The 72089-nt window shown below is 41.5% G+C and overlaps 3 protein-coding genes across 3 annotated transcripts; 2 read left to right on the top strand and 1 right to left on the bottom strand.

Moving 5' to 3' along the window:
• The first annotated feature begins 47353 nt into the window (after nt 1-47353).
• Nucleotides 47354-48252, top strand: LOC150025474 (uncharacterized). Its single transcript, XM_090294053.1, has 3 exons — nt 47354-47745; nt 47828-47933; nt 48013-48252. The coding sequence occupies exons 1-3, from the start codon at nt 47354-47356 to the stop codon at nt 48250-48252; spliced, it is 738 nt and encodes a 245-aa protein (XP_090150179.1).
• Nucleotides 48253-48345: 93 nt separating this feature from the next.
• Nucleotides 48346-56179, top strand: LOC137824710 (uncharacterized). The gene is made up of 11 exons (XM_090294052.1): nt 48346-48629; nt 48944-49041; nt 49375-49626; nt 49729-49970; nt 50063-50269; nt 50337-50429; nt 50514-50615; nt 51906-52118; nt 53419-53527; nt 55583-55788; nt 55982-56179. The coding sequence occupies exons 1-11, from the start codon at nt 48346-48348 to the stop codon at nt 56177-56179; spliced, it is 2004 nt and encodes a 667-aa protein (XP_090150178.1).
• A 3528-nt stretch (nt 56180-59707) lies between these two features.
• LOC150025473 (uncharacterized) lies at nt 59708-60079 on the bottom strand. The gene has a single exon (XM_090294051.1). The coding sequence runs from the start codon at nt 60077-60079 to the stop codon at nt 59708-59710; it is 372 nt and encodes a 123-aa protein (XP_090150177.1).
• Nucleotides 60080-72089: the final 12010 nt, after the last annotated feature.

Raw genomic sequence — 72089 nt, 5'->3', positions numbered from 1 at the left:
TCCATAAATCCCAACGCACAAAGACTATTTCTATTGTAGGTACCTTATACTCTGAAGAAAAAAAAACACGTTTTCAATCATTCAAAATTCGGCAAAAAATAAAAATCGAACCATCTAGGAAATAAAATAAATCACCTCAAAACAAAGAACACGTTTATATTCTATACAAAAAATTATGATTTCTATTATTATCAAAGGGAACAAGCAGGGTAAAAGATAGAAACCCTAAGAAATCAAATTTAAGGGAAAAGAACCTTCGTGTTGTATAGACATTGGCCTTGAGGGGTGTGATTGGCGATGGTAAGATCGAAAAAGATGATGAACTCCTTGATGATGTGGTGTTGGAAGTAGTCAAAGTGATCTTCATTGTCGAAAGCGTTCGCGAGAATCATGAGATCATAACCTTCACCTATGCATCTAAGCACCAACAACGTTGTGTGATCTTCATTGTTTTCTCTCTCGCTCTAGATTTTCTCTCTGTAAAAAAAAAACACATTAAAAGTTCAAAAAGAATGAAAAAGAATAGATAAAAAACATAAAATTACACAAAATCTTGTGTACTCGCATAATATTGACACAAAAACACACAGAGGGAGAATAAAGAAGAGAGGAAAAAAAAGTCCACGAAGATACGAAAGAACAAATTTGCAAAGAAAAGAACAAATTTGCAGAGAAAAGAGAGGAGAAATGAGAGACAAATAAATATAATGATAAATAATATATAATCATAAAAATGTAACAAAGAAGTTGGGTAAAGTGAAGAAAAGAATGTGCATACCTAAGAAGAATGAAAGAGTTTTTTTGTGTTGAAAGGATGAAACTTTCTTCTTCTTCTTTCTTGCATCATTACACACGGTTACACTTTTGAGGAAAAAGGTTCACTTCTTAGATCCAACGTGAATTGAGAAAGTTACATGTTTAATGACGTTGCAGAGAGAGGTTCTTGGATGACGTAAGTGGTTTTTCTGAACCATTGAAGAAGAAAGGGAGAAAAATGGGGTTTGAAGGGAAATGTTTGGTTGAATAACTCAAAAGACGAGTGACTCTCGCTTAGTTTTTGAAGTTGGGAGAGATAATAAAAAGATGACTCTTTTAAAACTACTCTGTGATTCAAGACTGCTGCAATTTTCAATTATGTATACAATTACTCCACAATTCATAATTTAAAATTTAAAATTTAAAATTCAAAAATTAGTTTTTAAAAATAAAGAAGTCACAAAAGGACAAATATCTCCTCTCATATATTTTTAAAATAATAAAATAAAACATAAATATAAGGATAAAATTGGAATAAAATAAAATGGTAGTTAAGAGGGGAATCCCCTTTATATATAAGTGATCCTGCCGACAACTCGAGCATGGAGGAATTGCCTTGTCGCTTGCTTGACCCGCCTCTGGCAACTGTGTTATCTGCAAGAGTGCTCTTAGGACCTTCGCTGGAAACTTCGAATGCAACCTGCAAAATACACAGACGGCGCCTCTAGCGGCCGTTTGCACTCCGACGCTCAAGTTAGATCCCAGAATCACTAGAAAATCATGTGTGTAAAAATAGTGTGTGTGTATTTCTCTCTGGTTCCCTTTTTATCTCCTTCTGTGTCTGTGCCTAACAGAATTCTATTGCGCTGCTCTCTACGTGGGTCAGAATTCTGTTATGCTTTTGTACGAAAACGTACCATAGTCAGGTTCGTGGGTGTCTGGGTTTTCTGTCTGTACCTTTCACGACACGGAGTGCACCTTTATCTGGGCCGCGCCCCTCTCAGACAGTGACACGTGGAGGCATGCAACTCGCATCTAACCGTTCACGTGCCACCACCTGAAGGGCTCTAGCGCATCTCTTTGTGCGCCTAAGTTATTCCCTTGCGGAGTAACTTAGTGCGTTTCTTCCATCTGGGTGAAATCGCACATTCCCAGGAGAACGCCTGGTGTGGCTGGACTAGGCACACTCACCAAGCATTGCTCTCTGCATACACGATTTCCCCTTCATGATGCCATGCACGTAATGGGTTGAGAGAGTAACCAATCACTGACCGGTTTACTGACTCCCTCAGGCCACTCTCGTGCACGACTATACCGACGAGGAGCTCTTCTTTCTCTGAGGTATGATCATGCGAGGTCCATGCGTAACGCTCTCGCTGGGAATCTCAGTCCCAGTTTAACTGCGTGTAACACGAAACCCCGATGACCATGCACCCGATGACTGATCGGTGCTCTATTGCTTCTCGCGTTCTCCCCCGCGTGTTTATCTTGGAACTGATCTGTCGGTGGCCACTCGGTTACTGACCACCGATAACCATACCGGGTGATCTCCTCCCCGATTTCTCTGCCACCTGATCCACGTGTTACCGTGCGAATGGTCCACGTGGTTATCTGCTGCTGACGTCATCGACTACCGATGACCGACCGGATCACAAGTCCCCTAGTCTCGAGCTGTGAACTCGTTCTCGGCGAAGAGACTAAGTGGTCGCGCTCTCGGTCCACGTGGCAAGTGGGGCCGCATCACGTGCCACCTCACGTGTTGCCCTTTAACGTTACAACTTCCTTTCTTAATCTTGCGACATGTGGCCGCATCAACGGCCAGCGTGGAGTGCCGCTAGCGCTTCCCTTATTCAAATAGGCGCGCATTTTCACTGTTTCATCATCTTCTTCAACACTCTCAGGCTCACTTCGAATTCCCTTTCTGCGCGCTCATCTCCCTTCAAGCTTTCTACCTCCCAACCTTTCGCGATCACTCAAAGGTATGGTTTTTCTTCTTCCTTGGTCTATTTAGGCTCTTTTCACCGATTGCATTCGTCCCTTTCATTATCATGCATTCATCTTCTCTGTTTTTCCTCTTCTCGACCCGCGCTAGGGTTTTCGCGCCCCTCATTCTGCTTTCTGCTTCCCCCTCTTCCTCTTTTTTGCCTGGACATCTCTTTCTTCTTCCCTTCCTCTGTTTTTCACCGAACCATTCATCATTTCTTCTTCTTCCATTCCTCTGACCCTTCATTTTTCTCCATTGCAGTTATCTCGCAATGGCTCGCTTAAAACAAACCGCTCGAATCGTCGCTTCGTCTTCTGGTGCACAGCCTTCAGCAAGTGCACCGGCGCCGCCACCACCCGATGCAACCTCCTACCATGACAACACCAGGGTCTACGACTGGGCTCCCTTGGCGTTGCTGGTCGAAACCTCCACCCTACTACCGTAGGGTCACCTCGAATCCCTTCTGAGCAACGACCCAGATGAGCCTCTTTGCGCCGTCGACAGGGAAAACGATTTTAATATCCGTATACGCATTCCTCCTCGAGGGATGCCCATCTGTGCGGATGACAGGGCCACCAATGGGGTGCCCTTCATCTTCGTCTACTCCGCCATCTTCAAGAGGTTGAAGTTGCGTCTGCCCTTCACCTTTTTCGAGAAGGAGTTGATGATGGAGCTGAACGTCGCACCCTGCCAACTCCATCCAAATGCCTGGGCTTTCATTCGGGCATTTGAGATTCTCTGCAATTACTTCGGGCTTAACGCCTCCGTGGATGTGTTTCTCTACTTCTTCGAGGCGAAGAACCCTGGGGACAGGTCCTGGGTTAGTCTGAATGGGGTTGTTGGACGAGTGCTTTTGGGCCTGTATCAGCAATCCTTCAAAGATTGGAAAGGCAGGTTCTACATGATATCTGCCACCCCACAAAGTCCAACATTGCTCGAGGGGTATCCCCTCTACTGGGTTCCTAGGGTTGAGTTCAAGAAACCCCGGGGTCTCGAAGCCATGGCCCCCTACGAGCACGAGCTATGTGGGCTGTTCCTGGGGGCCAAGTACAACTCTGCTCTTCTCATCAAACATGAGTTTGATGTGTTGGCTTTGAAAAAGTACATAGGTAGGCTCTTCTTCTTTCACCTCTTAGGATGCTTGCACATTCTCATGCATGCTTGCATACATTTTGACTCACTAGCATAACTATGCCATCTAACTCTTCTTTTTCCCTTCGATGTAGATACGATGTCAGGGAAGGAAAGGAGGAAAGCTTTGCTGGAGCTTGCCAGACTCAAAGGGGCCAAAGGGACTGGCTCCTCTTCTTCCACCACCGATCCTATCGTTGCTCCTCCTCTCTCAGTCGCGCCAGCTGAAGGCCCTGAGCCAGGAAGGAAGAGAAGAAAGCTGGCAAAGGCCTTTCCTTCATCTGCTGCTGCTCCTGCTCCCTCAACCGAAGAGGAGAGCTCTGGCTCTCCTCTCGTACACCGCAAGAGGAAACTTCCAGCGGTTGGGGGGGCTTCATCTCTTCAGCCTGGGGAGATTGAGGTAATGGAGATAGAGGAAGGTTCGCCCTCGCCTCCTTCTATTCAACCTGCCCCAGTGCCAACATGCTTTCCCTCTCCTCAACAACTGCCATCCCCAGCTCCTCGATCACCATCTCCTTCCCCAACAGGCCAACCACTTGGTCAATCCACTCCACCTGCTGGGGGCGATTCTGCTCGCTCGGGGGATCTCCCGGGACCTCTCGTGACGCCACCACCACCGCCAACCTCCGCCGCTACCGCTGAAGGCGGCGGGGCCAGCTCTCGACCAAGCGGCTCTGGAGCAAGCAATGAGAACTTCAGCCGAGTCATTGCCTTGGTCCGACAACTCATTCGCAGCCGGGAGCTTGTCGAGTGGAACGGGGAGGAGGTGGACATGCACCTGGCGAAGCAGATAGTGCTTTCCCTGGAGTTTTCCACCCAGCACCGCAAGCAAATAGCCCTGGAGAAGAGGGTAAAGGAGCTTAAGCACGACAAGTGGTCACTGCAGAGTGACTTCGAAGCTGCCCAAGAGTCCGTAGCCCTGCTGAGGGGTATGGTGGAAAAATCCAGGGGTGAGTACCTGGCGCAGGTCCAAGAGACCATCAAGACTGAGATCTTGATGGGGCAAGCCATCAATGTCTTGGACTGCGAGGTGGTGGAGTTGCGGGGCAAGGTGACCCACCTGGAGGCCGAGACTTCCTCTCTACGCCAACTGAACTCACAACTGGCGGGGGATCTCGAGTCTGCCAGAGAAACGACCACTACTGGGAAGAAGAAGCTTGAGGAGGCGGTGAGCAAGCTGTCTGAGGCAAAGGGCCAATTGGAAGAAGCTGCTTCTTCCATTGCTTCCCTTACCACCGAGAAGAATGCTGCGGAGGCCTCCAAGCAAAAGCTCGAAGTGGAGAATGCTGACCTTATGGGCGTGGGCGCTGAAGCCCTTGCTGATGGGTTCGAGCTGGCACTCGAGCAGATCAAATGCATTCTCCCGGATCTGGACCTCTCCCAGTTCAGCATTTATCACGAAGTGGTAGATGGAAATCTCATCCCTCCTCCTTGAGCTCTTTCTCTTTTTTTTTTTTGTAATTTTACACTTCTGCACAATTTGTTGTACTTGAACTTGTATAAACTTTCTCGCTTAATATATACTAGTTTCAGACGCATATCTTTCTCTTCGCATTTTCTTAAGCTTTGTCTTTCTCTTTGCACACGACTAACTGTTAACCAGCTTAGGTTTAGCGCGATCTGCCTTCTTTGATCTTGGCCTCTACTTTGATCACGACTAACAACTCCCTTAGCTTCGTCGTTAACAGTTCTTGTGCACTGCTTTGTACTGGATGACTGACAAGGCATAGCCTGTCTGCTAGCTTGTTGCGTAGGAATTTGTTTGGAAAAGTTTCCTCCGACAAGGCGAGACTGATCAGTCATCGTTCTTCAAGTAGCGTACCCACCAACAACTCATTAGTCATCGTTCTTCGGGCAGCGTACCCACCAACAACTCATTAGTCATCGTTCTTCGGGCTTCACTTTGCTTCTCTGTCGCTCTAGCGCTAAGTGCATAGAGGACATCGATCGTCAGAGGTGATACCTTGTTTGGCGAAACTTGCTCAACTGCGTGAACTCAGCAATACTTGAACTTGACCCTCCATGTACCGCTTTTAACTCGAGCAAGTTGTTTAACCTTATAACAAACTTGGCAAACTGTTAACTCAAAGTAAACTTGAGCAACTATCAATTCTTCGGCGATGAAGTTCAATAAAACTTGTGAACTTAAGGCAACAAACCTTAACATAAAATCACTTACTAGGCAGCAGGTTTGACTCAAACTAGTATTAAAATACAGTTTACCTGATCTGCCAAGTGAAATCCCCCCTACTTCTGTCATCGCCCGGAACTCTTCTGATCTGGTACTCGCCGCACAACTCCTTCACTGTCTCAACTTTCACGCCATAAGGTTCTGGCGATGTTACCTTTCTTCTTTTCCTGACCTGATCATTGTTCCCTCATCTGGGGATAGAGGCGCCTTTCGGATCCTTCTCTACCTCCCTGAGTTTCAGAACAATGATCTGGTCTTACTGGGTCAACATTGATGTTTCACTTAAAGGGGGAAAGGCATTTTCCTTCCCTTCCCACCATTTAAGGTCATAAACACCCCTGACCTTCCAGCTCATTTTGCCTGGACTCACTCGGTGAGAAAGGCTTTTTCTTGCCTGAACTCACTCTAAGGTGAGAAGGACTTTATCTTGCCTGAACTCACTCTAAGGTGAGAAGGACTTTATCTGGTGCCTCAACTTGCCCAGGGTGTACATCTCCACCCCCCTGGATGCACTGAGGACTTTTAATCTTGCCTCTATCTGCTGGTGCAGAGAGGTCTTTTAACGTGTTCTCGTCTGCACTCGCACAAAGACGAGGAGGACTTTATCTCTTTCTCGCCTCAAGACGCGTGAGGGCGTTGAGGTCTTTAATCATTGTTGGTGCCTCCGATCGCCGAAAGACGACGAGGTCTTTAAAACTTTTAACTGATGCCGCTGATCGTCGAAAAACGATGGGGACTTTAAAACTTTTAACTGATGCCGCCGATCGCCGAAAAACGATGAGGACTTTAAAACTTTTAACTGAGAGCATGCAATGCGATTTTACTGTTGCCCTAGATCACATACGAGTAACAAGGCCTTTTTCCTAAAACTCTCGAAGCCATAAGCATGCAAACATAGAAGCTTTAAACTTTGAAAAACTCTTCTTTATTGGGTGACCTCATTAAAAACCCTCCTTAGGGAAAAAAGAGTGCCCCTTGAAATTGTTTTAACAGAAACTATTCAAATCTCTTCATATTCGTCTTTACTTACAAGGCTTTAACTGTAATACGACTTGAGATGTGTGGTGTTCCAAGTGCGAGGAATCGCCCCTCCTTCTAACGTCTCCAAGCGGTAGGCGCCATTCCCGAGCGCCTCGGTTATTCTGAACGGTCCCGTCCACTTGGGCGATAACTTGTTCTGCATCTCATACTGATGGGCCTTCCTCATCACCAGATCGCCGCTTCTAAACTGCCTTGACGTTACCTTAGAGTTGTACCTTCGCTCAACTCTTCTCTTTACCGCTTTGGCTTTCACTCTCGCCTCCTCCCTGACCTCATCCAGCAAATCCAGATTCATTCTTCTTTCTTCGTTCGAGTCTTCCGCCACGAAGTTCTGGAATCTCGGCGAGCTTTCCTGGATTTCGACTGAAATCATCGCATCACATCCATAAACCAAACTAAAGGGGGTCTCGTGGGTTCCTGACTGCTAAGTGGTATGGTATGCCCAAACTATGCGGGGTAGCTCTTCAGCCCACGATCCCTTAGCTTTCTCTGATCTTCTCTTTAAACCTCTCTGCAACACCCGATTGGCAGACTCCACTTGGCCATTCGTCTGTGGGTGCTCGACAGATGCAAACACCTGTTGTATCCCCACCTCTTCGCACAGCTTTTTCAAGAGGTGACTTGCAAACTGAGTCCCATTGTCTGACACCAGGCGTTTAGGCACACCAAACCGGCACACTATGTTCTTCCATACAAAGCTCTCGATCTTGTGTGCGGTGATCTGGGCCACTGGCTCCGCTTCGATCCACTTGGTGAAGTATTCAATCGCCACCACCAAGTACTTCATCTGCCTGATCGCCAATGGGAAGGGTCCCAGAATGTCAATTCCCCAAGTATGGAACGGCCAGGGGCTGTAAATCGACTTCAGCTCTTCTGGGGGTGCCTTGTGCCAATCGGCGTGCTGCTGGCATTGCTTGCAACGCTGGGCGTATCTCTTGCAATCTTCTCTCATCGTGGGCCAGTAATAGCCTGCACGGATAGTCCTTGTCGCCAGCGATCGACCTCCAATGTGGCTCCCGCAAATTCCCTCATGGAGCTCAGCCATAATCCTCGTGCACGTCTCTCCGTGTATGCATACAAGAAGGGGGTGCGTGAATCCAAACCTGTACAGCTCGCCGTCAATAAGGGTAAACTTGCTGGAGCTCTTCTTTATTTTTCTGGCCTCAGTTGAGTCCACTGGAAGCACACCATCCGCTAAATAATGTTGGTAAGGCGTTATCCACGTGTCTGGCTCGTGGACAGCGCAAATCTGCATCGATCTTGCCCCTTCTTCTGCTGGGCGCGCTCTGACCCTCGGCGCCCTCAGATTTTCCTGTGTTAGGGACCTATGACTTCTCGCCGGTCTTCCCATTGATCTACAAACATGGAGAACTTGGTGGTTTGCCACGAATGCTCGAGGCGCTTTCAAAGTTTCTTGAATGACAGTCCTCTGCCTACCCCCCTTGCCCGAACTGGCGAGCTTGGCTAGCAAGTCAGCTCGGGCATTCAGTTCTCTTGGCATGTGCACCACTTCAAACGAAGCGAAAGATCTTCTTAGCTCCTGCACGTACTCCAAGTAGGCTGCCATCTGCGGGTCCTTGGCTTGGAACTCGCCAGTTACTTGTCCCGTGACCAACAGCGAGTCGCTCTTGGCCATCAGCACTCTCGCCCCCATTTCCTTAGCCAACAAGATTCCAGCGATCAAAGCCTCATACTCTGCTTGGTTGTTGCTTGCTTTGAAAGCGAACCTCAATGAATGCTCTATCAACACTCCGTTGGGCCCTTCCAGGATGACCCCAGCCCCGCTGCCCAGCTGGTTGGACGACCCATCAACAGAGAGTACCCAGCGAAAGTCACCCTCGGCGTTTTGTGCCACCTCGGAGGACAACTCGACCACGAAATCGGCGAAGACTTGCCCTTTGATCGATCCCCGGGGTTCATACTTGATGTCGAACTCCGAAAGCTCGACCGCCCACTTCACCATCCTTCCAGCCACATCGGGCTTCTTCAAAACCTTATGGATCGGCAGATCAGTCATCACCAGTATCGTGAAGCTCTGGAAGTAATGGCGCAATCTCCTCGCCGAGAATACAACCGCTAACGCTGCCTTTTCTAGGGCCTGGTACCTTACCTCCGGGCCTTGCAACACCTTGCTAACGAAATATATAGGCCTTTGGGTTTGGTCTTGATCCTGCACTAGCACTGCGCTGATCGCCCTCTCAGTTATGGCAAAGTACAGCCTGAGGAGTGTTATGTCTTGGGGCTTGCACAGAACTGGAGGGCTCGCCAAATATTCCTTGAGCTTTACGAAGGCCTCCTCACACTCCTTTGTCCAAACAAATCTGTTGTTTCTCTTCAAACATTGGAAGTATGGGTGGCCCTTCTCTCCGCTTGCCGATACGAATCGAGACAGGGCGACCATCCGCCCCGTGAGTTGCTGCACCTCCTTCACATTGGCGGGGCTCCTCATTGCCAAAATGGCAGCGCACTTCTCGGGGTTAGCCTCAATTCCCCTCTCTGACAGAAGAAACCCCAGAAATTTCCCTGCTTCTACACCAAAAATGCACTTTTCAGGATTCAGTTTTAGCTTGTACCTGGCTATTGTGGTGAACAACTCTTCCAAGTCTGCGACGTGCTTGTCTTTCTCCAGGGACGTCATGACCATGTCGTCGACGTATGCCTGCACATTCCTTCCGAGCATGGGCGCGAGCACCTTGTCCATCAACCTTTGGTACGTGGCCCCTGCATTCTTCAACCCGAAGGGCATCACCTTGTAGCAATAACATGACCTTTCCGTCATGAAGGCGGTCTTCTCTTCGTCCATGGGGTGCATTTTGATTTGGTTGTACCCCGAGAAGGCATCCAGGAAACTGAGCAGCTTGCACCCTGATGCACTGTCTACTAGGGCGTCAATGCTTGGCAAAGGGTAAGAGTCCTTCGGGCAGACCTTGTTTAAGTCTGTAAAGTCAACGCACATCCGCAATTTTCCGCTGCTCTTCTTGAACAGGACGACGTTAGCGAGCCATTCTGGATATTGGATTTCCCTGATGTGGCCCGCTGCAAGTAGTTTCCGTGTCTCTTCTTTGATCGCCTGTCTCTTCTCCTCATTGAATTTTCTTCTTCTTTGGCGGATGGGCCTGACTTGGGGGTCCATTGCCAAACGATGGCATAAGAAATCGGGGTCGATCCCCGGCATATCTGAAGCAGCCCACGCAAACGCATCCAAGTGTCTACTTATTACCTCGGCGATCTGGTCTTGTGTCTTGCTATCCAGGGTTTTTCCCAGCTTAAACACCTTACCACTGATCTCCTTCTCGAGCCATTCCTCTACTGGCTGAGGTTTCCTCTCGCTGGCGATCAGCGCCCTCGCGATACCGGTTTCTCTGGCGGTCTCCGAGCAGTTTCTCTCCGACCTTGCCTCTACATTCCCCATCGGCACATCGCCCTCGGCGACCACCTCTAACGCCGCATCCGAAGCTCGTCGGGGTTCGCGCTCCGGCTCCACGCCAGGGGGAGGCGTTGTGGTTACGTGGCACACAGACCTCTTGTTCTTGAGGCTGTTTTCGTAACACTTCTTTGCCTCCTTCTGGTCGGAGCAAATAGTGATGATCATACCCTCCATAGACGGCAACTTGACCTTCATGTGCCTTGTCGAAGGCACAACTCCTGTTCTGTTGAGCATTGGCCTCCCCAGCAGTATGTTGTATGCTGATGGGGCGTTTACAACAAGGTACCTGACCTTTTCCGTTCATGAGGCCAAGTCGTCAGTGAAGGTCGTCCTCAGCTCGATATACCCCCTCACCTCCACTTGGTCGCCGGCAAAACCGTACAAGCAGCCCCCATATGGTCTTAGCTGATCAGGGGACAGTTGCAACTTCTCAAAGGTTGGCCAAAACATCACATCTGCTGAGCTTCCTTGGTCGACCAGCACCCGGTGGACGGTCCTCCCCGCCGTGACAAGCGAGATCACAATGGGGTCGTTGTCGTGAGGCACCACGTCCTTGCGGTCCCCCTTGGTGAACGTGATGTCCACGTCGGGTGAGTGATCCTCAAAGACTTCCACTGACATTATCGACCTCGCGTACCTCTTTCGTTGCGACGCTGTGCACCCCCCGCCGGAGAATCCGCCAGCTATGGTGTGGATCTCGCCGTGAATAGGCACCTCGTGCTGTTGCCCTCCGCTGCTCGCCGGTTGAGACCCTGATGCTTGGTCCGCTTGCTTCTCTAGCAAGTAATCCTTCAGGAAACCACATTTGACCAGCTCGGCGAGCTGGTGCCCCAGAGCCAAAAACGAATTGATAGAGTGGCCAAAACTCTTGTGGAACTCGCACCATGCGTCTGGTTTCGGCCCCAAAATCTTCTCCGCCGTTTTCTCAGGCACTTTGAGCCTGGAAGCTATGTTTGGGATGGCGATCAAATCAGCCAAACCCATCACAAACTCATACCTCGGGGGGCGATTACTCTCCCTGGGGCGCCCTGGTCCCTTGCTCTTATTTTTCTTAGGGTCGTAAGGATGACGCGTCCTTTGATCCCTCTTTCCCGCTGCCGCCTCCATTACCCTCTGAGGCTGTACCCTTGCTTGGGTGCGCAGTTTAGCTGGGGCCACATTTCCCCTCTTCTCGGTGACCTCGCTCTCGGCGGCGATGTGAGCCACAGCACGTCGCCGGATTTCGGCGAACGTGGCGGGGTGGCTCCTGATGAGCGACTCACTAAAAGGCCTAGGCAGCACGCCCTTTTTGAAGGCGTGCACGAACATCTCTTCGTCCTTTCCTGGCAAACGGACTATCCGAGCTCTGAATCTGTTCAGGAAATCCTTCAAAGACTCCCCTTGGTACTGCCTTATATCAAACAAGTCGTAAGACACCAAAGGTGGCGCCTTGTTCACTATGTACTGCTCAACAAACATCTTGGAAAACTGTTGGAACGTGGTAATGTGGCCAGTGGGTATACTGACGAACCAGTCCAACGCCGTTCCGCTCAAAGTGCTCATGAACACCTTACAATACACCGCGTCTGAGCCCCCTGAGAGCATCATCTGAGTATGAAACGCCGTGAGATGGGCTTCAGGGTCCTCCACCCCAGTGAAAGACGCTTTCACCGCCACAGTGTTAGCCGGGACTACCGAGTCCATGATCTCTTGGGAAAATGGCATAGGAAAGCTGCGTGGTGGGGATGGGGGTGCAGATCTGTCCCCTACCGCACGCTCCTCCCGCTCCTGAAGGGCTTTGCGCAGCTCTTCGTTGATCCTGTTGAGCTCTTCGTTCCTTACTTGCGAGGCCACCAGCGCCTCGTGCATCCTTTCCTGCTCAGAACGCGATGCAGCCACGTTCTCCTGCAGCGTCCTCATCATGTCCATCACTTGCGTCATGGACACAGCATCTTCGTCGGTTAATGGCGCAACTGAACTGGAGCGCGTTGTCCTCATCCTTCCTCAGCAAACTCAGCAGCTCAAAGAACTCCAAACAAACAGAAACTCTAGGAGTCGAATAGAGAACACTCGAAGCACCACCAACACAAACTATGGGTGGGAATCACCTTTTATACGAGTCCCACGGTGGGCGCCAAATGATCCTGCCGACAACTCGAGCGTGGAGGAATTGCCTTGTCGCTTGCTTGACCCGCCTCTGGCAATTGTGTTATCTGCAAGAGTGCTCTTAGGACCTTCGCTGGAAACCTCGAATGCAACCTGTAAAATACACAGACGGCGCCTCTAGCGGCCGTTTGCACTCCGACGCTCAAGTTAGATCCCAGAATCACTAGAAAATCATGTGTGTAAAAACAGTGTGTGTGTATTTCTCTCTGGTTCCCTTTTTATCTCCCTCTGTGTCTGTGCCTAACAGAATTCTGCTGCGCTGCTCTCTACGTGTGTCAGAATTCTGTTATGCTTTTGTACGGAAACGTACCATAGTCAGGGTCGTGGGTGTCTGGGTTTTCTGTCTGTACCTTTCACGACACGGAGTGCACCTTTATCTGGGCCGCGCCCCTCTCAGACAGTGACACGTGGAGGCATGCAACTCGCATCTAACCGTTCACGTGCCACCACCTGAAGGGCTCTAGCGCATCTCTTTGTGCGCCTAAGTTATTCCCTTGCGGAGTAACTTAGCGCGTTTCTTCCATCTGGGTGAAATCGCACATTCCCAGGAGAACGCCAGGTGTGGCTGGACTAGGCACACTCACCAAACATTGCTCTCTGCATACACGATTTCCCCTTCATGATGCCATGCACGTAATGGGTTGAGAGAGTAACCAATCACTGACCGGTTTACTGACTCCCTCAGGCCACTCTCGTGCACGACTATACCGACGAGGAGCTCTTCTTTCTCTGAGGTATGATCATGCGAGGTCCATGCGTAACGCTCTCGCTGGGAATCTCAGTCCCGGTTTAACTGCGTGTAACACGAAACCCCGATGACCATGCACCCGATGACTGATCGGTGCTCTATTGCTTCTCGCGTTCTCCCCCGGGTGTTTATCTTGGAACTGATCTGTCAGTGGCCACTCGGTTACTGACCACCGATAATCATACCGGGTGATCTCCTCCCCGATTTCTCTGCCACCTGATCCACATGTCACCGTGCGAGTGGTCCACGTGGTTATCTGCTGCTGACGTCATCGACTACCGATGACCGACCGGATCAATAAGTATAAATTATTATTATTATTATTATTACTATTATTGTTATTGTTATTGTTATTATTATTATTGTTATGTAATCGTAAGGGTGGTCATGGATTGGATTTTCCAAATCCAAATATTTGGAATGAATTTTAAATCCAAATCCATATTTTTTTATAAAACTGTACCGTACGGTCCTCGGGCGTTGACCAAAGTCAACATGATGGAACCCAGAGCGAGGAATCCACTAGAAGTACTACAAAGCAAGAGAGGGAGTTTCTTTAAGGTCCACGACCTCGGGTGTTGACCGGCCTCGAGCGCCTCCAGGATCAGCATGATAAAGGCGTTTGAGGCGGTTTTGTAAGCCAGGAAGATGTCCCCTCCTGATACCCATGGGTCGTGATAACCGTGGAGGAGGTGACACGGTAGGAGGCGGCATGGTAGGGGCGTGGAAGCCTCGGGCCTTGGCACCCCGGACAATAATAATAGATAAAGAGAAGTGGTTCACACTCACCAAGCGTGGGATAGAGGCGAACCCAGACAAGTGTGCGGCGATCCTTACCATGAGGAGCACCGCCTCGGTGAAAGAGGTAGAACAGCTGACAGGGCGGATGGCGGCCCTGTCCAGATTCGTATCCGCTGGAGGAGATAAGGGGCACCCCTACTTCCAGTGTTTAAAAAGAAACAGTCGGTTTGTATGGACCGAGGAGTGTGAGGCGACATTCCTCAAGCTTAAGGAGTACCTAACTGCTCCTCCCGTGCTGTGTAAGCCACAGACGGGCAGGCCCTTCCAGTTGTATTTCGCAGTGACCGAGCGGGCGATCAGCTCGGTACTTGTCCAGGAACAGGACCAGACGCAGAAGCCCATATACTTCGTGAGCAAGGTCCTGCAAGGGCCAGAAGTGAGATATCAAGCTTTAGAGAAGGCAGCACTGACCGTGGTGTTCTTTGCCAGAGGCTCCGTCATTACTTCCAAAGCTTCACGGTGGTGGTGATGATGGACCTCCCTATCTAGAAAGTGCTGCAGAAGCCAGACGTGACAGGGAGGATGGTTCGCTGGGCGGTGGAGCTGTTAGAGTTCGATGTCCAGTACGATCCCCGAGGACCCATAAAAGGACAAGTCTACACGGACTTCGTGGCAGAGCTTTCGCTGGGAAGTGCACGACAGGAGGAGGAAGCTAGTTTCAAGTGGGTACTCTCGGTGGATGGGTCCTCAAATCAGTAGGGAAGTGGAGCTGGCGTAATCTTGGAGGGGCCGAACGGGCTGTTGATCGAACAGGCCCTGAGGTTCGCCTTCAAAGCGAGTAATAACTAGGCGGAGTACGAGGCCCTAATAGTTGGAATGATCTTGGCCAAGGAGATGGGCGCACGGAGTCTGATATGATTCCACTAGCCAAATAGAGATGATTCTTTGACATTCTATGGAATCAACTTGAGTTGGAGATAGCTTAAGCACTTTTAATAGAATTGGATCAATGTTCTATGTTTCAAGAACTCACCAAAACTTGCACTAAACACCAAACTCATATGGAAGATCCATCTATTGCCAATTGAACCGATTAAATTCTGTATAAAAGCAAAAGGATCGAATAGAAAGCTACAATACTGAAATTGAACCGAACAAAACAAAAGAAATGAAGAAGAATCAAATAGAAACAGCCAAGGAGAAGATGAACCGAAGCATATTCAGAAACAAGCTAAAATACCGAATGAAAATGCTACTAAGACATGTTTTAGCTTCAAATGAACATGGAGATGAAAGGAAGAAGAACTCATGGAGATGAAGGACTTGGTTTGGTGATCACGCCACTTGGATGGTGAAGGCTCCAAGATAAGTGAGCTAGTGCCGCCACTTGAGAGAACCAAATGCACTCAAGATAAGACAAGGTGAAGGAGAAGACAAAGTTCTCACAATTCTCTCTCAAATTGAGTAGAGTTTCTCTATTACCAATTTCAATTCTGAATTGTGAAGGACCCAAGCTCTCATTTTATAGGAGAAAGGGTCGGCCAAATACAAGCGTATTCTAGAAGCTACCTCCTCCTACAACACACCCCCTACCAAGCTCACTCCTAAGCTCACGCTTACTTCTAAGCTCACACCTAAGCTCACGCTTATTACTAAGCTCACACCCCCCAAGCTCCTAAACTAAAGTCTAAAAATGCTTTTACAAAAGAGGTGTCTCATGTTTCCCTCTAAGCACTTTTTATTACACAAGAAACTATAAAAAGAGAAAACAACCTTCCATTATTTCCTAATGCCTTGAATTGGCTTCTTGTAAGCCTTTGAGGTGGGCTAAAAACTCCTTGAGCGTCTATCACTTGAGCCTCTACCTCTTCTTGTCCTTGAATATTGGCCTCCATTTTGTCTTGATCTTGATCTCCATCATACTCCCCGAGTTGGAGAGAATTCAACCACGAATTCTGGAGACCTATAGAAAAAGGAGTTAGATCACTGATATTAAATGTATGACTACCAAGGTATGTATCAGGCATATCTAACTCATAAGCATTGTCATTAATCCTCTTTAGGACTTGGAAAGGTCCATCACCACGAGGCATTAGTTTGGACTTCCTTTGAGTAGGAAAACGATCTTTCCTCAAGTGAAGCCAAACCCAATCACCCTCATCAAACAACAATGCTTTTCTCCTCTTATTGGCAAGTTTAGCATACTTGCCAACCTTCTTCTCAATTCTCATCTTGATGTCTTTATGCAAAGTTTTCACAAAAGAAGCCTTTTCATCCCCATCTTTGCACAAGACATCCTCAACTATGGGAATAGGAAGAAGATCAAGAGGTGTTAAGGGGTTAAACCCATAGACAACCTCAAAAGGAGAATGTGAGGTGGTAGAATTTACTACACGGTTATAGGCAAATTCAACATGGGGTAGTAAATTCTCCCACACTCTAGGATTCCCGGAAATGAAACATCTCAATAGTTGTCCCAAAGTTCTATTTACCACTTCGATTTGACCATCGGTTTGTGGGTGACAAGTGGTAGAAAATAAAAGCTTAGTACCAAGCTTACCCCACAAGGTCTTCCAAAAGTGACTCAAGAATTTGGGATCTCTATCGGACACAATAGTTCTAGGAATCCCATGCAAACGTACCATTTCTTGAAAGAAGAGGTTTGCAATATGACATGCATCATCCACTTTGTGGCAAGGAATAAAGTGAGCCATCTTTGAAAAACGATCCACTACCACAAAAATGGAATCCTTTCCCTTTGATGTCTTGGGTAATCCTAAGATGAAATCCATAGATATGTCAACCCAAGGCATTGAAGGGATAGGGAGAAGAGTATATAAACCATGGGGATGCATCCTAGATTTAGCTTTACGGCAAGCTGTGCATTTATCACACAAACTATGAACATGTTTATGCATATGAGGCCAATTGAAATGTTCATGCAACACATCCAAAGTTTTAGCAACCCCAAAGTGACCCATTAAACCTCCCTCATGTGCTTCTCTAACAAGAGATAATCTAATTGAGCATTGGGGAACACAAAGACGTTTTCCTTTAAAAAGAAAGTCATCTTGTATAAAAAAATCTTTGTGCCCTCCTTTAAGACACTCTTGATAGATAAGAGAAAAATCAAGGTCATCATGATAAAAATCCTTAATGTGATCAAAGCCAAGAAATTGAGAACCCAAAAGAGTGAGCAAGGCATATCTTCTAGAAAGTGCATCGGCCACAATATTTATTTTGCCTTGCTTATGTTTGATTACATAAGGAAATTTCTAAAGGAATTCCACCCACTTAGCATGCCTCTTGTTAAGTTTGTTTTGGCTTTTCAAATATTTAAGAGACTCATGATCACTATGAATCACAAACTCTTTAGGAAAAAGATAATGTTGCCAAGTAAACAAAGCTCTAACAAGGGCATATAATTCTTTATCATAAGTGGAATAGTTGAGATGACTCCCCTTCAATTTCTCACTAAAATAAGCTATGGGGTGGCCCTCTTGAAGGAGAACAGCCCCAATGCCTATACTTGAAGCATCGCACTCAATCTCAAAGGTTTTAGCAAAAATAGGAAGGGCTAAAATGGGAGCATTAGTCAATTTTTCTTTTAAAATCTCAAAAGCTTTTTGTTGTGCTTCTCCCTATTGAAAAACCACATCCTTTTTCACTATATCATTGAGAGGTGCGGCTATTGTACCAATGTTGGGTACAAATCTTCTATAAAAAGAAGCAAGTCCATGAAAACTTCGGACTTCATTCATACATGTAGGTGTAGGCCAATTTTGAATGGCCACCACCTTAGCTTGATCCACATGGACCCATTTGCTACTCACAACAAACCCTAGGAATTCTATATGATCAAGTGAAAACATACATTTAGCAAGGTTAGCATACAAATGTTCCTTCCTAAGGGTTTCTAAGACTTGCCTAACATGCAATCTATGGTCATTCAAAGATAAGCTATAAATGAGGATATCATCAAAATAAACAACAACAAACTTACCAATGAAAGGTCTCAAAACAGATGCATGAGGCGCATGAAAGTACTTGGAGCATTAGTTAAACCAAAGGGCATAACTAACCACTCATATAAACCAAAGTTGGTCTTAAAAGCCGTCTTCCATTCATCACCCGGTTTGATACGGATTTGATTGTAGCCGCTTTTAAGATCAATCTTTGTAAAGATTTTTGAACCATGTAATTCATCCAACAAATCATCAAGCCTAGGTATGGGATGCCTATACTTAATTTGTTGGTAATTCATCCAACAAATCATCAAGCCCTACAATCCGAACACATCCTCCATGTGCCATCTTTCTTAGGGACAAGGATAATAGGCATAGCACAAGGGCTCATGCTATCTTGGACCCAACCTTTTTCAATCAAAGACTCTATTTGTTGGCGAATTTCCTTGGTTTCACTTGGACTGGTCCTATAGGCCAGACGATTTGGTAAGGAAGATCCCGGAATCAAATCAATTTGGTGCTCAATCCCTCTCAAAGGTGGAAAGCCTTTTGGAGGATCTTGAAACACATCTTGAAACTCCTTTACCAAATTATCCAAGTCATGAGAACTATCAACAAGTGGTTTTAACTTAAGAGGTCTAGGGATAGCTAAGAAAATAGGATTGTGAGCCACTATTTCCCTTTGGACCTCATGCCTAGACACAAGAAATGTAGGCTTAGGACTTTTTTCTTTTTCACTCTCCCTCTTTTTCTTCATTAGAATTTGGTCCTCGTGGACTTATCTTGGAGAGAGAGATTTCAAAGTAACCTTGTGACCATGGAAATCAAAAGAAAGTTTGTTGGTAAAGCCATCATGAAAAACTTTTCTATCATGGCCTTCCCAAAAGAACATGGGTTGCTTCCATGGGCACAACATCACATAATACCTCATCTTTATATTTTCCAATAGAGAAATGGATGAGGACTTGTTTATTCACAACTATTTCTCCTACTTCACTAAGCCATTGCAATTTGTAGGGCTTTGTATGAGAGATAGTAGGCAATCCAAGTTTATCTACTACTCTTGTACTAGCCACATTAGCACAACTACCCCCATCCACTATTAAGGAACTAATGTTGTTTTGAATAAGACATCTTGTATGGAAAATATTTTCCCTTTGACTTTCATCAAAAGGTTGTGAAACTTGTCCAAGAAGTCTTCTCACAACTAACAAATCTCCCTTCAAGTGGACTCTCACTCTCATTCTCACTAGATGCCCTAGAATGTGAAGAATGCCTAGGTGAATCCAAATTATGCTCACTCATGGCAATGCCATTATGCATAAACATATTCCTTTTAGAAGGACAATTAGCCGCAATGTGACCATAACCCATACACTTAAAGAATTTCTTACTAGACGATTTAGTTGGTGATTTAGGCATAAAAGTAGAAGGCTTAGATTCCCTTGGTTTGAAAGAAGAATCTTTAGAAGGAAATTTAGAAAAAGATTTTTTTTCTTCCAAGAATTGTTGTAGTAACCATCATTGGGAGCATTTTTGAAAGAATTTTTCTTAGCAAGTTGGGCTTCCACCTTTATTGCAAGATGAACCAAAGAACCCAATGAGGAATACTCTTGAAGTTCAACAATATCTTGAATCTCCTTCCTTAGACCACTCACAAACCTAGCTATCAAAGCTTCCTCACTCTCACGTCTATCTACCTTAAGCAAAAGCATTTCTAATTCTTTGTAATAAGCATCCACACTTAGCGTGCCTTGTTGAAACCGTTGGAGTTTCAACATGAGGTATTTCCTAAAGTGTGGTGGCACAAACCTAAGGCGCATTTGATCCTTTAAAGAGTTCCAAGAGTCCACGAGAGGACCCTTGTGATAGATAATGTCCTTTACAACACCATGCCACCATTTCATGGCATAATCACTAAACTCTAAGGTAGCTAGCTTATATTTGTGCTCATCTTGGATCCCATGGATCTAAAAAATTTGTTCACATTTAGCCTCCGAATCTAAGTACACATTAGGATCACTATCCCCATTGAAACTAGGAATTTTGACCGAAGGGAGCTTAGCCTTTGCGTCTTGGTAGTAGCCATCTTCAAGGTGGCGTCTATCTTCATGAGGTCTATATCCATGAAAGTGCTGTTGAGGTCTCCTTCTTCTATGGTCCTCTTCACGGCCATGATCATTGGAAGAGCCTCTTGATGAAGGTCTATGATGATGATGCTCTCCATGAATAGAATGAGAGGACCTAGCTTGCTTCATTTCAAGGCTTTGCAATTTTTTTGAGCTAGTGCCGCCACTTGAGAGAACCAAATGCACTCAAGATAAGACAAGGAGAAGGAGAAGACAAATTTCTCACAATTCTCTCTCAAATTGAGTAGAGTTTCTCTATTACCAATTTCAATTATGAATTGTGAAGGACCCAAGCTCTCCTATTATAGGAGCAAGGGTCGGCCAAATACAAGCTTATTCTAGAAGCTACCTACTCCTACAACACACACCCCTACTAAGCTCACTCCTAAGCTCACGCTTACTTCTAAGCTCACACCTAAGCTCACGCTTATTACTAAGCTCACACCCCCCAAGCTACTAAACTAAAGTCTAAAAATGCTTTTACAAAAGAGGTGTCTCATGTTTCCCTCTAAGCACTTTTTATTACACAAGAAACTATAAAAAGAGAAAACAACCTTCGATTATTTCCTAATGCCTTGAATTGGCTTCTTGTAAGCCTTTGAGGTGGGCTAAAAACTCCTTGAGCATCTATCACTTGAGCCTCTACCTCTTCTTGTCCTTGAATATTGGCCTCCATTTTGTCTTGATCTTGATCTCCATCAGAGTCTGTTGGCGAAGAGCGATTCCCAGTTAGTTACGGGTCAGGTGACAGGGAGTACCAAGCGAAAGATCCACAAATGGCTGCATACTTGGGCTATGTTCAAGTTTTGAAGGGGGCGTTCGAACTGGTACACGTCCCAAGGGAGCAGAATGCCCGTGCTGACCTGCTTGCCAAGCTGGCCAGCTCGGGCAAGGGGGCAAGGCAGAGGACGGTCATACAGGAGACCCTCAAAACGCCACGAACGTTTGTCGTAGATAACAGGGTAAGCGTCCTCCATATCAGTACGTTTAAGGGAAGGGCGAGGAGTCATCGGTCATTGACTCAGGACACGTTGAAGACACCCAGCGTATATGTTTATCTAGTCTCATCGGGAGGGAAGGTGATGGAGATCAAGCTCAAGAGAACATGGAGGCCACACATCAAGCTCAAGAAGAGGTGGAGGCACAAATGGAGGACGCCCATGGAGGTCAAAATCCACCTCAAAGGATTACAAGAAGCATGTTCAAAGCTTTGGGAGCTAGAGGACATTTATTTTCTCTTTTTGTAGTTTCTTTAGTTGAAGGTGCTTAGAGGGAAACTTTAGAAACCTCTTTTGTTATAGCATCTTTTAGGTTTTAGTTAGGAGCTTTAGGGGGGTGTATTAGTAGATAGGTGTAGGAGTAGAATAGGGGGTGCCAAAGTGAAGGAAAGGATCACACCTTCCTTGCTTTGCAAATTAGCGCCGGTTCTAGTTTGAATTGGGAGGGAATTTTGAATTGTTTTAGCTTTCTTTTTCAGCACCTTAGGCTATAAATAGAGGTGCCTTCCTTGTAAAATTCAGATTTGAATTCATCTAAAGAAACTATACTCAAAATTGGAGTGAGCATTTGGAGAGCTTTTGAGCTTCTACTCTAGTCTTATCTTGAAGGACCATGGTTTCCTCAAGTGGCGGCTTGCACACTCATCTAGGAGCATCCATACTTCTAGTGGCGTGATCATCCAACCTTTCTTCCATCTTCATGAGCATTCTCTTCTCCTTCCTTTCTTCTTCTTCAATTGTTCATGTTGCCTTGTGTTTTGAGTTGTTTTTAGTTTCGGTTCTTCCAATTTCCAGCACCTATATTCTGTTTTGTTTCTTAAATTCTGTTCGGTACAATTGATTGTGGTTTAATTCTGTTCGGTCTTCTCTTTTTATAATTCCTTTGTTGATTCAATTTGACAATATTTGGTTCATCCAAATGAGTTTGGGATTTGGTACTTGTTATTGGTGAGTTCTTGATTTAGAACCATGATCCAACTTCTAAGAAAGTGCCTCTATATTTTCCAGCTCAAGGTGATTCCTAAAAGTGTCAAGAATCTTGTTCTATGTGGCTATTGGAATCACATCATGTGGTATCATGAGTCTTAGGTTCATTCTTGTTTAATTGTTGAGTTGTGTGCACTTTAATTTCAAGAGCTCTTTAATTTCTTGCAATTTCAGTTTCTGTTTTAGAATTTTAATTGAGTATTCTTGCTGTTTTTCTTTTGCTCCAAGTGTTTGAGGAAAGGTTTATGGCACTCATAATTCTTATGAGTATGGTTGCTCTTTTGGAATGGCATTATCCTTCCTAGAGTTTACCTTAAGTTTCCTTTCACTTGTTACAATTTGTGTTGTGTCTTTTAATTTTTGAATCATGTCAAGTTTTGTCTTAGTCATGTTATTCCATATATGTCATTACTTCTAGTAGTACTTTTATTGTTTTGATTGTTTCTTGCTTTGGTGTCATATAATTTTCTGATTTGATGTTGATCCTTTGTGCATTTTCTTTTTAGAATTGAGTTCATACTTGTATTCTAGACCTATACAAGTTCCAATACATCATTTTCTATTATGTCTTTGCTAGTTCATCATTCTGTTTTTTTATTCCTATTAGGATTCCTCTGTTTCTGAAAAAAGTGCTTACTGTTTTTCCTTATTGCAACTGATTTACGTACTGTAAAATTCTGAAATTCTGGATTTGAAATATTCAAAGTGTTAGAAAAGAATAGAAAAAAGAATCATTCAAAAATATGAAGTACACAAAAAATGATAAATAAAATAAAAAAAGTGTACATTCCTGCCGAAAAAAATACGGTAATCTGGCAGTGATTTTAAAAAATTTATTTCTCTCAATTGGCTTACTGTTTTTAATTGATTCCAGTGCCATTATTGAGTTAACATCTTGAAGTTTCTGTGGTATAAATTTCATATTCCAGTTCGCTCTACAACGTTCCAGTTAAATCAGTGAATATCAAACACAGTTTGCATAAAAAAAAAAAAAAAATTTCTAGTAGCTAAATTTTTTGTTTTCTTCATCTACTCTAGTGCTTTTCCTTAGGTATTCTTTTGTGTGCCTACTTTTCTCATTGAGTTCTTTATTTTCTTGATTGTCTTTCATTCTTACTCTTTGAGTTTGTCTTACATATAGTTTTCCTTTTGCAATTACCTTTCCTTGCTTATACCTTTTCTTGATTGTCTTTATTGTTTCTTTGGTTTTGTGGTGGTTTGCTCTTAAGATTGGTGTGCTTGCTTTGACATATTTTATTTGAGGATTCCAAGGCCTCAAGATCAGATTGGTGCAAGAACATTATTTCTTTGAGAGTGATATCTTTTTCAGCCTTAGTTCATTTCGGCAGTTTCATTGCCAAAAGCTCACTGTTTTTGCTAATTTTTAATTTGTTTGCTGTTTTTGTGTGTTTGCTGTTTTTTTAATTACAAATGGCTGGATCTTCAAGTGATGCATCCTACAAGCAGAATTCTCCTTCCAAAGCTTCCATTCTTGGTGAATTACATGAAGCTCAAAGAACAATTAGACGGTTGGAAGAGAAAATGCAAAAGATGGAGGTCCAACAAGCTAGACCATCTCCTTCTATCCATGATGGCCATCATTCTCATAGACCATCTTCAAGAGCTTCTTCAAATGATGTTGGCCGTGAAGATGAACATAGGAGAAGGAGACCTCCACCCCAAGTCCATGGACAAAGACATCATCACCATGGGGAAAGAATTCACTACGGCAATGGCTTCTACCATGATGCAAAGTCCAAGCTTCCTTCGGTCAAACTACCTTGTTTTAATGGTTCTAGTGATCCAAATGTGTATTTAGATTGGGAGGCTAAGTGTGAACAAATTTTTGAGATCCATGAGATCCAAGATGAGCATAAGCTCAAGCTAGCCACCCTAGAGTTTAGTGATTATGCCATGAAATGGTGGCATGGAATTGTAAAGGACATTATCTATCACAAGGGTCCTCCCGTGGACTCTTGGAACTCTTTAAAGGATCATATGCGCGCTAGGTTTGTGCCCCCACATTTTAGGAAAGACCTCATGTTGAGACTCCAACGGTTTCAACAAGGCACGCTAAATGTGGATGAATATTATAAGGAGCTTGAGACGCTTGTGCTTAAAATTGAATTAGAAGAAAGTGAAGAAGCCATGGTTGCTAGGTTTGTGAGTGGTCTTAGGAAGGATATCCAAGACATTGTTGAGTTACAAGAGTATTCATCATTGGGCTCTTTAGTTCATCTTGCAATGAAGGTGGAAGCCCAACTTGCTAAGAAAAATTCTTTTAAAAATGCTTCCAATGATGGATACTACTCCAAGTCTTGGAGAAACAAAACTTCTTTTTCTAAACATCCTTCCAAAGATTCTTCTTTCAAACCCAAGGAATCTAAGCCATCAACTTCTAGACCTAAGTCTCCCACTAGAACATCTAACACTAAATGCTTTAAATGTATGGGTTATGGTCATATTGCTGCAAATTGTCCTTCCAAACGAAGTATGTACATGCATGAGGGCATTGTAGTTAGTGAGCATGATTCGGATTCTCCAAAGCATTCATTTTTTCTCATACATCTAGTGAGGAAGAGAGCGAATGTCCACTTGAAGGGGACTTGTTAGTTGTGAGAAGACTTCTTGGACAAGTTTCACAACCTTTTGATGAAAGTCAAAGGGAAAATATTTTCCATACAAGATGTCTTATTCAAAACAACATTTGTTCCTTGATAGTGGATGGGGGTAGTTGTGCAAATGTGGCTAGTACAAGAGTAGTAGATAAGCTTGGATTGCCTACTATCTCTCATACAAAGCCCTACAAGTTACAATGGCTTAGTGAAGTAGGAGAAATAATTGTTAATAAACAAGTCCTCATCCATTTCTCCATTGGAAAATACAAAGATGAGGTATTATGTGATGTTGTGCCCATGGAAGCCACTCATGTTCTTTTGGGAAGGCCTTGGCAATTTGATAGAAAATTTTTACATGATGGCTTTACCAACAAATTATCTTTTGAATTCCATGGTCACAAGGTTACTTTAAAATCTCTCTCTCCAAGAGAAGTCCATGAGGACCAAGTTATCATGAAGAAAAAGAGGGAGAGTGAAAAAGATAAAAAAGATAAAAAAGATAAGAGTTCTAAGCCTACACTCCTTGTGTCTAGGCGTGACATTGAAAGGGAAATAGTGGCTCATCATCCTCTTTTTTTAGCCATCCCTAGAACTCTTAGCATAGAATCACTTGTTGATAGTCCTCATTGCTTGGAAAATTTGGTAGAAGAGTTCAAAGATGTGTTTCAAGATCCTCCCAATGGACTTCCACCTTTGAGAGGGATTGAGCACCAAATTGATTTGATACCGGGCTCTTCTTTACCAAATCGTCCCGCATATAGGACCAATCCAAGTGAAACCAAGGAAATTCGCCAACAAGTTGAGGCTTTGATTGAGAAAGGGTGGGTGCAAGATAGCATGAGTCCTTGTGCTATGCCTATCATCTTAGTGCCAAAAAAGGATGGCACATGGCGAATGTGTTCGGATTGTAGGGCCATAAATAACATAACCATTAAGTATAGGCATCCCATACCTAGACTAGATGATTTGTTGGATGAATTACATGGTTCTAAAATCTTTTCAATGATTGATCTTAAAAGCGGCTACAATCAAATCCGTATCAAACCGGGTGATGAATGGAAGACGGCTTTTAAGACCAACTTTGGTTTATATGAGTGGTTAGTTATGCCTTTTGGTTTAACTAATGCACCAAGTACCTTCATGCGCCTCATGCATCATGTTCTTAGACCTTTCATTGGTAAGTTTGTTGTGGTTTACTTTGATGACATTCTCATTTATAGCTTATCTTTGAATGACCATAGGTTGCATGTTAGGCAAGTTTTGGAAACCCTTAGGAAGGAACATTTGTATGCTAACCTTGCTAAATGTATGTTTGCTCTTGATCATATAGAATTCCTAGGGTTTGTTGTGAGTTGTAAAGGGGTCCATGTGGACAAAACAAAGGTGGTGGCCATTCAAAATTGGCCTACACCGAAATCTTTGAATGAGGTCCGAAGTTTTCATGGGCTTGCTTCTTTCTATAGAAGATTTGTCCCAAACTTTGGTACCATTGCCGCACCACTCAATGACATAGTGAAAAAGGATGTGGTCTTTCATTGGGGAGAAGCACAACAAAATGCTTTTGATACTTTGAAAGAAAAATTGACTAATGCTCCCATCTTGGCCCTTCCTAATTTCACTAAGACATTTGAGATTGAGTGTGATGCTTCAAGCATAGGTATTGGGGCTGTTCTCCTTCAAGAGGGCCACCCCATAGCCTATTTTAGTGAGAAATTGAAAGGAAGTCATCTCAACTATTCCACCTATGATAAGGAATTATATGCACTTGTTAGGGCTTTGTTTACTTGGCAACACTATCTTTTTCCCAAAGAGTTTGTGATACATAGTGATCATGAATCTCTTAAATATTTGAAAAGCCAAAACAAACTTAACAAGAGGCATGCTAAGTGGGTGGAATTCATTGAGCAATTTCCTTATGTGATCAAACACAAGCAAGGCAAAATAAATATTGTGGCGGATGCTCTTTCTAGAAGATACACCTTGCTAAATCTTTTAACCTCTCAATATCTTGGTTTTGATCACATTAAGGAACTTTATCATGATGACCTTGATTTTTCTCTCCTCTATCAACAGTGTCTTAAGGGAGGACACAAAGACTTTTTTATTCAAGATGGCTTTCTTTTTAAGGGAAAACGTCTTTGTGTTCCCCAATGCTCTATTAGATTATCTCTTGTTAGAGAAGCTCATGAGGGAGGCTTAATGGGACATTTTGGGGTTGCTAAAACTTTGGATGTGTTGCATGAACATTTCTTTTGGCCTCATATGCATAAACATGTTCATAGTTTGTGTGATAAATGCATAGCTTGCCGCAAAGCTAAATCTAAAATGCATCCCCATGGTCTTTATACTCCTCTTCCTATCCCTTCAATGCCTTGGGTAGATATATCTATGGATTTCATCTTAGGCTTACCCAAGACATCAAAGGGAAAGGACTCCATTTTTGTGGTAGTGGATCGTTTTTCAAAGATGGCTCACTTTATTCCTTGCCACAAAGTGGATGATGCATGCCACATTGCAAACCTCTTCTTCCAAGAAGTGGTTCGCTTGCATGGGATTCCTAGGTCTATAGTGTCCGATAGAGATCCTAAGTTCTTGAGTCACTTTTGGAAGACCTTGTGGGGCAAGCTTGGAACTACGCTTTTATTTTCTACCACTTGCCACCCACAAACTGATGGTCAAACCGAGGTGGTGAATAGAACTTTGGGACAACTATTGAGATGCTTTATTTCGGGGAATCCTAGAGTGTGGGAGAATTTACTACCCCATGTTGAGTTTGCATATAACCGAGTAGTAAATTCTACCACCTCCCATTCTCCTTTTGAGGTGGTCTATGGGTTTAATCCCCTAACACCTCTTGATCTTCTTCCTATTCCCCTTCTTGAAGATGTCTTGTGCAAAGATGGGGATGAAAAAGCTTCTTTTGTGAAAACTTTGCATAAAGACATCAAGAAGAGAATTGAGAAGAAGGTTGGCAAGTATGCTGAACTTGCCAATAAAAGGAGAAAAGCATTGTTGTTTGATGAGGGCGATTGGGTTTGGCTTCATTTGAGGAAGGATCGTTTTCCTACTCAAAGGAAGTCCAAACTAATGCCTCGAGGGGATGGACCTTTCCAAGTCCTCAAGAGGATTAATGACAATGCTTATGAGTTAGATATGCCTGATACATTCTTAGGTAGTCATACTTTTAATGTCAGCGATCTAACTCCTTTTTCTGTAGGTCTCCAGAATTCGTGGTCGAATTCTCTCCAACTCGGGGAGTATGATGGAGATCAAGCTCAAGAGAACATGGAGGCCACTCATCAAGCTCAAGAAGAGGTGGAGGCACAAATGGAGGACGCCCATGGAGGTCAAAATCCACCTCAAAGGATTACAAGAAGCATGTTCAAAGCTTTGGGCGCTAGAGGACATTTATTTTCTCTTTTTGTAGTTTCTTTAGTTGAAGGTGCTTAGAGGGAAACTTTAGAAACCTCTTTTGTTATAGCATCTTTTAGGTTTTAGTTAGGAGCTTTAGGGGGGTGTATTAGTAGATATGTGTAGGAGTAGAATAGGGGGTGCCAAAGTGAAGGAAAGGATCACACCTTCCTTGCTTTGCAAATTAGCGCCGGTTCTAGTTTGAATTGGGAGGGAATTTTGAATTGTTTTAGCTTTCTTTTTCAGCACCTTAGGCTATAAATAGAGGTGCCTTCCTTGTAAAATTCAGATTTGAATTCATCTAAAGAAACTATACTCAAAATTGGAGTGAGCATTTGGAGAGCTTTTGAGCTTCTACTCTAGTCTTATCTTGAAGGACCATGGTTTCCTCAAGTGGCGGCTTGCACACTCATCTAGGAGCATCCATACTTCTAGTGGCGTGATCATCCAACCTTTCTTCCATCTTCATGAGCATTCTCTTCTCCTTCCTTTCTTCTTCTTCAATTGTTCATGTTGCCTTGTGTTTTGAGTTGTTTTTAGTTTCGGTTCTTCCAATTTCCAGCACCTATATTCTGTTTTGTTTCTTAAATTTTGTTCGGTACAATTGATTGTGGTTTAATTCTGTTCGGTCTTCTCTTTTTATAATTCCTTTGTTGATTCAATTTGACAATATTTGGTTCATCCAAATGAGTTTGGGATTTGGTACTTGTTATTGGTGAGTTCTTGATTTAGAACCATGATCCAACTTCTAAGAAAGTGCCTCTATATTTTCCAGCTCAAGGTGATTCCTAAAAGTGTCAAGAATCTTGTTCTATGTGGCTATTGGAATCACATCAGAAGGACCATATGCAGGTATGCGTGCTGGAGGAGGGGGACATGTGGATGACGCCCTATAGGCGCTACCTTGCCGACGGGATACTCCCACTAGAGCCCGAGGAGGGCAAGAAGATAAAGAGAAACTCTGCAAGCTACACCCTCATGGACGAAGCACTGTTCAGGCATGGGTTCACACACCCGATCTTGATGTGCGTGAGCAGAGATGAATGTACGAGAATAATGGCTGAGCTCCACGAGGAGATTTGTGGGAGCCATGTTGGGGGGAGGTCTTTAGCATCGAAGGTCGTACGCGCAGGGTTTTACTGGCCGACGGTAAGAGAAGATTGTGTGAGGTACGCCCAGCGCAGCAACCAGTGCGAACAGCATGCCGACTGACACAAGGCGCCACCAGAAGAGTTGAGGTCCATCTATAGTTCGTGGCCCTTCCATACCTGGGGAATTGACATTCTAGGGCCCTTCCCGTTGGCAATAAGGTAGATGAAGTATTTGATAGTGGCCATCAAGTACTTCACGAAGTGGATTGAAGTCGAGCCAGTGGCGTAGATCATCGAGTACTTCACAAGGTGCAGCATTTTGTGTGGAAAAATATTGTGTGTCACTTTGGCGTACCAAGGCGTCTTGTCTCCGACAATGGCACACAGTTCGCCAGCCAGCAGTTGGGCAAGCTATGTACAGAGTTCGGCATAAAGCAGGTATTTGCGTTTGTTGAGCACCCCTAGACGAACGGACAGGTGGAGTCCGCTAACAGAATCTTGCTTAGAGGGTTGAAGAGGAGGCTCGAGAAAGATAAGGGGACTTAGGCGGAAGAGGTACCTAGGATAGTGTGGGCTTATCACACCACGCCATAGTCCACCACTAAGGAGACGCCTTTCACCCTGGTGTATGGGTCAGACGCAATGATCCCAGTAGAACTCCACGAGAGCTCGCCACGTTTTTAAAGTTTTGTGGCCGAGGAATCCAACGAGGAGAGGAAGGTGAATCTCGATATGTTGGACGAGTAATCGAGGCGTTAAAGAGAAGGGTGGAGCACCAATACAGTTCCAAGGTAAAGCCCCGGTAGTTCCAAGTTGTTGATTTGGTAATGCGGAAGGCTCATTCGTACAAGCTGGAGAACAAGCTGTCCCCCAAGTGGACTGGTCCCTTTAGGGTAATCGAGGCTCGGGGGAACGGGTTGTACAAGCTCGAGACTTTGGAAGGAGGCGCCATCCCTCGCACTTGGAATGCAGCAAACCTCAAGTTTTATTTTAGTTGAAAAATCTGCATTGTATACAGTTCAAGAGGACACTTTTTTTCCCTTTCGAGGGTTTTTTAATGAGGTCACCCAATAAAGAGTCAGTTCGAGCATATGTAACCTTGAAATTTTCATTACGATGTAAGGAGGTGCCGAGTAAAGATGGCGCGGTTCAGTAAGAAACGAACCCACAACCTTGATGTTTAGACACCTCGAGGAAGGAGGCGGGGGGCGCCTTCTTCGAGCGTGGGCATCAAGGGCGAGAGAGAAGCTAAATCAGCGGAGAACCGGGCGCTTTGGTGTGTGTACACCCCAATCGGGAGAGGCGGTATCCTTAGGGACCCCCCCTCCTAGGGCGTGAGCACCAAGTGCCTCGGTCATCTTGGCGTTTAGACACCTCGAGGAAAGCGGCGAGGGAAGCTTCCTCTGAGCGTGGGCACCAAGTACGCTAATCGCCTCGATGTTTAGACACACTGAGGACGAGTGACGTTGCTTTGGCACACCTCTCCTCGGGCGTGGGCATCAAGCGCAAATAGTAAAGTCTAATTGGTGGTGAACTGGTTGCCTTGGTGTTTAGACACCCCGAGGGAGGGCAGGGGCGTCCTCTGGGCCACCTCCACCCCGGGCTTGGGCACCAAGTACACCGGTCGACTTGGTGTTTAGACACCTCAAGGAGAATGACGGTTCCCTAAGGGACGCCTCCTCCCCAGGCGTGGGCACTAAGCCTACCAATTGACCTGGTGTTTAGACACCTCGAGAGAGAGCGGCGGGTGGCGCCTCCTTGAGCGTGGACACCAAGCATAAACAGTAGGCTTCGACCAAGATAAGTCCTCCTTCGCCTTTGAGCGATGGTGAGGCCAGTAACGCCCTTGAGGCTGAATGCCTCGAGTCCGCGAAGTACGAAGTAAGTGTCGAGAGAATGAGCTCCCGCGCTCAAGTAAGGAAGAAAGTTAAGGACAATTGAAAGTACGTGCACACTTGTCTCGTTACAGATTGTTTTGACGGCGGAGTTAAAAAGAAACGACAAGGTGTGCTACCTATAGTCGAGAAGGCAAGTAGAAAGGCAATCATAAATGAGAAAAACAGTTAAGTTAAAGTGCAAGATACATCCACAAAAGGGTCTTAAGAATACAAATTTTGAGAACAAAAATTAAGTGGTATTTTGGGGAAGGATCCTCAACATGATCTGTCCTTCAACGACATGGTTGGTTGTAGCAAAGTTCGAAGTGTCCATCTCAGGGTGTTCACAAACAACCTGAGACAGAGCATCTTCGAACCCCGCGGTATAGGCGTCAGCAGCATCGTCGAGGAGTTCTGTCTCGACCATTTTGAAGTCCTCAGCCTGGGCAGCCATCTCCTTCTTAGCTTTCGTAAGGGCTTCAGTTTTCTCTGCAAGCTCCTCTTTGCTCTTCTCAAGGAGTTTGGCCTGCTCAGCAAGTTCAGCTTTAAGCTTCTCAAGGGCTTCATTCTTCCCAGCCAGATCAGCTTCGACTTTACCCAGGAGCACCTCTTGGGTAACAGAGCGCGCCTCCAGGTTGGTCATTTTGACTTCGTCGGCGGCAGCAACATCTTTAAGCGCCACTATTTCAACACGCAGAGGCACCACTTTGGCCAGAAGAGTGGTGTACTTCTGACCCTCATCTTGGAGCCTCTTGTTGGCCTCCACCTCAGCTTTTCGCACCACGCCCAACGCCTCAGTTAAGGCGACCTCCTGGATAAAGAAGCGTTGAGCTTGTGTACTCATCTGCTCTTTCACCTGAACTAGCTCATTAGCAAGAGCCTATTGTTCCTGTTGAACCAAGTGTGTTCAAGCTTTGAAGAATCCAAACCCTTTGAAGGATGATGAAAGGTTGGTTGTGCTTGGTGTTGCTGAGCTGTCTTTTAGATAGGATCTGGGGTAGATTTAATATGTAATCCACTCTTGATTGAATCCAAAGCATAAGAACTCTCAATCCTTTTAAAAGAAAAGTGTTTTTCAAACTAAGTGAAAAATGACCTGTTGTTTTGTCGAAACAAACGATTGTTTTATACTTAGGTGTTTTTAGAAAAGGTTGAAAACTATTTTTATGGTTGACTTGCTGTCAAAACCAAAACAACCGATTGATTCGAGGAAACAACCGATTGTTTGTTTTGGTACCATAACATAAAACTGGTTTGTGCTTTGACTGAGCAATAAATGATTTTCTAACTGTTTACGCTCCATTTTTTAATGCGTTGACCAATCTTTAAATGCAATTAATAGTTCGTTAAGATTTGATAACAAACAACAACTTTGATTATATACAGAAAAACAGATTTGAGTTTTTCACTGATTTTGCTTAAGAGAAAAAGTTGAGATTGCTTAGAGATTGAGATTGATCAAAGAGTGTTAGGATTTTCTCTTGTATTGATTTCAGATTCATTCTGTAACAAGTGTAATCCTTGTATCTGTTGACAAGAAACCTTGTGTGTTGCTGAGAATTGTGGTGTGTTCTTGAGGGGATCAAGATCAACATTCTTAGTGTTGGTGTGTTTGACCAAGAGAAGTGTGTGTCTTGAGGGGATCAAGGTTACTTTTTTGGTTGTGTTGTAAGTGATCTAGGTTTGATTTCTTAGTGGAATTCCTCAGTGGTTTCTGAGAAGACTGGATGTAGCTCAGGGTTTAGAGTGAACCAGTATAAATCTTTGTGTGCATTTTCTCTATCCCTTAACTCTTTAAATTCAGTTTTTATATTTGTGAATTGGTATAAACAACCGATTGTTTATGTGAAACAACCGATTGTTTTTATGGTGTTGTGCTTTTTGCTTTGTGTTTTGAAAAACTGGAAGTACATTCTTTTGAAAGATATTCTCGAAGTAATTTCATTCAAGGCTTAAAAGTTTTCGAAAACCCTCTTTAAACCATTCAACCCCCCCCCCCCCCCTCTAGTTTAAAGCCATACATTCTAACAATTGGCATCAAGAGCTTGGTTCTTAAAAGTTATTCAAGTTGATCCAAAAATCTTTTTTCTATGGCTGGAAAACAATCTTTTGAGGAAGGTGCTTCAATCTACAAACCACCTTTATTATGTGGATTGAATTACAAGTATTGGGAGGTCAGAATGAAAATCTTTATGAAATCTATTGATCAAGGAATTTTGGATTCAATTGAGAATGGTCCTTTCATTCCAAAGTTTAAAAAGAATGGTTCTTTAATTGCAAAACCTTGGTCTCAATGGACCAATGATGAATGTAAAATGGCCAAGCTTGATTGTACTGCTCAAAACATAATAGCTTCTGCACTAGATACTAATGAGTTTTTCAGGGTATCAAAATGCAAAACTGCTAAAGAGATGTGGGACACACTCAAGACAGCTCATGGAAACAATGAACCAAAGGAGGCAAGGTCAAAGAGTCAAGCAAGAAGGAAAAGAAGGCAAAACAAGAAAAGCCTCACCCTCTACTTCATGGCCAGAAAGGAAGATGACTCAAGTAGTGTAAGTTCATCTAACTCCTCAAACTCTGAAAATTATGGTCAATTGCTTCAAGCCTTTCAAGAAACGCATGAAGAAGCCAACAGATTGGCCCTCTTGAACAATCGGTTAAAGGGAATGAATAGCTGGCTTGAAAACAGAGTCAAATCACTAGAAGAGGAATTAGAAAATTCAAAAACAGATTTTGAAAACCTTGAAATTGTTTACAAAAACTCCTCTTGCAAGTGTGATACTCTTGTTTGTGAAAATTGCGAAAATCGTGAAAAGAAGGTCCATTATCTTGTTAAAACTGTGGATAAGCTTTCTAAAGGTCAATCCAACTTTGAGAATGTCTTGGCATCTCAAAACTGTGTTTTTGGAAAAGTTGCCTTGAGTTTTAACCCACAAAACAAACAAGATAGATTTTTAAAGTCATTTTCGAAAATGCCAGAAAAACAACCGATTGGACCATCGAAACAACCGGTTGTTACATGCTTCTACTGCATGAAGAGAGGCCATTCTGTGAGGTTCTGTAAAATCAGAAAATATGTTGTTCCTAGGGGCTTTATGAAGTGGATTCCTAAGTGCAGTAAAGGTTCAATTGATGAATGTAAACCAAATGGACCCACATTCATAAGGGGACCAAATCTTTGTACTTGAAAATCTTCTTTGTAGGAAAACTTGGAGGAGAGCAAGCAACAATGGTACTTGGACAGTGGATGCTCCAAGCATATGACAGGGGACAAATCAAAGTTCCTGAGTATCTCCTTTAAGCAAGAAGGGCATGTCACCTATGGGGACAACAACAAGGGAATGATTCTTGGGAGAGGATCCATAGGAGACAAAGTGAGTGGAGGGTACTGCCCTCAATCTGTTTAGGGCGGGTCTGCCCAACAAAATGTCATAAGCTGAGTCGGCGTTAACCACCAAGTACCGGATGCTTTCGGTACGCGACGCCGTTCCATCAGTGAACGTCGTCCTCAGCTCCAAATAGCCACATACCTCTACTGGGTTATTTACAAATCCATACAAGCATCCAATATAGGGTCTCAAGAGGTCAGGGGATAATTGTAGCTAGTTGAAGGTCGTCCAGAACATAACATCTGCGAAACTCCCCTAGTCGACGAGGACCCTATGTACCTTCCTTCCTGCTGTGACCACTGAGATGACCATGGGGTCATTGTCGTGTGGGATGACATCCCGTAGGTCAGCCCTTGTGAACACGAGGTCTGATTCCCAAGGGAGCTCAAGTGGACATGGAGGCCAATCACCAAGATCAAGAAGAGGTAGAGGCTCAAATGGAGGACGCCCATGGAGGTTAAAGCCCACCTCAAAGGCTTACAAGAAGCATGTTCAAAGCTTTAGGAGCTAGGGGACGTTTATTTACTCTTTTTGTAATTTCTTTGGTTGAAGGTGCTTAGAGGGAAACATTAGAAACCTCTATTGTTAAAGCATCTTTTAGTCTTTAGTTAGGAGTCTTAGGAGCGGGGGTGCGTTAGTAGATAGGTGTAGGAGTAAATAGGGAGGTGCCAAAGTGAGAGAAGAGTTCACACCTTCCTCATGTCTTGGTTTAGGCGCCGGTTCTAGTAGCTTTTAGGTGGGAATTTTGAATTCTTTTAGTTTGATTTTCAGCACCTCTAGGCTATAAATATAGGTGCTGCCCTTGTACATTTTAGATTTGGAATGGAGACAAAAGAAACTATACTCAATTTTTTAGAGAGCATTGGAGAGCTTTGTGCCTTCTTCACTAGTCTTATCTTGATGGTTCCATGGTTACCTCAAGTGGCGGCTTGCACACTCATCTAGGAGTCTCCATCCTTCTAGTGGCGTGATCATCCAACCATACATCCATCTTCATGAGCTTTCTCCTCTCCTTCCTTCCTTCTCTTTTGATATTCATGTTTTAAGCTTGTGTTCTTGTGTTTTGGTTCGGCTAGTTCAGTTTCCAGCAGTTGTTCTTCTTCTTTTTCATGTTTTGGTTCGGTGCTTTTACATTTCCAGCACTCCTTTTCAGCTTTCTTGTCTCTTAATTCATTTTAATCGGTTCAATTTTGTTCTTAGCCATTTCTATTCGGTGCATTTGCTTTTCCTCTCATTTTGTTCGGTTCAACTTGACAATATGTGGAACTTCCATATGAGTTTGGATTTGGTGCTAGTTTTGGTGAGTTCTTGACTTAGAACATTGATCCAATTCTAAGAAAAAGTGCCTAACTATTGTCCAACTCAAGTTGATTCCTAAGAATGTCAAGAATCATTCTCTATCTTGCTATTGGAATCATATCACTATGTACCTTCCTTCCTGTTGTGACCACTAAGATGGCCATGGGGTCATTGTCGTGTGGGATGACATCCCGTAGGTCAGCCCTTGTGAACACGAGGTCTGATTCCCAAGGGTCGTCTGGAAATTCCTCTGCAACTAAACTTACTGACCTCGCATACCTCTTACGTTGAGAAGCAGTGGGCCCTCCTCTAGAAAATCCACCAAAAATGGTGTGAACCTCCCCATGGACTGGTACCTCGTGTGCCTGGTCCTCCTCTGGCGTCGCCGGGACTGTGGTCGTGGTGGTCCCAGCGAGATAATCTTTCAGGAAACCATTCTTCACAAGCTCATCCAACTGATAGCCCAGCGCCAAGCAGTTATTAATATGGTGCCCAAATGCCTCGTGAAATTCGCACCATAATTCCTTGTGAGGTCCCAGTACCTTGTCAGACTTCACTGGCGGCCTCAACCTGTCAGCTATGTTTGGCACAAGGATGAGGTCTTTGAGTTCTACCACAAAGTTGTGCCTTAGTGGTCTATTTCACTCTCTCCTTCCTCCTGCTTGACCCCTAGGCTGGGTCCTCCTCGTCTCACAGGTGCGCTTCCTGTCTGGGTTTCTTCTCTCTGTGGCAGCTTCGTGAACCCTAGCGAGTTGTGTGCGTATCTGCGCTCTTGGTCGTGCAAGTGCAGCAGTCGTGCACTTCTCGTACGCCTCGCCCTCTGAGGCAATGTGTTCTACCGCTCGACGCCTTACTTTAGCAAAGGTCTTGGGGCGGTTGCGGTTAAGCGTTTTACTAAAAGATCCAGGACACACCCCCTTCCTAAATGCGTACACGTTCACGCCTGCATGCGCTCTTGCTCCGTTTTCGATGCTGCCATTGCTTCCTGTAGCCCTTGCATCATGCCCGCTAGTTTTTGCGTGGTCATTTCTTCACTCCTAGAGCGCGCAGGTCTCATCTTTGTGACTTTCTGGAAGCCTTCTTAACTTATCTGGGCTTTGAGAACTGGAACTGAAAAACTTGTGTAGTGGGACTGATGTTTTATATCAGCCCCACGGTGGGCGCTAAATGTTCCTGTCGGTTGACCAGAATCGTCTTCGCGCGTGGCTTGTCCTCGTGAGCTAGGGCACCTTCGTTATGCTCCGTCCGTGATACCTGAAAAGAAGTGAACAAAGGGGCGCCCTCGCGGCCATTTGCACTCCGACGATCAAGTCAGCTAGCGAGAAATATCAAAGGTGACACACCCTCTGAAGGTGGTCGAAAATAACTGTGCTGGAATACTAAAACTGGGTTGCCCTAATTGTCTTGTGCTCACAGTGGGTGAGCAGCAAAAGCAACTAGGGTTTGTGTTTTGTGTAAACTGTGAGAATTAGGTCAAAACTCGGATCCTCTTTCAAACGTCCTAAGGTCCCCTTTTATACACCTCTCGCATTTAAAACGCGTTAAAGCGCATTGAAAGCGTATAAAAATATTCCTTGGAACGTTCGAATCTTAACTGAATTAGCGCGTACCTTGGCAAACTTTCACTGAAACATTTAATGAGCACGTGCTAATTGCCACGTGTCCTTCTGACTTGATCGTTACTCTGTGCGGAGGGCCTCACAACGTCGTAACCCAGCTTAGGGTTAATCCATTGTGTGAGTCCTCCTTTGAAGTGCATCTGGCGCGTGGGGTGACTTTCTGGGCGCCAACTCATGCGCCCCAAGCTCGAGTCACTTGCCCTGGGGGTGTATCTACCTTTCTCTCGTACCATGCACGTGGTTCTCCCCTGGTCATGGCCCTCTCATGGGTCGTATCTGTCCTAGGGTCTCCCAGCAGTGGCGTGGATACTTCACGAGTCAGGTTACCCCCTACTGGTACTAGAACTTATGGCCCTAAGGACACCTTTCTCTTTTCTTTGTTACTGTTCTGAACTATCGAGGCCCGAAGTCTCCTTGCGATGTCTTAGCTTGGTGCTTTGTCTTGGCGACGCCTTAACCTGGCGACACCTTTACTTGGCGATGCTTTAACCTGGCGACGCCTTAGCAAGGCGACGCTCCCTATTGGTGACGCATTAACCCGGCGATGCCTCAGGCGGTCAATATGTTGACTTTCTTCCTTGGGTCCCACGAGGGGCCCTTCCACATGTTTACTTTGACCTTTGGACAACGCCCGGGGACAGGACGGTACAATGTTCAAATTAGGACGGTTCTTGGGCCAGGAAGAACGAGAAGAGGTAGCCGCGGTGATCTCACGACACCTAGATGCATTCGCGTGGGCTGCGGCGGACATGTCAGGCATCGACCCAGATTTCTCGTGCCACCATCTTACCATGGACGCTAAGGTTCGCCCTGTGCGACAGAGAAGGAGGAACTTCAACGAAGAGCGATGCCTCGTCGTGAAGGAAGAAACGTAGAAGCTGCTAAGCGTTGGGCACATCAGGGAGATACAATACCCTGAGTGGCTAGCCAATGTGGTTCCACTGAAGAAAGCAAACGGGAAATGGAGAATGTGCGTTGACTTCACAGATCTGAATAAGGCGTGCCCAAAATATTCGTATCCGCTACCCAACATCGACGCATTAGTGGATAGCGCCTCGGGCTGCAAGATGCTGAGTTTCTTGGATGCATTCTCAGGTTATAATCAGATCAAGATGCACCCAAGAGACGAGAGTAAAACGGCATTCATGACAGAGACATGCAGCTACTGTTATAAGGTGATTTCGTTTGGGTTGAAAAATGCAGGCGCCACCTACCAGAGGCTGATGGACAAAGTCGTTGCACCCATGCTGGGAAGGAACGTGCAGGCCTACGTAGATGACATGGTGGTAACTTCGCACGAGAAAGGGCAACATGCAGCTGATCTGGAAGAGTTGTTTGCTACCATATCAAAGTATCACCTCAAGCTAAACCCAGAAAAGTGCGTTTTTGGCGTGGAGGCGGGAAAGTTCTTAGGTTTCATGCTCACAGAGAGGGGGATAGAGGCAAACCCTGACAAATGCGCAGCCATCATCGCCATGAGGAGCCCAACCTCAGTGAAAGAAGTTCAACAGCTGACGGGGCGAATGGCAGCATTATCGAGATTCGTATCTGCTGGAGGAGAGAAGGGTCACCATTACTTTCAATGCCTCAAAAGAAATAGCCGTTTCGCATGGACAGATGAGTGTGAAGCAGCGTTTCTCAAGTTGAAGGAATACTTGGCGACGCCACCGGTGCTTTGCAAGCCACAGGTGGGCGTCCCCCTCCGCTTATACTTTGCGGTAACTGAGTGGGCCATTAGCTCTGTGCTGGTCCAGGAACAAAACCAGGTGCAAAAGCCCATTTACTTCGTGAGCAAGGCCTTGCAAGGCCCAAAATTGAGGTACCAGTCACTAGAGAAGGCAGCGCTAGCGGTAGTATTCTCAGCACGAAGGCTCCGCCATTATTTCCACAGTTTCACATTGGTAATAATGACAAACCTCCCCATCGGTTCAAAAGCCAGATGTAGCAGGGAGGATGGTTCGCTGGGCGGTAGAGCTATCGGAGTTCGATATCCAGTATGAACCCAGGGGGTCCATCAAAGGGCAGGTCTATGCCGATTTCGTGGCAGAGCTCTCACCAGGAGGGGACCCCCAAGAAGTGAAGTTAGGGTCACAGTGGATGCTCTCAGTGGATGGGTCTTCCAACCAGCAAGGGAGTGGCGCTGGAATAATCTTGGAGGGGCCTAATGGAGTGTTGATCGAGCAAGCCTTACGCTTCGCCTTCAAAGCAAGCAACAACCAGGCGAAGTACGAGGCGTTGATTGCTGGGATGCTGTTGGCTAAAGAAATGGGCGCTCAGAGCCTCCTGGCGAAGAGTGACTCATAGTTGGTCATAGGGCAAGTAACAGGGGAGTATCAGGCAAAGGATCCACAGATGGCCGCATACTTGAGATACGTCGAGGTGTTGAAGAAAGCCTTCCTTGCGTTTGAGCTGGTGCATGTCCCTAGGGAGCAGAATGCCAGAGCTGACCTGCTTGCCAAGCTAGCCAGCTCAGGCAAGGGGGGAAGGCAGAGGACTGTGATACAAGAGACCCTCAAAACACCGCGAAAGTTTGTTACAGACAACATGGTGGATGTTCTTCACGTTAGTACAACAAGAGGAAAAACCAAGGGGTCATCGCTCTTTGAGTCAAGATACGGCGAGGGCACTCTGCATCAGTACTTATGCGACCTCGCCAGAAGAAGAAAGGGGTGTACAGGTGTGTGCTTTAGAGGAAGGTGACACATGGATGACCCCTTACAGGCGATACCTAGCGCACGGAATCCTCCCAGCGGAGCCGGAAGAAGGCAAGAAGGTTAAGAGGAACGCCGCAAGGTACACATTGGTAGATGGGATATTATTCAGACACGGGTTTACGCACCCCATCTTGACGTGCGTAAGTGGCGACGAGTGCACCAGGATAATGGCTGAGCTCCACGAAGGAATTTGTGGGAGCCACGTGGGAGGAAGATCCTTGGCATCCAAAGTAATACGTGCAGGGTTTTTCTGGCCAACAGTGAGAGAGGACTGCGTGCGATACGCCCAGCGTTGCAAGCAGTGTCAGATGCACGCTGATTGGCACAAGGCACCGCTAGAGGAACTGAGATCCATATACAGCCCATGGCCCTTCCATACGTGGGGTATCGATATCCTAGGTCCGTTCCCATTGGCGATAAGGCAGATGAAGTACTTAATCGTTGCCATCGAATACTTCACCAAGTGGATAGAGGCCGAACCAGTGGCACAGATCGTTGCGCACAAGGTACAACACTTTATTTGGAAGAACATTGTGTGTCGTTTTGGGGTGCCAAGGCGTCTCATTTCAGAGAATAGCACCCAGCTCGCGAGCCAACAGTTGGGGAAGCTATGTACAGAAGTAGGAATCAAGCAAGTGTTTGCATCATTCGAACACCCCCAAACAAATGGGCAGGTCGAGTCAGCAAACAGAGTTTTGTTAAGGGGTTTGAAACGCAGATTGGAGAAGGCTAAAGGGGCGTGGGCAGAAGAAGTACCAAGGATCGTATGGGCTTACCACACCACGCCTCAATCTTCCACCATGGAAACGCCTTTCAGCCTGGTGTATGGATCGGAGGCCATGATCCCAGTGGAGATCCACGAGAGCTCGCCTCGTTTCCTAGGTTTCGTGGCAGAAGAGTCCAACGAAGAAAGGAGGGTCAACCTGGACCTAATAGATGAAGCCAGAGAAGAGGCAAAAATTAAGGCTGAGGCTGTGAAGAGAAGAGTGGAGCGTCAATACAGCTCTAAGGTGAAGCTACGACAGTTCCAGGTTGGTGATCTGGTCATGAGGAAGGCTCACCCGTACGAGTTAGAAAACAAGTTGTCTCCCAAGTGGACTGGACCGTCCGGAGTAACCAAAGCTAAGGGGAATGGATCGTATAAGTTAGAGACTCTAGAAGGAGGCCCCATCCCACGTAGTTGGAATGCGGCGAATTTAAAGTTTTATTTCAGTTGAAGCTTTGTAAAGGGGACACTCTTTTTCCCTCTTGAGGGTTTTTTAACGAGGTCACCCAAATAAAGAAAAGAAAAGTTTAAGATATTCTTGCCTTAGTTTTCCCTTTCATGTAAGATCAAAGATCAAAGAAACAAAAACAAAGATGAGGCGTCGCCAAGGTGAGGCGTCGCCAAGATGAGGCGTCGCCAAGGGTAGGTATCGCCAAATATAGGAGCGGAGGTCAGACGTAGAGCAAGATAACAGGTATGTCAGTACAAGTTAAAATCCGACAGCCTAGTCCTTGAGCAGGGGTTAAGGGATTCCTTCGGGACGCCCCCTCCTCAAGTATGAATAGCTAGCCCTAGTAACAGATGTCAGTATGAGTTAAAATCCGGGAGCCTAATCCTTGAGCATGGGTTAAGGGATTCTTTCGGGACGCTCCCTCCTCAAGTATGAATAACTAGCCCCGGTACCAGATGTCAGTATAAGTCAAAAATCCGGGCGTCTAGTCCTTGAGCAGGGGTTAGGGGATTCCTTCGAGACGCCCCCTCCTCAGGAATATACAGCTAGCCCCGGTGTCTGGTGTTTTAGACACCCTGAGGACAATACGGCGCTGACGTAGTAGGCCTCTACTCAGGAGTGGGCACCAAACGCAAAGAGATAAGGGCTAAGTTGCCTTGGTGTTTTAGACACTCCATGGACAATACGGTGTTGATTGTATAGGCCTCTCCATGGGCGTGGGCACCAGAGCGCGACTTTTGTCCCAAGTGTCTAGATATGCTAAGGACACCCAGTACAGTTGAGATAAGCCCTCCTCGCCCTCGAGCGATGTCGAGGCCAGAAGAGAACAGCTAAGCCCTCCTCGCCCTTGAGCGATGTCGAGGCCAGAAAGCGATGCCTTTGGTAGTAAGCGCTTAGGGGCTCAAGAACAAGTAAGTGAAGAGTAAGAAGGAGAAGCATAAAAACACGAGTTATTAGAGACAAGAAAAATACGCGAAGTTAAATCCTCCTTTGCCTTTGGGCAATGACGAGGCAGGCCACGCCTTCATGGGGAAGATTCCTCACAAATATGAAGGCCAAGTGAAGTTCTAAGTGAAAAGATCAGAAGAAGGGTATGCACCGCTACTCAGAAGGGAAGAATGAAAAGAGAAGGTCACGTGCTACCTAAAGAGTTAAAGACAAGGCGAAGAAGCGATGCATCGAAAGTAAGTACCAATTACGCCTCTGATTTAGTAAAGCAAGCAGTAAAGCAAAGAAGCTAAAAGTACACGAGGATGTAAAGATAAAGCTCGAATAAACATTTAAATGAGGTTGAGTGTCAGAATTACAGAGCAAATGTTAGAAAATACAAATTTACAAATGATGATTAATTAAGTGAAATTCAATCCCCAAGGTCGAGGGGAACGACTTTCCCATCGACAATATGGTTGAGAGGGTTACAGTTGGAGGTGTCAACTCCCAGGTTTTCGCAGGCGGCTTGAGCTAAGGCCTCCTTGAATCCCTCTGCAAAGATATCAGCCATGTTGTCAATGAGCTTTCCTTTAGCCCGCTCCAGATTTCCAATGGTGGAGTCTTGGGCTTCCCTCTCTGCAATGAGCTCCCTCTTGGCCCTCTCCAGCTCTTCAATCGTGGAGTCACCAGAGGCTAGCTGCTTCTCAAGAGCTTCCTTCTCCACTTGAAGCCTGTTCAGTTCAGTCTGAAACTGATTGTGCTCGGTTTGGAGAAGGTTGAGCTTTTCCATCTTTTCAGCTAGCTCCCCCTCGGTCTTCTCCAGCGATTGCCCCCGGGCAGCACATTGATCAGCAAGTAGTTTCTGTTGTGCCTCGGAGGTTAGCATCGCCGCTTCAAGGGCGACGATCTTGGACTGGAGAGAGGCTACCTGTTCAAGGAGCTCAGTGAGCCATTTGCAGGCTTCCGCGTTGGACTCTCGGGCATCTCTCAAGGAGGCTTTGTAGACGTCCTCTTGGCACGCCCAGCTGCGGCACAGGCTCTCCTTCTCTTCCTTCAGGACGGCCACTTCCTGTCGAAGGGTTTGGAGCGTGCGCGCCTCAACAGCTTTGGACTTCGCTTGGGCGCGCCACTCAAGGGCAACGGCCAAGAAGGCACCTAAGTAGTAAGGCATGCCCTCTGACCGTGGCGCCCCGGAAGGTTCGCCTGGGAACAGCTTATCATTAAAGCCCCTCATCAGCTGCATGATGGGAGGGGGAATTGTTATAAGTTCTGTGGTGGTTGTTGGGTCGGTTAGTGTTGGTGTTGTTGTTGATGTTGGGATTGGCGCTGGTATTGGTACTGATGAAGGCATCGACTCCACCACCCCCTCATCTTGGACTGTTTGGCATGGGGGAGATCTGGCGCTAGGGGGGTTATCCTTCATGGACCCCCCGTGCGGAGGCGAAGAAGAGCGCGAGTGGACGACTCGATTGGTCCTTCTTCTCTTATAAGCAGGCCCCACATCCGAGTCGTCGTCCTCGGAAGACACGACAAGCACCCTCTTGCCTTTGTCGGGAGGAGCTATAAAGGGAGCACTAGCTACAGCCAGTGGGACTGCAGCAATGGGAAGAGGTGAGTTGGGTGTTTGGAGTGTTGGAGGAGAGTGGGGTGTTTGGGCTGAGGAAGGTGTTTGCGATGTGAGAGGGGAGTTTGGTGTTTGGTGGGAATGGGGGGAATCAGGTGTTTCAGTAGAATGAGATGGTAGTGATGGAGGCGATGGATTGGACTTAAGGGGGGAGGTGCTAGAGGCGCCGCCCATTGCAGACTTCACGCCAAGACGAGCCTTCAAAGACTTGGCCAAGTCAGCTCGTGCTGCGGAATCCATCACTGATGCTGCACCGAAACAAACCAAACAACAAAAGATTAATTAGAGAGAAGTATCAAATATGGAGGGCGAGGCATGGAAACACAAAATCAAATTTCGAACTCAGAGGCCAAGAATAGGATTCCACTCTGCTACGAAGGTAAATTCACGAAGCAACAACACGCGTAGGGGTTAGAGCAGATAAACATTGCTTGCAATAATTAGAGAACGACCAAGAATCAGATATGAAGAAAACAAGTAAAGGACGAGACTCCCTACCAAAGTATGCAGAGAGGGTGTTGGCCTTAAATTCGCGAGATATCAATGTTGGGGTGTGGAAGACGACTTTCAGGCCAGCCAACGCCACACACACCTCCCTGTCGGCAGAGGCCAACTCGTCCAGAGATTTAGGTTTGATCGGATTGGGCTTCTCCGTCCAGTATAGGGGGAAGCCATCCAGGGCTGTAAGGTCGTGCTTGGCGCAACACACCCTGAAGAAGTTACCCTTCCAACCTTTGAAGGAGTTTTGGAAGAGGGTGAAGAGAATCCTGCTAGGGACCCCAGAAAAGCTCACCCAGAGACTTTTTCCTTGCTTTTTTACTTCAAAAAAGTGGAGGAAAACATCCACTGATGGTGGGATGCCCAGGTACCCACATAAGATCTGGAAAGCCCGGACGAAGGCCCAGCCATTCGGATGTAGTTGGGCAGGGGCTACATTGACCTCCGTGAGCAGCTCCCTCTTGAAGGTCGTGAAGGGAAGGCGCAGGCCGATGCGTTTGAATACTACTTGGTAAAAGAAAAGGAAGGGTTTTCCCCAATTGGACCTATCGTCCAAGCAAACTGGCTCCTCAGGGGTGCCATGACGAATGGAGATTTGGGAATCATGGGTTTTGCAGAAGGCGTTGAAGTTATACAACCGCAAGTCACCCAGATGATTCTCTATGTCTTCAACAGTGGTCAGATTGGTGCATTCGTTCAATAGCTTGTCGGAAGCCCATGAATAGAGGGCCTTGTAGTGAACCCTTGGGGGAGGGGGATTGGGTGTTATTTTTGTGCGCGTCATGGATGGATGAAGAGCTGAAGAAAGAAGAAAAGGTAAAGGTTCAGCAAAGAGGGCTCGAAGAGGCAAGGGGGGAGAAAACCCTAGAAAAATCCTACCCACGCGGAAAAGAGAAGAACGGGGAAAAACGAAGAAATAAGAAAAACAGAGATGCAGAAATGAAAGCAGACCCAGGCAGTTATGAGGTTAATACAGTAACGAGTAAGAGCAAACAAGAAAGAAAAACCATACCTTTGAGGTTGGTGCGTAGAAAGGCGAGAGCTTTCGCGAGGAGAAAGAACACGAGAGTTGCAGAGAATCGTAAGGGCTTCAGAGAAGGGATGAACAGTAGAAGAGAGTGCAAAGAGATGAATGAAACAGTGACTCGAGTGCGCGTTTTCAAAAGTTATAACGTTAACTCAAGAAGCGCTAACGACGCGCACCCTCAGCCGCTGGATCGCGCCACGTGTCGAAGGATTAAGCGCTAACTTGAAGCGCTAAGGGCACTAAGCGTTGACCGTGCAATTGAGCCACGTGTGACGAGATTAGAGCAAGACCCAAAGCATCACCTTTCTCGCTCAAAGAGTGGCACATCGTCAGAGCACTCGAAGGTAAGTCACATCAGCGATACAGAGAATGTCACGTCAGCTGAGAATGTCACGTCAACTGATCAGAGAATGACACGTCATCAGAATGCCACGTGGACAATAGGGCGAGGCCTTAGTCTTTTCGCTGAAAACAAGTTATCAGCTCAAGACTGGGGGGCTTGTGTACCGTCCCGTCCCCGTGCGTTGATCAAAAGTCAAAGTCAAAGTCAACACAAAGTGGGACCGCTCGAGGGCCCCACAGAAGCGAAAGGAAGTCAACAGGTTGACCGCTTGGGGCATCGCCAGGTAAAGGCGTCGCCTCGCAAAGGCGTCGCCCAAGAAAGGCGTCGCCAGGTAAAGGCATCACCAAGATAAGGCATAGTCAAGTTAAGACATCGACGGTGTTACCCCCCGATACCCATGGGTAGGAAAGACCATGGAGGGGGCAACACCGTGAGGAAGTCTCGGGCCCCGATAGCTCAGAACAGCAATGAAGAGAAGAGAAAGGTGGCATCAAGGCCATAAGTTCTAGTACCAGTAGGGGGTAACCTGACTCGTGAAGTACCCACGCCACCGCTGGGAGACCCTGGGACAGATACGACCCATGAGAAGGCCACATCCAGGGGAGAACCACGCGCGTGGTACAAGAGAAAGGTAGATACACTCCCAAGGTGAGTGGTTAGAGGTTGGGGCGCACGAGTTAGCACCCAGGAAGTCAACCCACGCGCCAGAAGTACTTCGAGGAAAGAGGGCTCACACAATGGAATAACCCTAAGTTGGGTTGCGGCGCTGTGGGACCCTCTGCGCAGAACAACGATCAAGTCAGAAGGGCACGTGGCAATAAGCACGTGTTCGTCAATGTTTTAGTGAAAGTTTGCTAAGGTGCGCGTTAATTTAGTTTACGAATCAAATGTTTCAAGGCACATTTTTATACGCTTTCAATGCGCTTTAACGCGCTTTAAATACAGAAGGTGTATAAAAAGGGGACTTGGGACATTTGAAAGGGATCCGAGTTTCGACCTAATTCTAGCAGCTTTACGCAAAGCAAAAACCCTAGTTGTTTTCGCTGCGCACCCACTGTGTGCACAAGACGATTAGGGCAACACAGTTTCAATCATTCACTATAGTTTTCGACCACCCTCAGAGCATTCAGTCATAGTGTTCTACCCGGGGGTGCGTCACCTTTGATGTTTCTCGCTAGCTAACTTGATCGTCGGAGTGCAAACGGCCGCGAGGGCGCCCCTTTGTTCACTTCTTTTCAGGTACTCACAGATGGAGCAAAACGAAGGCGCCCTAGCTCGTGAGGACAAGCCACGCATAAAGACAACCCAGGTCAACTGGCAGGAACATTTGTGTTTTAGAAAATTGTGCAATAAAGTTTTAAAAATGGATGAACTTGACCAGCTATAAAGTAGAGTGGTCCTCACATTGTGTCACATGGAGATGTTATTTCCTCCTTCTTTTTTTACAGTCATGGTTCATTTAATTGTGCATCTACTAGAAGATGCCAAGCTTGGAGGTCCCGTCGAATATCGATGGATGTATCCCATTGAGAGGTATCTAGGAAAATTAAAGTCTTATGTTCTTAATAAAGCACAAGCAGAAGGGCCAATAGCTGAAGGATACATGGCTGAAGAGGCTTTAACTTTTTGTTCGAGATATTTAGATGGAATTGAGACTGTATTCAATCGATTGCATCGTGTTAATGATGAGCCTGCAGTTGTGCCTTCTAATGAAAATACATTGTTCCCGCCAGTCAGAAAACCAGTTGGGGGTTTTACTTATTCCACTCTATCTACAAAGGAAAAGTTGGAAGCACATCGTCATGTGTTAACTAACTGCACCATAGTTGACCCATTTCTGCAGTAAGTTTTTGAACCATAGTGTTTTTTTTATAATTGATTTTCTCTTTAGTATTAACTTATATATTTTATATGTTTAACATAGGGAATTTAGAGATACTCTACGAAGACAACTAAGAAGTCGCACACGATCATCCTCTATGATAGACAAGAGGGTTCATAGAGAATTTGCAGAGTGGTTTTCACGTCGTGTATGTATATGATAAACATAGTTTTTTATTCATATATATATATTTATATTACATTTCATATGATAATTTTTTTTGTTAGATAAGGAATGAATCAATTGGTATCCATTCAGATGATTTAAAATTCTTAGCTATGGGTCCGATTGATTGTGCAAAGCGGTATAGTGCTTACAATGTTAATGGGTTCAAATTTCGTATATTGGAGCGTGACCTTTGGCTTAAAACACAAAACAGTGGAGTGTTTGGTACATTTGGAACAAGGAGTTATGCAAGTAGTAGTGATAATCAAATGCGGTTTGGAGGTGTACCGTATTATGGTTGATTGATAGACATAATTGAGATAAACTACCATGGTCGATTCTCAGTTGTTTTATTCAAATGTATGTAGACCAATACAACTACTTCTAGAGGGATTATGAGTGATGAGTATGGATTTACATTACTAAACTTTTCACGCTTGATCCACACTGGTGATAATGTTGATGATGAGCCATACATCCAGGCATCAGAAGCTCAAATGGTGTATTATGTAGAAGATGAGTTTGATAAAAATTGGTGCATACTTGTACATTTAAAGCCTAGAGACTTGTACAACATGGTTGAAGATGATGTTGACAATTTTCATGAATCTGAGCCATTTGAACAACAAAACATTGAAACATTATTTCTAGATGTGGAAGAAAATATACAACTAACAAGGTTTTTTTTACTATTTCATTTTAATTTATTATCCTACAACTTTGAATTTATGTAATTATTATCCTTGTTTTGCATGTGAAGCAATATTACCTTTGTAAAAATATGTTTATTATCCTTGTGATGCATAAATTTATGTGTTTATCTTATTGTTTGTAGACCACCTGAAGATGAAGAAAATACCAACCAATAAGAATAGTTCATCTGCAGCTTATCCTCCATCTCATCCAGGTATTATGTTCAATTTAAAATTTTGAGTTTTAATTTTCATTAATATGTAATTTTCATTAACTTCAAGAGTTTTATTGATTGTTAAGAATCTTGAAGATGAAATTTGCAAACTCAAGTAAGTCTAAGTCAGAAACTCAAGTGAGTAGTAATCCTTCAAGGCCTAGTACTCACCCTTATAAACCTGGTTAGATGTCTGAACTTTCATACAATTTCTTTGTCGTCTATAAATTTCATTCTTCAATATATTGATTTATTTGTAATTCACTTGTAACTTTGTGATTGATGCAGGACTTTAAACAAGTAATCCTAAAGGTATTCCATCTCCATTTCCCCATCCACCTCCATCTGCACCTCAAGAAGGTACTAAACATGCTCACCCTACACCTCCAACAACATCCCTTCCACCTTCAACTGCATCTCAACCAAGTAATTTGTTTTCACTTCTTTTTCAAATTTATTAATAATCACATCATTAGACACAATTGTTTTTTTTTTCATTGAGTTTATTTATTTCCAGGAACCTTGAAAGTTAGGATATGTTCAAAAGGTCATACCAACTCTGCTCCTACATTCATTGTTCAACCGCCAATAGCACCTCAATCTGATTCTCAGCCACCACATCAACATGTACATGTACCTGCACCAACAATACCTGGTATATCAGATGTATATTCAGAAAATGAAGAGGAAGAAGACGAGGAAGTTGAGATGCAAGTACATCAACAAAGGCCTCCAACCCGCAAAAGAGCATGGCTCGTTGATATCACTGGTAAGTCACTTAAAATCATACAATGTTATATATAGTTATGTAGTATTATTTTTCCGTTTAGTCTTATATCCCTTAAACACAAATGTTTTTAATATTTCATAGATGAGCAAGGAAAGAGAAACACGAAACAGCTAAGAACCAATGATGTTTGGCATCTACCTCCTAATGAAAGGATTCTTGTGAAATGGAATAATGAGGGACAACCTATTGCAGATGGTGGAGCATTATTGAATAGGTTCTTAGGTAGTATTGCAAGAAACCATAATGCATTTCCTATTAGTTATTCTATTTGGAGGAAGATTCCTAAAGTTTATAAAGAAGATATACTTAAAAACACTATTCAGGTAAATCATGTCTAAAGTTATACTATAATTAATTTTTTTTAATTTAAATATGTTATAATTATTGTTAATTTTATTTGTTGACTGTTTTGAAGGCTAAATTTGATATCCATTCTGACGTTCATATAAGTCATGTCCTTAAATCACTTAACACAAAATGGAGAGACCACCGACAAGAATTGTGGCATCAAAGGAATGATGGAACACGTACTAGAGATGAATTGATTGCAATGGCTCCAAAAGGAATAAATAGAGATCATTGGGCTTTGTTTGTGGATTACCGTTTGAATTCAAAAACGAAGGTATAACTAAAACATTTTTTTAGACATTTACATTTGGATTTATTAATTTTTATATGTTGATGATTAGGAAAATGCTCTAAAAAATAAAGAGAATAGGACAAAGCAAACGATTGCTCACACGGGTGGATCTAAGACCATTGCAAGGAAAAGAGATGAAATGGTGAAAATAATACATATGTTCATGTCAAATTTATGTTTTAATCTCTATTACAACATGTCATATAATTTTTCTTCATTTTAATAGGAAAAAGAGTGTGGCCACAAGGTTAGTAGAAGAGATATATGGATAGCTACACATAAGCATGCTAATGGAGCACTTGTGAGTGATGAAGCGAATGAAATTGGTGTAACTTTAATTCTAATAAAGTCTATAATTGTCAATCACACTTAATGTAAGTGTTCCGTCCGGTTGACCTGGGACGTCTTCGTGCGCAACCTCAACCGTCAGCTAGGGACTCCTTCCCACTGATTACCTGTGGATTCCTGCAAAGAAGGACAAAAGGGCGCCCTAGCGGCCGTTTGCACTCCGACGCTCAAGTCAGCCAGCAAGAAATACCAAAAACTATGCACCTCCGTATCGGAGCGCCGCGTATGGCACTCTGAAGGTGGTAAAAAGGAAACTATTTCTAGTGATTATTTTCTCGTTCTGGCAAAGATCTTTCCCCAGTCCCTTGTCCGTAACCTCAAGGCTCGAGAAAGCAACTAGAGAGTTTCTGGAAAATTTGCCAAAAGTTCCAACCCCGTTCCCAACATTCTCGGCGCTATTTAAACTACCCTAGCATTTAAAGCGTCTTAAAGCGCTTTTAATCATAAAACGTAACGCACTTAATTAACGCGTCTAATTAGAAAACGTAGCGCATTTAAGACGTTGAAACGCTTGGGAGCCTTTATAGTACCTTAAACGCTCGAAACAGAAACTGTATTAATGACTTTAATTACCTGGTGCCTGACTAAATGGTGTTTCTATTCTGACCTGGTTGTCGTACACGTGGAGGGCCTCACAGCGCCATGACCCCATCTGGGGACGTTTCTTCGTGTGAGTCCTCCTGCTTGGGAGTGCTACTGCGCAAGGGGTGACCTTTTGGGTGCCAACTCATGCCCCCAATCCTCTAGTCACTCACTCTGAGAGCGTATCTGCCTTCCTCTCGTACCCTGCACCCGGCTACCCTGGGCGTGACCCTCCTCTTGAGTCGTATCTGTCCCAAAGGCGTCTCTGGGGTGGCAGGGGTACTTCACGAGTCAGGCTGCCCTACACTGGCGCTATCACTATGGCCTTGAAGCCACCTTTCTCTTCTCTTTATCACAACCCCAGATTATCGGGACTTGAGGCCTTCCCACGGCGTCGCTCCCTCCATGGTCTTTCCTACCCATGGGTATCGGGGAACCGCACTGTGATTGCCTTGCTTTAATGATATTTGATCTTGGCGACGCCCTAGTTGGGCGACGCCTTCACCTAGGCGACGCCTCGCCTTGGCGACGCTTCCTCTTGGCGACGCTGGTACTTGGCGTCTCTTCACCTAGGCGACGCCTTGTGTTGACTTTGACTCCATGCGTTGACTTTGACCTTGACTTTGTCAACGCCCGGATACGGGACGGTACAGTAAGTTTAATTTATTTCTTCTTGTGTTCTTTGTAGGAAAAAATTGAAGCATATGAATTAACCTCATCATCACTCATATCTAAAGAAATATCAACAACCGATTCCTTAGTTTGTGTTTTCGGAAGCCAGGAACATTGTGGGCGTGTTAGGGGTTTAGGTTTGGGTTTGGGTCCTTACCCTTCTAAAGTGTTTGGTTGCAATGAACATTCATATAGTGGGACATCTTCCAATACAAATTTACAAAATCAGGTTCAGCTATATGAAGATGTTCATCTTTGGTGGTATAGTGTGAGACGTTTGAGTCATATTCGTAACTCTACATTACTAACTGTGTGAGACGTTTGAGTTCATTGCATGATTTGATGAATTTCATCAAGAAAGAATCTGTCGTTACTATCAGTCCTACACTTAAATAAAAGAAATAGAGTTAGGTCAATTATATTTTAGGTATTTGTTCGTTTATGGTATAGTGTTTTATTAGCGAGAAGATTAACTTAATCACATTTTAAGCATTTGTTCCTTTATACTACTGTTTGATCAGGGAGAAGATAGAGTTTAGCTTAACTGCTGTATTTTAAGCATTTGTTCCTTTATTCTACTGTTTGATCAGGGGGAAGATAGAGTTGTTTAGGTTAATTATGTTTTTAGCTATTTCGTCCTTTATGCTGCCCTTTGATTTATTATTAATTATTAATTATTAATATATACTCACCTTTTCACTTTCATCTATCCTTCTTTTTATATATCACAAAATCGGTCCCTTATTCTCTTTTACTTTTTTTCTTCTTTTTATCGCCCTTCTTCCACTTTTTTATTTTATAACTCTTTAGTTCTTCCTCTCTATATGTACCTTTATTCTTTTCCGAGATATATGTGCATCCTACATGGCTTTCATGATTTAACAGATAATTTTTTTACAACGAAAATAATTAAGATAAGTCACTTATATTTACAGTTGATAATAAGATTATATAAAAGATTTTACAAAACAAGAATAAATAAAAGACGACATCAGCATCATTCTAATACCTCACTTTTCATTTGTATACTCTTAAAAAAACACTGAAAGGTTATTTTGTTTTACAATTAGATTTAGTTGATAATCAGTGTCTTCAATTATTGGTCTTTGCTATCACTTATTCCACTATTTTACAAGACAACATTTCAATAAAAAGTAGATACACATTATTCTTTTAAATATGGTTTTGGTGAATCAGATTTCCAACTGCTGTTATACGGCTTCTAAAACATTTTTCTTTTAATATTTATTTATAGGATATTAATTAGTGTGGTGTTATGATGTGATATAAGTAGCCTAAATACAATCATGCATATTATTGTAAGTTCTGTTTTTTTAGAAAGTGGTGATTTAGTATAAAATAAAGAATGTGTGATTAAAGGATATAACTCTTTATTAATTAATTATATACTTTTTTTTTCTTAATTGTATATTATTATATTTTAATTGTTAGTATGGTATTGACTTATTTGATTTGGCAATAGTATTACGATAACAAGTGATTAATTTCATTTATTTTTTTTAAATTAGGTTTCTATGTTGACATCACAAGTCAATGAAATGAAGGCAATGATGACTTTTTTGGTGCAAAACTATTCAGGAGAGTTGCCTCATGATTTTGCTATGTTTCATGCATCCGGTAATCTTTATTAAATTAAAATATATTTTATATTATAATTGGAATGTAACTTATTATAACTATTTTTATATATTAGGCATCAAATCAAGGAAGTGTTCCTAATGATGAAACAAATGATCAACATCAAGAATCATAGTCGAAGAATGTTATTTAGTAGGAACTGTTTTATTATTCACTTTCTAAGATTTCATAGGTTTTAGTTATTTGTAGGTACTGTTTTGTTTGTATGGTATACAAAGAGGATTAACAAGGAGCTGCCACTTTATATTTTTAGTGTTGGTTTGTCTTTTCTTTTTTTTTAAACAATGAAAAAACTTTGTCTTTTCTCCCTAAACTTTTGTATGATTTTTCCAAGTTAATTTGAAGTTAGTTGGGGATTTTTAGCCACTAAATTAATGTTTTAAAATTTTTTGGATTTGAAATTTTAGAAACATCGTAGTTGGAAAGTTGCAATATAAATAACCCGGTTGGCTTTATACTGACGGACCCTTCCAGTAATTTTATTAGCAGCTACAGGAATAGGTGTTAAAAAGGTTTCTAGTAATGGTAAAAGAGTAGCCACAGGAATATCCTTCTATTTTGATTGAAAGAGATATTGCACATTTATATTTATTACATATTATGCAATTCTGCATTTTTCATTTTGTATTTTGATTGTATAATTCCAAATGAAAATTTCTATTCTACTTATGCTTGAGACTAGTCATTATTAATATTAAATTGATTAGAGAAAGTTGGGAAAATTTTGGATTTCGTAGGTAGTATTTAGTGTTCAAGTGAGAAGCATGGGGTATACTTTTAACCCAAATTTTAGACATGAGTTTCTCTCATTGATCCAGTTCATATACTTTTGGTTCTCAAATTAATCAAATCTTAGTGTACAGGGATCGCCTTTGTGCTTCTTAATATGACTTGTATGAAAAATTGAGTTTGATGGTACTTTTTTTAGCTTCTTACATAATTAAATAAATTGCATACATAAGATAGTACTGTCTCTTGTTAGATAAAATCAAAATCTGAAACTGTTAATCAAAATCAGATAGTATATTTAAATTAGCGCATTAAATAATCTCTCCATTTTAGTAAATATTATCTAAATAATAAGATAAGTATTACAGCCAAGTGTACAATGATATTATCTAAGTATACATAACAGGTTTATGTAACAACATGACTTGTAAAGGAAAACCATTGGGCTATTTTGATTTACCATATTTACTATTTGTTACCTACTTTTTTTTATATATACACCTCCTAAAAGTAACGGGGGTTTTCAAACCGTGGGGAATACCGGGGGTTTTCAAACCGTGGGGAATACCGGGGGTTTCCAAACCACCGGGAATACCAGGGGTTTCAAAACCGCCGGGAATAGCGGAGGTTTTAAACCGTTGGAAATAGCGGGGGTTTTCAAACCGCTGGTAACACTGGTAATCAATTAGCGACGCTGGATCTACCAGGGGAAAAGCAAACCGCGGGTAATGCACTTAACGGGGGTTAAAACCGCCGGTAATGCCAAATATAACCTCCGTTAAAAATAATTTTTTTTGTAGTGAGAGAATGGAAGGAAAGGTTTCAGCTCTTCATCACCTAGCATCTCAGTTGTATAGATGTTGGGGAAAACATCTTTGAGAGGTTGCATAGTTTCATCCCCCATATATTTCTCCCGATGCAACATACAAATATGTGTCATTTGAAAAGTCAAGTGCCCATAATATCAAACCCACTTCATAAGGAGTAAAGGTACAGTGATACATCAAAGCATGTAAAGGTACTTGAAAACATGTTGAACCCTGGGAGTGGTTACCTTAGTTGGTACCTAGGGGTTCTTCTGTTAAGATTTGATGCATTCCAAGGAGATAGATTTCTACCAGCTGTGCTGTCAAACTTACATGCACTGTAACAGAATGCAGCTACGCTGTTAAGATTACACCTACTGTAACAAAATTCTCTCCCAATGTAGAAACATGCATTATTATACTAGTTGATGCATAGTAAAGGGAAAGCATAAATAAATTGTTCATGCATATATACAAAGTACAGGAAATTGTTTTGAAGGTTACAAAAGGAAGTGTAAGCGGCAACGCATTTTAGCCACTGATGTGGACAAGTGTATGCTTGGAACGGAGTCACCTCAGGGTACTGTACATGTAGAGCTAGTCACAGGACACGTAGGTCGCCGTGAACGAGTAGTTAGTCTCTTCGCTGAACTCTTTGAAACAAGTTCAACTCGAGACTGGGGCCGACCTAAGCCAGCTGATGAGGTTCATGAAAGGGAGATTGGAGGAAGAAAGCTCGAACTTGGCTATGGGGCTAATATAAAATTTTATTTCAGTTGATGTGTAATGAGCAGTTCAAGGGACATTCTTTTTCCCTCAAGAGGGTTTTTTAACGAGGTCACCCGATAAAAAGTATTTGCAAAGGATGATTTATCATAACATTTATGTTAACTTGCAGGAACATGGCCTCGCCTTGGAAGATTTCCAACCGAGGGAACTTGAATATGGCCTCGTTTTGGAGGGACTCCAAGCGAGGCAACTTGAATATGTCCTCGTCTTGGAGGGACTCCAAGTGAGGGAACTAGAACAGTTACATAGCGACTCTCAAGTCGCAGCTCACCACCATTATGGCTCAAGCACCGGAACAGGTACATAGTGACTCTCAAGTCGCAGCTCGTCACCATTGTGGCTTGAGCATCGGAACAGGAACATAGCGACTCTCAAGTTGCAGCTCGCCACCGTTGTGGCTCGAGCATCGAATAGGTACATTGCAACTCAGGTGCACTGACCCTTGACTCAGTGAAATTCTGGACATGGGCACCCCTGATTGCAACATGCCACTGTTGTGGTTTGAGCCACTAAACAGGTACATAGCAACTCAGGCGCACAGACCTTCCGCTCATCGATATTTCAAGCGTAGGTGCTCCTGATTGCAGCTCGCCGTCGTTGTGGCTCGAGCCTAGCCTGGAAAGGAAAGTGACCTTGTCCAGTGAAACCCTGAGCTCAGGCGTGTCAAATGAATTTGAATGTAACAGGTTTATGGCGACTCAGGCTTGAGAAGCCTCTTGCTTTGAAGGATTTCGAGCATGGATTTTGGATGAAAGCTCGCCAGGCTTGAGCTCAGGTATGTGACCTTGCCTTGGAAGGTTTCCAAGCGATGAATTTGAATGTAACAGGTTCATGGCGACTCAGGTTTGAGAAGCCACTTGCTCTGAAGGATTTCGAGCACGGATTTTGGATGAAAGCTCGCCAACGTTTTGGCTCGAGCTCAGGTATGTGACCTCGCCTTGGAAGGTTTCCAAGCGAGGGAATTTGAATGAAACAGGTTTATGGCAACTCAGGTTTAGGAAGCCGCTCGCTCTGAAGAGTTTCGAGCGTGGATATCTGTAATGGCATCTCACCAACGTTTTGGCTTGAGTTAAGTAAGATGGCTTCTGTCCTAGTGTAATACTGAGCTTAGGACCTCAACCAGGACAACACTGCAGAAAAGTAAGGCACCATGAAGGTGTTCAAAGAAGAATGTGTAAAGGAAAATGTCAAAGTTTGGCATGACCAAAGTATGAGAAAAGTGGGAGGCCCACTACACCATGAGGTACAAGTTATTACGTGAACAACTCTGTCAATAGCTATTTGATTAATAGTTGCAATGAATTGTGAATTACCTTGTTTGTTTGAAATTCTTATTGGCTGATTAAATCATGGCATTTGCATTGTCTAAGGGGAAGGTAATTAATTGTATTGGCATTAATTGAACAAGTTATGATAGTCGTATCTAGTAGAAACATGCATTGTTATACTAGTCGATGCATAGTAAACGGAAAGCATAAGAGCATATATAAATTGTTCATGCATATATACAGAATACATGAAATTTTTTTTAAGGTTACAAAAGGAAGCGTAAGCGGCAACGCCTTTTAGCCACTGATGTGGACAAGTGTACGCTTGCAACAGAGTCACCTTAGAGCATTGTACGTGTAGAGCTAGTCACAGGACACGTAGGTCACCGTGAACAAGTAGTTGGTCTCTTCACTGAACTCTCTGAAACAATTTCAGCTCAAGACTGGGGGGCTTGTGTAATGGACCAGAGCTCGTAGAGCTCAGACCTCGGTGGTCGAATGTCAGTGCCTACGGCAGATGGTCAGCTCGGATATCTTTTGCATCGAGTTCATGGGCCTCTGGTTTGGGCTCAAGTATGTGCATAATGATTTTCATACATGTATTTGGCATGATTATTTGCATATAGGGCCTGGTAGGTCAACAATACATATGTTAATAGGACTAGGGTGCATTTAGTGCATTTGGGTCTAGCTTAAGTGAAACGCTCTCTGTCAGCCCAAGCCCAAGTACGCTAGGGTTTGATAGAGCAGTGGGCATACATGGTACGTGAGCACACATGCATGATACGTAATGGCATATGCATGGTAGTGATACGTCAAAGCATGTAAAGGTACTTGAAAACATATTGAACACCGGGAGTGGTTACCTTAGTTGGTAGCCAGGTGATTATTCTGTTAAGATTTTATGCACTCCAAGGACAACGGTTCTGTCAAACTTACACGCACTGTTTTTTTTTTTTTTATCAGCAACGAATGAATAAAATTTAAAGGGAACACTTCAGGGGTGTCCCAACCCGTATACAAAAACCTTAAAAACTGAAAAAACTGAAACTTAAAACGCATAACAACATAGTACTTGTTAACCATGAGAAAAGCCAACCTATATATGATTTTACCCATAGACCCCAACACAACGACCCAACAAAAAAAGTCTTTACCCTCCACCTATACCAGACAAAACTTAGCCCCTAACAGGGTCACCCAAACCTGCACAGCACATCCTAACAACACCCATCAAAGCTGCACATCCAATCTCGGCACAAGTCCCCTGCATCAACCATACGCCAACCGCACACTGAGAGTTGGGCTAGGTGAACAATCTCTTCTACATCAGTTGTCCCCTGCTTGAACACCACCAAATTTCTTTGGTCCCACATACTTCTAACAATAGCAACCCATACACCCTTCCAAATCTGATTTTGTTTAACACTCAGATGAGGTAAATAAAAACTCTCAAAGTGTATTAAAATATCCTTATGCTGCACAAATGTAATGCCAAACCATCTGAAACAGAGGATCCATACCTTCTGCGCATAGGCACAATCTAAAAAGAAGTGTTGTGCTGTTTCTTGCGTTTCCTTGCAGAACACACACAGAGAAGAGCTTACAACCAATCCTTTCCGGATAAGATTGTCATAGGTTGGAAGTCTCTCGATCAGAATTCTCCAAGCTGTATAAAGCGCTTTAGGGACAGCTATAGCTTGCCAGAGTGAAGAGAAGATGTCCTGCACTTCATTATTTGCTGAACTACACAATACTGAGTAGGCAGACTTCACAGAAAACTCACCATCTTGTTCTCCATTCCACACTAAAACATCATTTCTATATTTGCGAGGGGTCTTTCTCATAATAAGGCTAAGCAAATCTTCCTCCATCACACTTTCCCACTTGATGGACCTTCTCCAACTTAGCCTCCAACTCCACCCATTATCCTCCCAAACACCCATTTCGCCCAGCACCTTACCTTGGTCCAGCGAAACCGAATACAACCTAGGGAACAACACTTTGAGCTTAAGGTTCTCCACCCAAGCATCTTCCCAGAACCTGACCTTATCCCCTGCTCCAACATTCCAACCAATCGATTTATGGAACCATCTTGTCCCCTCCCCCTCACCAGTAGCCCTAGATAGGTCTTTCCACCACCAGAAGTAGTAGTTGTTAGACACTTCATGTCCTACTCCCTCCCTATCATACTTAGAGACTAGGATCTCCTTCCATTTCCCCTTTTCCTCACTCAACATCCTCCATTTCCATTTTGCTAGTAAAGCACAGTTAAACGTTCTAACATCCTTGACCCCTAAACCCCCTTCCTCCTTTGGCTTGTACACAGTGCCCCAGCTGATCCACGAGATACGCTTATTTTCCACCCCCCATGCCCATACAAACCTCCTCTGAATACTAGCAACCGTCTTGCACACTGATACTGGCGCTTTAAATAAGGACAAATAGAACAAAGGAACGGATGTTAGGACCGATTTAACCAAGCAGACTCTACCTGCTAGTGACAAGCATTTCCCCTTCCAAGCACTAAGTCTAGCTTTAACTTTATCCATCACTGGCTCCCAGAATTACATTCTCCTAGGGTTCCCACCTACTTTTAATCCCAAGTACTTGAAAGGAACCTGCACTAATCCGCAATTGAGACTTCCAGCGTAGGTTTCTAACGAGCTCCTACCAACCTTGATACCTGCCAACTTAGATTTATGGAAGTTGACTTTGAGACCATATGCCAGCTCAAACATCCTGAGAATTGCCTTAATTGTAAAAACATTAGAGAAAGAGTCTTTACACATAAAGAGTGTGTCGTCCGCAAACTGCAGCATGCTACACTCTATCTCATTTCTCCCCACTTTCACTCCTCTTAAAAGGTTTTCCTTAGAAGCAGAGCGTACTAGGCCAGCCAATCCTTCCGCCACAACAAGAAAAAGGAACGGAGCCATGATCCCCTTGCCTTAGACCCCTAGTTGGTCTAAACTCCTCTGTCGGACATCCATTGACCAGAACAGATATTGTTGCTGATTCTAAGCAGCCTTGCACCCACTTAATCCATCTCACATGAAACCCCAGCCTATTTAACATATCCAACAGGAAACTCCACCTGACCGAGTCATATGCCTTTTCGAAATCCACCTTCAAAAACACACCACTCCTCCGCCTTCTTCATACTTCTTCAATCACCTCATTAGCTACCAGAACACTCTCTAGCAGCCCCCTACCTTAAATGTAGGCTGATTGGTTTTCGTCAATGACCAAAGGTAGAACAGTCTTAATCCGATTCGACATGACCTTGGTAATGATCTTATACAAAGCTCCCACAAGAGAAATAGGTCTGTACTGATCAATCGTGGTAGGATCCTTTACCTTTGGAACTAGAGCAATAAAGGACGCTTTACACCCCTTCGGGAGGATCCCAGTCTCATGAAAACTATGTATTGCTTCCATAATATCTTCCTTTAGGGTCTCCCAGTTGGCTTTAATAAAATTAAAGTTAAAACCATCTGGACCCGGGCTCTTAGTCCCCTCACAATTCCACACTGCCTCCCTTACTTCCTCCTCAGAGAACACCTCAATCATCTTCAAGCTGACCTCTTCGGGAAGAGATCTGAATTCCACATTTTCTCTACCAATTTTTGCTGGCTAACAATTTCCAATCTTCTTAACTTTTCACCCTCCAACAAGTCAGATACGCCATCCTTGACATCAAGATCCTCAATCTCCTTCAAAATCCTGCGCTTTTCGTCCTCAAGATTCCCAAACACACTCCTATTAAACTCTTTGAGATCCAACTTCAAAAGTTTGAGTTTCTCTTTAACTTTGGTTATATTGTTGCCCTGCACCTCATAAGATCCCCATTTATCCCTCACAAAATCCTTAAAACCAGGCTCCAGTAGCCATGCATCAATAGATTTGAAAGGTTTTGGGCCCCAATCTTTAATCCAGGATTTCACCACTATTGCACAATGATCCGAAACTTCCCTTGTTTGTACGTATTGCTTGCTCATAGGCCACACTTGGAGCCATTCTTCGGATACCAGAATTCTATATAGCCTACTTTTTGCGGACCCATCTGCCTTAAACTAAGTGAACTTCTTACCTACAATAGGCAGATCCTCCATAGAATTACTACCAATGAAATCATTAAAGTCCCTGATTTCCTTTTTGTTGCTTGCATTTCGTCTAATACCTTTCCTTTCCGCAGCACACCTGACTGCATTAAAATCTCTGCAACAACACCACACCTTATCTTGATGAATACTTCTAATAGCAGACACAACCTCCCAAATAGCAACCTTCTCACTTGGATTACAAGCAGCATAGACATTAATTATAATACAAGAACAGTTCGACTTTACATGGTGCCCCACAACAGCAATAAAACCTTTCCCTACAGTATGAGACACATAATGGAAAGCTTCCTTGTGCCACATTGATAACGTGCTTCCAGCCCCATTCACACCATCATTATGCACCCATCCCACCTTATTATCTCCCCACAGAGAAAAGCACCTGCTATCTGAAAACTGAGTTAGTTTTGTTTCTTGCACACACACAAACTCCGCACCCTCCTTACCAATAATATTTCTAAGATATTTAGCCTTCACTCCCCCCCAGCCCTCTGACATTCAGACTGATAACGATCATGGGATACCTCCTCTGTCTCCCTCCATAAAATTTCTCAAGACTTGGTTGTCCCTATCCTCCAAGGTTTCCATTTCCTTAATTAACATGCCTGCATCCCCAGAACAGGTTGTCCCTAAACGTTTTCCTACTTCCCAAAGCCTAGTAACTTCCGATTGGGTGGCTTCCCTTCTAAGACGATTGTTGCATTCCACAATTTCAGAATCTGACAGAGCATAAGTTTTAGAACTTAACCTGGTTGAGTAACTGTTCCCTTTATGAAGAGACCCCAAGCCCCCCTTTGACCTCCACCGCCGCTATAGTGAGGGTCCCCTTCTCCCATAGTGCTCTTAAGTGCCGCACTCTCTCTGGTGTGATACTATCTTCCACCATAGCTCCGCCTTCCATTCCGCAATCAAGGCCTACCTCCTCGTTACCCATTCCACCCTCTGCTTTCTCCACTTCAACCTCGTTGCAATTCGTAGCTACGTCGATTTGAGTTTCTTCCAAACTGGGTTGTGAGAACGCATCTCCTTTATTGCCCACACCCGTACTGGGTTCCTCCTTCGTGCTTTCCGCCGTTGACAAACGCCCAACGCCGCCCAACTCCTGAGTTTGAGCCAAAACGCGATTTGCGTAGTGGCACTCAAGATTCTGAGTGCAACTTCCACTGGTCTATTGATCAACCAAGATACAGCCAACATACAGCCAACCATACTATTGATCAACCAAGGAAGAGACTACACCCTCGTCGTTACACTTGGGCCACTCCATTGACCTTGTGTTGGTCTTTTCACTGCATTCGCATACGACTTAACGTCAGAACTGTTCTGGCCATTGCTTCCTTCCCTCCTTTTTCCCTCCACACCTCCTTGTTCTTCCTCTTTATATTATTATGTGCATCCCCCCCTCTTGGCTTCATTTCAGCAGAGAAAAACATGCCTCCTTTGCTTCCTAACCCATCTCTTCTATACCTTGGAAGATTAGCGTGGAGCTTCATATTTCCAACGAAACTACTGTCCAGGTCCCTCTCCAAGCTCGCAACATTTCTTACACCAAAAAATCTTACAAAACCGAATCTTCTTCCCCATCTATTCCTCCTCCTTGATATGAATACTTCCTTGACCCTAGCCCACTTCTGAAACACTTCCAACATATCACGTTCACCATGACTGTTTGGGAAGTTGGAGAAGAAAAATGTTGTGAAAGAGTTAGCATAGGAATGATTCCTCCGCTCCGCATACCCGCTGCTCCGCCGCTCCGCATACCCCATTAAACGTTAACTTACACGCACTGTAACAGAATGCAGTTGCGCTGTTAAGATTACACACACTGTAACAGAATTCTCTCCCAATGAATATTCTCTCTCTCGAGATAGGATTCTCGTAAGGAAAGTTGGTTACTAGTGGTGACCTAATGGTATGCTATAAAAGGGGCTTAAGGTCCCAGGTGAAGGTACGCAATTCTAAATACGCATTTGAATACTTAAACTACTTGTTTCTTATCTATCGTAATTGTAATCCATATACTGACTTGATCGTTGGAGTACAACTGGCCGTTAGGCACCCTCTATCTTAACAGGAACGACATCCAAACATTAAGGAAAGAACAGGTTCGACCACGAGGCAGACGGAGTCAGAGCTCACCTGCAGAAGTCTACCGGTGACCAGGTCAACCGGCAAGAACAACAATTAAACTTATCCTTGTAACTTTTGTAATCTCACAAAATAAACCTAATATTCAAAATTAGAAAAGCAATAAAATAAAATCTCAAGGCGTTTCCAAATTGGAAACACCTTCCTCCTCCTGGCGCATCTTCATGCACTATATTTTTTTCCTCTCTTCTTCGATCTCCCTAGGTGTGTTTTTGTGTCAATACTATGCGAGTACACACCTTTTTCACTTTTTAGAATTTAAAATTATTAATTATTATTTTAAAATGGATGATTTTTTTAGTCTTTATATTTTCTTTTAAATCTTCGTTTGTTCAAAATCTATAAACATTGATTAATAGTTGGATCCGAAAAAGGAGAATTAAAATAAACTTGTAAAAATATAGTAAAGTGAAATTGTTTAAATTTAGAATAAAAAAGTAAAAAATGACATTTTGCAATTTATTCATGATTGAAATTCTTTCATAGGAAACAAAATTAAAAAGAATGGAACACCTAGAAGGATGATCAATCATTCATACTGGTTAAGTCAATTCACACAAATGAATAATAATTTTACATAATGATCATGATGATGATATTGTTTTATTCATAATGTACTATAAATTTATACAGTTGATACAAGTGTGCGAATAATAATATTATTTATTCGAAATTTAATATTAAATATCAATATATATAAGTGAAAAAATGAAAAATGTGAATAGCACGAGAGCGCCTGTGTTCCTTCTAGTATATATAATGCGATTTCTCGTATAATTTATATAAGTAATTTTTCTATTTATTTTTAGTGATATTTTAAATTCATAATACAAAATTTATATAGAAAAACAATATAAAATTGAAAATAAATGAATAAATGAAAATATAATGATGAAAAATGAGAACATATTTGCATGTAGATTAAAGAAAAACAATGGTCTAGTCTATTTTTTTATTTGCATGTAGATTAAAATAAGTAATTATATATTTTATGTAAGTTTTAGAATGTTTATTTTTACATAATTAATTTTTTATTACAACAAAAATTTAATATAATGAAAATAAAAAATATATTTAATTATTTTATTTTATACAATAAACAATACTTATTTATAAAAAAAATGCATTGCAACATTATTTTTTTAGTAGTATTATTAATATATTAATTTTTTTATTTTTAAAAACTAATATTATGGCAACATAATTCAAAATTGCGGTTCTTTATTTTTAAAAACCAATATTTTGTCAACATAATTCAAAATTGCAGTTAGGGAGTAGTGAGTTATTCAACCAAACATTTTCTTTCAAACTCCATTTTTCTCCCTTTATTCTTCAATGATTCAGAAAAACCACTTATGTAATTAAACATGTAACTTTCTCAATTCAAGTTGGATTTAAGAAGTGAACACTTTTCCGGAAAAGTGTAACTGTGTGCAATGATGTAGAAAACAACAAGAAGAAGAAAGTTTCATGCTTTCAACAAAAAGAACTCTTTCATTGTTCTTAGGTATGCACATTATCTTGTTCAATTTACCCAACTTCTTTGTTACACTTTTTATAATTATATGTTATTTATCATTATATTTAGTCGTCTCTCACTTCTCCTCTCTTTTCTCTACAAATTTGTTCTTTTCTTTACAAAATTTGTTCTTTCGTATCTTCGTGCACTTTTTTTCCCTCTCTTCTTCGTTCTTCCTAGTTGTGTTTTCATGTCAATACTATGCAAGTACAAACCTTTTTTCACTTTTTAGAATTTAAAATTATTATTTATTCATTTAAAATAGGTGATTTTTTTAGTCTTTGTATTTTCTTTTAAATCTTTGTTTGTTCAAAATCTATAAACGTTGATTAATTGTTAGGAAACATGTAAAAAAAAAGAGTAAAGTGAAATTATTTCAATTTAGAATAAAAAAGTAAAAATGAAAAAGAATGTATATATTTATTTGTAATGAATATTTTAATTTATTTTTATTTTCGTGGAATTACTTTAACTATTAAGTTTATCAATATCTTTTATACCTATATATATATATGGATTCCCCTATTAATTGACATTTTATTTTATTTCATTTTTATCCTTATTCTTATATTTTATTTTATTATTTTAAAAATATATAAGGGGATATATTTGTCATTTTGTGACTTATTTATTTTTAAAACCTGAATTTTAAATTTTGAATTTTTGAATTTTGAATTTTAAATTTTGAATTTTAAGTTTGGAATTTTAAATTTTGACTTATGAATTTTAAATTTTAAATTATGAATTATGGAGTAATTGTAAACATAAATAAAAATGTTTTTCTTCTTTATTTTTAAAAACTAATATTCTGTCAACATAATTCAAAATTGCAGTTAGGGAGCGGTAAGTTATTCAACCAAACATTTTCCTCCAAACCCCATTTTTCTCCCTTTCTTCTTCAATAGTTCAGAAAAACCACTTACGCAATCCAAGAATCTCCCTCTGTGACGTTATTAAACATGTAATTTTCTCAATTCAGGTTGGACTTAAGAAGTTGACCCTTTTCCCCAAAAGTGTAACTGTGTGTAATAGTTCAGAAATGAAGAAGGAGAAGAAGAAAGTTTCATGCTTTCAACAAAAAGAACTTTTTCATTCTTCTTAGGTATGCATATTGTCTTCCTCAGTTTACCCAACTTCTTTGTTACACTTTTAATGATTATATATTAGTTATCATTATATTTATTTATCTCTCATTTTTACTCTCTTCTCTCTGTAAATTGGTTCTTTTCTTTGCAAAATATGATCTTTCGTATCTTCGTGCACTTTCTTTTCCTCTCCTCTTCATTCTCCCTAGGTATGTTTTCGTGTCAATAATATGCGAGTACATACCTTTTTCACTTTTTAGAATTTAAAATTATTAATATAAAATAAGTGATTTTTTAGTCTTTGTATTTTCTTTTAAATATTTGTTTGTTCAAAATCTATAAACATTGATTAATTGTTTGAGCAGAAAATGTAGAAATAAAATAAACATGTAGAAAAAAAGAGGAAAGTGAAATTATTTAAATTTAGAATAAAAAAGTAAAAAATTTCATTTTGCAATTTATTCATAGATGTCATTCTTTCGTAAGAAACAAAATTTGTAAAGAATGGAACACCTAGAAGGATGATCAATCACTCGCACTGGTTAAGCCAATTCCCACAAAGGAATAATAATTTTGAATTTTACATTTGAATTATGTTTACAATTACTCCATAATTTATAATTGAAAATTTAAAATTCAAAGGTTCAAAATTCAAAAGTTTAAAATTTAAAATTCAGAAGTTGAACATTCAATATTTAAAATTCAAACTTTAAAATTTAAAATTTAGTTTTTAAAAATAAAGAAGTCACAAAATGAAAAATATCTCCTTTCATATATTTTTAAAATAATAAAATTAATAAAATACAATATAAGTATAAGGATAAAATTGGAATAAAATAAAATGACAGTTATGAGGGGAATCTCGTTTATATATAGGTATAGAGGTATAAAAGATATAGATAAACTTAATAGTTAAAGTATTCCATGAAAAAAAAATGAAAATATTATTTACAAATAAATATATGTATATATATATATATATATTCTTTTTTCATTAAACATGTAACTTTCTCAATTCACATTGAATTTAAGAAGTGAACACTTTGTTCTAAAAGTGTAACTGTGTGTAATAATGCAGGAAAGAGGAAAAAGAAGAAGAAAAAAGTTTCATGCTTTCAACAAAAAGAACTATTTCATTCTTCTTAGGTGTGCACATTCTCTTCTTGACTTTACCTAACTTCTTTGTTGCCCTTTTTATAATTATATGTTATTTATCATTATACTTATTTGTCTTTCATTTCTACTCTCTTTTTTAGTCTTTGTATTTTCTTTTAAATCTTTGTTTGTATCAAAATCTATAAACACTAATTAATTGTTGGATCCGAAAAGGAAAAATAAAAGAGTAAAGGGAAATTGTTTAATATTAGAATAAAAAATAAAAATGAAAAAGAATATATATATACATATATATTTATCTATAAATAATATTTATTTTTATTTTTATTTTCGTGGAATTACTTTAACTATTAAGTTTATCAATATCTTCTATACCTATATATACATAGGGGATTCCTCTCTTAACTGTCATTTTATTTTATTTCAACTTTATCATTATTCTTATATTTTATTTTATTATTTTAAAAATATATGAGAGGAGATATTTGTCATTTTGTGACTTATTTATTTTAGAAACTAAAGTTTGAATTTTGAATTATGAATTATGGAGTAATTGAAAACAAAATTCAAAATGTTTTCCTTTGTTTTTAAAAACTAATATTTTGTCAACATAATTCAAAATTGTAGTTAGGGAGTCGTGAGTTATTCAACCAAACATTTTCCTTCAAATCCCATTTTTCTCCCTTTCTTCTTCATTGGTTTAGAAAAACCGCTTACGCAATCCAAGAATCTCCCTCCGTAACATCATTAAACATGTAACTTTCTCAATTCATGTTGAATTTAAGAAATCAACCCTTTTCCCCAAAAGTGTAATTGTGTGTAATGGTGCAGAAAAGTAAAAGGAGAAGTTTCATGCTTTCGACAAAAAAGAATTCTTTTATTTTTCTTAGGCATGTACATTCTCTTCTTCACTCTACCTAACTTCTTTGTTACACTTTTTATGATTATATATTATTTATCATTATATTTATTTGTCTATCATTTCTACTCTCTTTAATATTAAACATAATTATATATAAATGATAAAAATAAAAAAATGCGGATTGCAATTTTTATTTAATTGATATTTTTATTTAATTTTTAATATTAAAGATAATTATATATATATATATGATAAAAATAAAAGAAGGTTAGTGTTTCGTGTTTCTGTTAGTTTATATATAATTATGGTAACTCGTTGATTGCATTGTATTTCAATTAAAAGGAAATTAGTACAATAAAAAGAAAAAAAATAATTATAAACATCATGGATGATTTAAGAATGATTTATGATTTTCAAGTTTTCCAACCATATTTGTGAAGTTTACCTCTTATTTGGCTCTTCTATTGTAAGTTACCTTCAAAATTTGTTGAGCAGATATAATTTATTTAATAATTTTCCCCAAATAACTATTGATTCACTCATAAATTACTTTCAACCATAGATATTTTTTGTATTATGCTTAATTTTTACTTAATGGACTGAATTTGTTGAAGAAATTTTTAAGAAAATAAAGTTCTTTTTCCTCGTAATTCTTTCTTCACACAAAAGTTTCTTTGCAAAATTTTATTGTTGTTGTTATAACACTTTTGAATTAATGTAACAAAATCTTTTATTTATTTTTATTTTTATAAAAGTTTTCATATTAGGCATCATTTATTATTGTAAGTATTATTAAAACGATCTAAATTTCAAGAAAGTTAATTAATTACTATTTTTTCTTTTCTTTTTTCTTTATTTTGAATTGTATTAAGATGCGCGTGTGTCAGACTTTAGTATTAGAAAAATAAGGATGAAAATTAGAAAAATAAATAGTAAAATTATGATTCAATTTATTGTTTTTTTATATGATTTTTTTTAATTTATTTAATTTCTTACATTTATTTTACTAATAATATTTTTTAATTAAGATCAAAATAAACTGTTTAGACTAAAATAGTTATTTAAGAAAGTGTTGAAATGGAGATACAATCGATTATCTAAATATTTATTCAAAAAAAAACTAAATTTTATTAAACTATCATATCTTAAAATAGGTAAATTATCACAATATCATCGTGACCGACCTCACGTTTAGTCCGTTATCTACGAGCTCATTTCATTGGTCCTAAGAGGTAGCCCACGAGTCTGCAGACCAGTCCGTATAGGAAAAATATTTGTTTTAAAAAATTCATTAATTATAAAATAATCTATTTTTATTCCTCAAAAATTAAAATTGTATCTATATTTCAATTCATTCAATTAAGATAAAAATATGAATTCAAGTATGAGGGTTGTTAGAAGGCTTGAATAAAAATAATTAAAGTTTTGTTTTGCATATATTTTTCCTCTATGCTGATAAAAAATATATATTTTCCCTCTCTATATATGTAAATGTATCAGAGTAATATCTTATCAAAATTTTGCTACAACATATTTTAATGAACATGACTAATCTTTTAACGAGTATCTTATTGAAAGTTCTTCTTTATATTATTTTTTTATTTACAAATTTTAAATGTAAGACTTTACTTAAAACCAAATTCATGGTCACTCTTAATCTTAACTCATTTAGATGATTAAAATAAAACATTCTTTTTTTAGTACATTAAATCCATTTTTTTAAAATAAAATAAAATAAAGGTCACACACTACAATAATGGATGAGTGAGGTATGTTTTTGTTTTTGCTTAAAAATAAAATAATAATTATTTTTATTTATGCGGGTTAATTCATCCCGCTCCGCTCCTGTTGACTCGCGCAGACTGCGAGGTATGCGAGATGAGTTTAAGCAGGTCAACAAGTCAGACTAGTGAACTCATTCCGCACTTTTTAGTAACAAGCTTCAGACTGACCCGCATGACCCGCCCAACATTGTCATCCTTAACCATTGTCGATAATATATAATTTAAGAAAACTTGAAATTACCTTAATAAAAAAACCATAAATTACAAAAATACGTTTTTAAAGCTTGCAATATGTTAATTCAAATAACCCATAAAATGGACTAAACCATTCTAAAAAATAATCATCAAAATTGAAAGAATCAATTTTAGTTTAACCTATGTAACTTTTGTTTAAATAGAGACTCAGATCAATATGTTTAATTGGTTCTTGAATTGTCTTATTTTTAAAAACTATAATTATAAATTTTAGAAATTTTAACATAATATATCTAACATACGGATGCATATTTTATTTTATATTTTTTTTATTTATAGTTATTATATCACTACAAGAAAATCATGAAAGAGAAACCAATTTTAGAAACCAAAATAATTAATTAAAAAAAATTGGTTTTTAAATTAGTTTCTATTATTGTTAGATGATTTCTAAATTGGTATCTAATTAGCAACTAAGGATTTTGCTACCAAATTTAGAATCTAAATAATTGGTAGTTAAAACCTTGGTAGGTAATTTAGAAACCATTTTTTTTTAGTTTCTAAAATGATCTCTAATTTAGTCATTATAAAAACTAATCTTTTTTTGTTTCTAAGATTGGTTTCTATTTCATGATTTTCTTGTAATGTATATATTATCATAATTATTATTAATAATAGAAACAAACTCTAGTGAGAGAAAATAGAGTGACAAAGAAAGTTTTAACCAATACATCATATAATTTTTGTTGTCATATTATAATTATTACTATACTTATTATCAATATTATTAATAATATAAATATTATTAATATTATTAACATTATTAATATCATTAATGTTATTAATATTATTAATATTACATAAATTAATAACATCATTAATTATTATAATAATATTATTCGTAATATTAATGTCATTATTATTATTAATATTAATATTATTAATATGATTTATATTATTAATAGTATTCATATTATAAATATTATTATATTAATATTATTAATTTTATAATGTTAATATTATGGACACCCACCAACTTTAGCGAGTAGGTAATATTCATAAACTTCAGCAGTTCATAAGTAATACTCATTAATTCTAGTTGTAGGTAATACCATCAACTTGAGTGTGTAGGTATTAGCTACCAATAGGGGTCCGTATGTAATACTCACAAGTTTAAACCGTAAGTAATATCTATTAACTTGAGTTCGCCAGTAATACCTAGCAACTTTAGTCCACGAGTAAATCTGAAACTAATTTAACATATTTTCTTTTAAATCTCTTTAATTTTTTTCTTTTCTAATTATTTACTATTATTCTTTATAATTATTATTTACTATTATTATTTATGATTATCATTTATGAATATCATTTATGATTATTTTTTATGAATATTGGTTATGATTATTATTTATATTATAATAATATTATTAATATTATGCATATAATTATTATGATTAATGTTATTCATATATTATTAAAATTATTAATATTATTTATATTATTAATATTGTCAATTTTGTTAATATTATTAATATTTGTAATATTATAATAATATAATAAAAATATTAATATTAATAAAATATATATATTAATAGTAATATTAAATTTACTTACTACAGATATGTAAGTAAAATTTGTGGATAATGTAAAATTTACCAATGGATAGAGATTCATGGATAATATACATAATGCTGAATTTACATACGAATTCAGATTTATATGAATTCAGATTTATCGGTAATATTTGATAGGTAATACTGAATTTACATGCGGATTCAGATTCGTGCATAAAAGTTGGTAAATCTGATTTTGTTTTGTAGTGAATAGAGTTGTACAAAGAAATCATTAAATAAAAACAAATTTATAGGCAAAAAAAATTACTTATTATATTGATTAAATTATATAATATTTTATAGACTAAAAAAATTATTAGTATCTAAATCAATTTTTATTATTAAAAAATAGTTTATAATTTGGTATCTAAATAGTTACAAAAGTTTTAGTGGATAAATAATTAGATATATTAAAAACTATTTATTAATAATAGAAACCAGTTTAGATAACAATGATTATTTTAGTCTTTAAAATAATATCTGATTTAATAAATATAGTAACT

This window comes from Phaseolus vulgaris, chromosome 8 (genome assembly GCF_051622355.1).
Source record: "Phaseolus vulgaris cultivar YP4 chromosome 8, ASM5162235v1, whole genome shotgun sequence".
In the NCBI taxonomy this organism is placed as follows: Eukaryota; Viridiplantae; Streptophyta; class Magnoliopsida; order Fabales; family Fabaceae; genus Phaseolus; species Phaseolus vulgaris.
This window is presented reverse-complemented; position numbering and strand designations above follow the sequence as displayed.

What these genes read in the sequence shown, in the direction of transcription:
- LOC150025474 (XM_090294053.1), top strand. Translation starts at nt 47,354, where the DNA reads ATGGTTCATTTAATTGTGCATCTACTAGAAGATGCCAAGCTTGGAGGT. An exon ending in ATAGTTGACCCATTTCTGCA is followed by an intron (nt 47,746 to 47,827) that starts GTAAGTTTTTGA and finishes TGTTTAACATAG; the next exon opens with GGAATTTAGAGATACTCTAC. An exon ending in CAGAGTGGTTTTCACGTCGT is followed by an intron (nt 47,934 to 48,012) that starts GTATGTATATGA and finishes TTTTTTTGTTAG; the next exon opens with ATAAGGAATGAATCAATTGG.
- LOC137824710 (XM_090294052.1), top strand. Translation starts at nt 48,346, where the DNA reads ATGAGTGATGAGTATGGATTTACATTACTAAACTTTTCACGCTTGATC. An exon ending in TACTTAAAAACACTATTCAG is followed by an intron (nt 49,971 to 50,062) that starts GTAAATCATGTC and finishes ACTGTTTTGAAG; the next exon opens with GCTAAATTTGATATCCATTC. An exon ending in CAAGGAAAAGAGATGAAATG is followed by an intron (nt 50,430 to 50,513) that starts GTGAAAATAATA and finishes TCATTTTAATAG; the next exon opens with GAAAAAGAGTGTGGCCACAA.
- LOC150025473 (XM_090294051.1), bottom strand. Translation starts at nt 60,079, where the DNA reads ATGGCTCCGTTCCTTTTTCTTGTTGTGGCGGAAGGATTGGCTGGCCTA.